We start from the raw sequence: 72089 nt of genomic DNA on the forward strand, positions 1-72089 counted from the left end.
ATAGTCCAATTGTGGTATGAACAAAGAATATTTGCTTTAGACTGCAAGCACCTTGGCTCATCCCCTTTGCTCACCATTAGCTTGGGAAATTACGTAAGATGCAAAAGAATTAGCATTGGAGTTATGGAATTGCTCAAAGGGATGGAATTGATATAAAGGCAGCAAGGGGTAGAAGAAGAGGACAAGGCATTACTGAACCATCACAAGCAAGTGGAAGAAATGGAATAGGACAAAGCATTGGGGGACCATCACTAGCAAGTGGAGGACAAAATGGACCTGCCGCAGGACAAAGTGCACCAGAGGCAGGACCAAGAAGCCAATTCCAAGCACCAATACCTATGGGCAGGGGTGGCTTAAGGGTTTGGACACTTTATATTTGTGGTTGTGTTAATGACTATGTTTTTCAGACTTTTTGGGTACCCTTGTTATTTGGAGCAGGTTTAAATATTATTTTGCCTTTTGAATTTTAGACAAGGTCATGTCTGTCTTGCTTGATGCTGTATTGAACAATATTATGTTGGGTTAATGGTAGAGACAAGGAGATGGAATACCACTCAAGAAAGACTCTCTCTCTTGTTATTCATTCTTGTTGGACTATGAACATTCAGTGTTCATAGTGGACTATGAACACTAAATGTTCATAGTCCAACAAGAGTATGAACATTCAGTGTTCATAGTTGAACATTCAGTGTCCAACAAGAGTATGAACATTCAGTCCAACAAGAGTATGAACACTGAATGTTCATACTCTTGTTGGACTATGAACATTCAGTGTTCATACTCTTGTTGGACTATGAACATTCAGTGTTCATAGTTGATGCAGTATAGTTTGCCAATGCATATGTCAATGAACTTGGCATATGTCAATGAACTGGAAAAGCGGGCAACAAAGTCGGAAAGACATGGACGCGGCCATATTTGATTGGAAACGTCAAAATAAGCATAACCCACTGCTTTTGATGTGGGCACCACCCTCTCGGGCCCTAAATCCATCGTTTAGGCCTTCAAAATCACGTTTTTGCTATATTTTTTGATAGGAGAGTCCGTTTTCGATTTGGTTAGTTGGGTTAGTTCTATTTTGATTAGTAATTTCTTAATATGTGGTTATCCCAAAACTTTCCATTTTTGGAAACTTTCGAGTTTTGTGGTAATTAGGGTATTTCGCCTATATAAAGGCCGGTAGTCTATATTAGGGTTTTCAGTTTTGGTTTGAGTTAATAATATTAAAAGTTACTTATCTTGTTTCCATTGTTTTGTGGTAATTAAGAATTACTTCTCTTGTTTCCATTAATCCCTAAAAAGTTTGATAAACAAATTGGTTTTTCAAATTTTCGATTAGGTTTGCTGGAGAGAAGAAGGTTTGACCGTTTGAGTAGTCTGTAGATATATGTTGTAAAAAGTGACATAACATATAAGTTTGACAGTTATAGTGTCATGTATGACAGTTATAGTGTCATTTCTTGTTGGACTATGAACAATGAATGTTCATACTCTTGTCATATATAAGCTTTACGAGTAGATATGACACTATAAGTGTCATACTTATATGTTATGTCACTTTTTACAACATACATCTGCAGACTATTCAAACCTTCTGTTCAGAAACATAGAGCAGAACAGTACCATTTCTGCATATAACAACTTAAGTTACATATCTCTAACTACCATATTGCAGTATATAATAGTGAAACTCTTAGATGGAAAAAGTGAAAAACAACAACCTTAAAATTCAAAAACCCAACAATCTCAAGCTCATCAATAAAAACCCAATTACACCAGATGCAACTCGATTACTGATCTTATTCTCGAGTTGTTAATCCTCTCACTAATGGGGTTATCTTTCACAGAATTGATCCAGATCTGGTTTTTTTTTTTTTTTTTTTTTAGAAGATGAGACGTAAAAGACATTTTTACCCCACTTTTGGTTTCTGAAATTTCAAAATTTCACGATTTTTAAATGAATTAGATCTGAAGATCTCAGGATGAGATCTGACGGACCAGGATGGGTGTGAGATAAGTGTGGCAATATAAGAGTGTCACTATAACCTAACTGAAAATTTATGGCTTACTTTATTGCTATTTTATATCCCGAATCAATTCCATATCATAGTTTACAAAATAATGGGATCAAAGTTGACCGAATTAAGAAAAGCCCTACCAAGTTGAGATTTTAAAGCTGTACTTTCCCATATTCAGATTTTGTGCTATTGCTTGATCCCAAATATCATTGCTAGTTATGATCTTCTGTTCGTCATAACTCCATTCAAACACTTGCTGTATAGTTACACTAGCAATATTGCGTGTTATCCTTTATATGACTAATAGTCAAGTCGATCCTTTGCATTCTCTTTTGGTATTGGAAGAAATATATTCTCATTCTTATCACCTTGAAGTAGCTTGCTATGGAATGTATCGATAAGAACACTGTCCATCTCATTTGTCCATTGCATTGCCATATCTAATTAATAAACATACAAGTCGAGTTAAGTGAATCAATATATTCGAATGAAAAATAAATTGGCTTTTGAAATCAAATAGTATATAATCAATGTTCATAGTCCAATCATGGTATGAACAAATAATACTCATAGCTCATGGACTATGAACACTCATTGTTCATAGCTATGGGAGTCTATTTGAATTCTCGGCGAATGGTAAGTGGCCAAGGGAAATGAACAAGAGCAGTGGACTAGTCGCCCCTTTACTTGGAATTGGAAACGGTTTGAGTATCCCCAATTCCCCAGGCAAGATAGCCAGGCACTCATCTCAAGTCATTTTGTTCCGTTTTCAATGCACCAACAGTGCGTTTCTTTATATTATCCTGAACCAGAAAAGAGAAAATTCACTTCGTTTCTGAGCTTTGATCTTGATTTTCTAAGAATCATGGTGAGAAATTCGGAAATCAAGGATCTCCAATGCCCTTTCCCTCTGGGTGATGGTAATCAGATTGAAGAAAATATGAGATGAAAGCGGAGAAACACAAGGAGAGAGGAAAAGATAAATAATGAAACAGCGATCAGGCGCGCTCTTCTGGAAACCATGGTGAAAAGAGAGAATGCAACGGAAGATGACAAAATCTCGATGGTGGACTATAGAAAGGATGAGCGGAATTTTAAAAGCTTGGCTTTCACAGGTAAAATAGGATCTTTTCAAGAAACAAAGGTAAAAATGGTTACTGTCATCAATCTTCTCACAAGTGATGAGGAGAGTAATAGTGAGACGGAGGAGGACAAAACGAAGGTAAAAAAGGCTAAAGGGAAGGTAGTGGTGGATGATCCTGATACCTGGATGAATCAAGAGGGGGAGTCTGAGGAGGACAAATCATGGGAGGACTACAAATCTGATACGTTCCAGTGCACTGAGGATTTACCCCAAGCCAAGATTCTCAAAAAGCTAGGAGAAGGTAGCCGGAGAGTGAAAAGTTGGGGGGACTTTTACTATGGATATTCCTCAACAGCCGCCTCTATTTTAATGATGGCTTGGAATTGTCGTGGGATTGGCACCAACACAACATTTCGATCTCTAGAGGGCCACATCCGAGAACACGAGCCGGATGTTATATGTTTAGCAGAAACAAAGGTGGGTAGTAGAAGGATTGCAGCTGTAGGGAAGATGATTAAATATGGGAGAAGCTTTTGTGTGGATGTTGATGGTAGTAAAGGGGGATTGGCAGTTTTTTGGAAGGACGATTGCAATATTGAAATTTTGGGAGGCACAACGAACCAAATTACAGGGATACTAGGGAGGGAGCTGCTGGAGCCATTCTATGGGATGGAGATGGGAGGATAGTGGCAATAGCTTGCAAGGAGTTGAGTGCGAGATCTCCTGAAGAGGCTGAGTACATGGCTCCTGAGGTGGGGGCGATGCTGGGAAAGAAAGAAGGGATCAAGTTTGTCAGACTACAAGGAGATTGCCAGCAAGTGATCCTGGGATTACTAAACCCAGAGAAAGCTAACTAGAGGATGCAAGCGGTTGTCAAGGCCATCATCAGTGTTCTAGATAGTTGTTCTCCCTGTAACTTCTTTTGGATTCCTAGGAATCTTAATAGCCAAAACCATGAACTAGCAAAATGGACAGCAAGGCATTTGGTAATGGAATATGTCTACTGTTCTAAAAATCAATCTAGGCGGCCGCCTACGCGGTCTCTAGGTGCTAGGTCTTCACTGCGTGTTATCCATCGTAAGGTCTTCATTTATTACATGACTAATAGTCAAGTCGATCATTTGCACGCTCTTTTGGTATTAGAATAAATCCATTCTCATTCTTATCACCTAGAAGTAGCTTGTTATGGAATGTATCGATAAGAATATCGTCCATCTCATTTGTCCATTCCATTGCCATATCAAATTGTGTGTTTTCTTCCCATTTGGTGAAATTGGCTAGTGAGGTTTGTTAGTCATCGCATCTTCACGACAAGTCATTTGGCTATTGTGCATAGATCTTTTTGGGACTTTTAACTAATTTATACTTCTGATGGAGCAAGAAGTCTAGCTTGTTTAGAAAGGAAAGTTATACTAATATTTGTTCCCTTGTACTTTTTGGCATGGTGTTACTTGGGATATGTATACCATTTTGCGATAACAATGTAGAGTTTCTTATATATTGACCATCATACTCCATTTCTATTTTAAAGGTTTTCGAAAGATCCACCAATGAGTTTTTTGTTCTCTTTTGTTCCCCAACAATGTTTCAAATATGGTACTCAGTGATACACTAGCAGTGTAGTGTCGCACTGCACATGCCTCTGGTACTTTCTGTAGAAACATTCTTCCCCTGAAGGGAGGTGAATTTCATAGCAATAAGGCAAAAACTATCACAACAATGTTTTATACGTTTGGTAGTATATCATAAGCCCTAGAATTACAGATAGATATGACACTATATATGTCATACTCGAATGTTATGTCACTCTTTATAATATATGTAAATAAGAGTTTTATACGTTTGGTAGCATATCATAAGCGCTAGAATCACAGATAGATATGACATTATATTTGTCATACTAGAATATTATATTACTGTTTATGACATATTCCTGCAGAATCTCCTAACCTTACGTTACGGGTAACAGAGAACGCAGATCTATTTATGAACATATCAATGTCACACTAACTGACATATGTCTGATGATGGTCTTGTCTCATGGTGAGGGACAACCCCAACATCCCAACAAAAAGAAACAATAGAATATACAATGCTTGCCAATATAGCGTATCTTATAGAATATTGCTCTATTTCATTGATTAAACCAAAGAAAATAACACCATAGATACCACTACAAAATAATTTAGAAGCCAATCCTTAAATCTTCACCATTGTGCGACAAATAGCACATGCTCCACTTGATCTAACTATTACAAAAATGCTTATAAAAATCTTGTTAGAAGATTAGCAACAACTGCTCTAAAGCTTAGCAGCATTGTTCATATCACAATTGGACTATGAACATTGATTGTTCATAGTCATGAGCTATGAACATTCTTTGTTCATATCACATTTGGATTATGAACAGTGATTATTCATGGTTCGGTAGCTATAAACAATGAACAATCATTGTTCATAATCCAATTGTGGTATGAACAAAGAATATTCATAGCTCATGACTATGAACATTGATTGTTCATAGTACTGACATTTCTGGTATGTTTCTGTTCACTATCCCTTTCTCCCCACGCATTACAATCAAGAATTCGTTTCTTAATCCCATTACTGTCAATAGAAGTTTAGAACTAATCAGGCAAGTCCTCATCCTACGAGGTGGAACCAGCAGGTATATTCACAATAATTTTAGATCTTCTGAACTCCTAGGATTAAATCAAGAATCAAAAAATTCCAGGTAAATTTTCTTCCATTAACCAAAGCAGATTTCCCCACCAGCCCTCTGACACTTGATATTTCGCAAAATTTCCTTCCCCTGAAATCACTGAAATTTCACTCCTCTCTCTCTCCAATCTCCACCACGTCACCAAACTTCTCGAACACAAAATTTTCTCACTCCAACTGTACAAACCCCAAGCCCCTTCCCACCAACCACCACCGCCTGTCTAGCCTCCGCCTTCGAACAAAACACCACCACCTAAAAACGTCTTTCCGGTAAGTTGCTTTCATACTGGAACTAGAAGTCGAAAAAAGCAGTAGTTTGTAGAGATTTATTATTTAATTAAGTAATATATCATTTTGGAAATCATTTTATTTTGGAGCATTTGTACAGCTTTATAGAGCTTTAGTAGAGGTAGGGTGGTTGATTGGTACCTCGGAGAGTTATAAAAACTTTTTATTTCAGGTTTCATATGGCTCAGACATGTGGCTCAAGCAATCAATCCAATGGCTCAGACATGGGGCTCAGGTTTCATATGGCTCAGACAAATCGAAGTGGAAATGGTCTGAACTTTCAAGAAAGAAATCGACGTATCATGCGTAATAGGAACGCTATGTACGAAAAGCTGATTCTTGAGGCATCAAAATTTCAGACAAAGATAGCAAGAGCGGCCCGAGGCACTGTGACTCCTCCCCCAAATGCAGCAGTGATCAACTTAGTAAATGAAGAATTAGCTACTTTGGGCCATGGTAAGGATCAAAATGGTCAGTCCCTTTTCAGTTGTCATTTTAGTTTATGGAGTATGAATAGGATAAAAGAAATGAACTATACACAGACTTAGTTGGTAACTTGGTAAACACATGTATTGTTGGCGTCATTTTCTATGTCGTACTACTGTCAGGTATTAAGGTTATCAACTGATCGATTAAGTAAATATGTCTTTTATTTAGAACGAAGGCAAAAGGTGATGAAGAATGTTCAAGTCCCATCAACTAATGCTAAGAGGAATCGATCAATGCGATCAAGCAATCAATCCAATGCTAGGAAACTGTAAAAAATCACTGGAGAGGGTATGGCATGGAAACTATTGCAGTTTCTGAAAAGGGTCGTAATATGAAGAAACAAATTACTGGTTCTAGTGTTGAACATACAGAAGAAGCAAAGATCATTGCTGAGTTAGAAAATGTGTCTGACCTATATAGCATTACTTTCATTAAAGCTTTAGAGCTCCTTGATGATGACAAAAAAGCAAGGGTGTTCATGGCGTTAAAATTTTTGAGAGGCGTAGGGGAATGGTTGCTATATCATCTAACCGAAAAATGATTTGGAATGTGGGAACTAAAGTGGTTTTGTGTTTGTTCTTTGAAACTGCATATCTTTTCAGGGGTCATTCGGTGCTTTAGTTAGTTTTTCGTCTATAAATTTAGAATGTGGATACTGGATGCTAATGTGATGATCCATTTTGTATATGGTGCTGAAAATGTATATTTTGTTCAGATCATTAGTTGCTTTGGTTGTTTATGAGTTCCATTTAGATTTTAGAATGTGGGGACAAGAGTGATGATCCATTTTATCCATGTTGCTGAAAATGTCAATTTTGTTAAGGATAATTTCATGAGGATTTCATTACTCATTAGGTGCTTTGGTTTTTATGACTATGTAATTATTAGGAGATACTCATGACTTAATTAATAAAGTTAGAATTTATTTTGGATTTGGTACTTCTTGTTGTTATGTTCTCTCTCAAAGCCCTCAAAGAAACCATCGAAAAGTTTTCTCTAACTCTCTCACAAAGAAAAGAAAATGTCATATCTAACTCTCTCACAATGAAAAAGTCATTTTTTCACTCTCTCTCTCTCTTGATCTCTTAAATTAGATCATATTACATGAGATTTCATTGCTTCTCTTTTTCGGATTCCACTCTTTTCTTTGAATTTCCTAAGAATCATATGAAACGAAAATTTGAACCAACTAACAAAATCCATATTCAACCAAATACTATATTTTGGAATTATTTATAGTTATTTATAAGTTCTGAAGTTACACACTTATCCGAAAAGCTAGGTGCCTAAGTATCATCCAAAATAGACCATCATATTTATCCATCACTATCCAAAATGCTATTGTGTAGTTATTGGACTCCACCCTACTAGAAAATTTTCCTAACTCGTACCATTCATTGACGCGTGCAACATTCATTCCTCCAAGGCTCCAAGGGAGCCGCAAAATCCTAGCTCATACGTAGTAAAGTATGTCATTACTCCATTAAAAACGCTTCACTAAAAATTAGTATATACAAATAATTGTCTATATCATTATGTTTGACATAAATGATAGTATGTCATCCGAATAGTCATAGCCAAGAAAGTATGTCATAAGTAACATCTTACGAAGGTACTATGTAAACATAACGATAGATGTGATTATAAATAACATACATAGTATAATATGTCATGAAAAATATCATAGCATACCGTCATACATAACAAAGTACATACCCAACGCGGTACAAATGTATTATGTAAAAAATAATTGTATATGTGCTTATAAATAACATACATAGTATAGTATGTTATGCAAAATTTCATAGAGTACAGACTACGTGGTCTACTACCCGGTACATAAGATTGCATTGTAAAAACATGGATATATGTTATAAAAAATGTCATATAGGCTATAGTATGTAATTAATAGTTTTATAAACATAAAGTATATCATACTTTATGCCAAATATATGTAACTAGAAATGACATTGTGGAAGCATGCTATTTATTATAACATATACAGTGAGATGTCAACGATTGGAGTTTCTACCCTGCGAAAGTATGTCACTTAAAGTGACATATCGACCCATCAGTTTCGTAAGAAGTGACATAACATATAAGTATGACAGTTATAATGTCATATCTACTCGTAAAGCTTATATACGACAATGTATAAGCTATGGATGACACTGTATAAGCTATGAACAACACTATATAACAAAGAAAGTTTATATACGACAATGTATAAGCTGTCCACAAGAGTATGAACATTCATTGTTCATAGTCCAACAAGAGTATGAACATTCACTGTTCATAATTCAATGGTATGAACACTGAATGTTCATAGTCAAACAAGAGTATGAACATTCATTATTCATAGTCCAATAGGATTATTGATGTAGAGAATAACTTATAAGTTGCAGATTTTCACTAAAGCCTGTTGATTTCTTGTGAAATACCAGGGATTAATGGCTTCAAGGTTTGTTGATTCACACACAAGGAATACCAAACAATGGAAACAAGAGAAGTAACTCTTAATATTATTAACTCAAACCAAAACTAAAAACCCTAATATAGACTACCAGCCTTTATATAGGCGAAATACCCTAATTACCACAAAACTCGAAATTTTTCAAAAATGGAAAGTTTTAGGATAACCACATATTAAAAAACTACTAATCAAAATAGAACTAACCCAACTAACCAAATCGAAAACGAACTCTCCTATCAAAAGATATAGCAAAAACAAAACTTTCCTAAAACTACAAAAAAAAAACGTGATTTTGAAGGCCTAAACGATGGATTTAGGGCCCAAGAGAGGGTGGTGCCAACGGAGAAGCCGTGGGTTATGCTTATTTTGACGTTTCCAATCAAATATGGTCGCGTCCATGTCTTTTCGACTTTGTTGCCCGCTTTTCTAGTTCATTATTGACATATACATCATATGTCAAGTTCATTGACATATGCATTGGCAAACTGTACTGCATCAACTATGAACACTGAATGTTCATAGTCCAACAAGAGTATGAACATTCAGTGTTCATAGTCCACTAGGAGTATGAACACTAAATGTTCATGGGTCAATTTGAGATACCCCCCTGTTTGGTTAGTGTTCATACTCTACTCCACTAGGAGTATGAACACTTAAAGTCCACTATGTAGTATGGAGAACAATAGAGTAGCATTGAAGATACAATAAGGGTATAAAATATATTTCGACCAGTTATAAAATTTTGGCAAAGAACAACAAATTCTAAGAACATTCAACAAGTATGAAAAATGTCATAACTAAATCAAAATGAAAGAGAGATGAACTTACTCTAAGCCTACGATGGTTGGCAATGAAATTTCTAGTGGAGGAGTTGTCAACAATAGGAATTGGTGGCACTTCGTTACATTTTCTTTTTCGGGTTTGGGTGCTTGATCCTCCTCGTATTCGTGGAGGCATGTTTAAAATGACGGTTTAGAATATTGATAGTTAGGGTTTAATGATAATTGTAATCTCCATGAAGTCATTGCTACATATGATATCCCAAACTTTATAAAAAATGTTATAAGAGAAGAGAATGTTTGAAACAAAAGTTTGTGCAAAACGTGATTAAGAAACATTTGTCAGAGATTAAGTTGTATATTGGACTCTGGGTTGCTTGTTCCATTGCCAATTCACTAAATTAATGCAAGTTCAAACAAGTGCCAAAATTAGGTGAGGCATGTAAATATATATAGCATAGCTATAAAAACAGGATTCAGAGTACACTGCAGAGCATCATAAACATACTCTTACTTATGTTTACAAGAGGAAAAAAAAATCTCTTTGCATTTACTGTCTGACAGGAATATCCTTGCTAGTTCGCCAGTCCTGAATTTTTATTACGAATTAAGATAACTTGTTCTAGAACCCATCAATCCCTCGTTCACTAATAACCGTAAAAAAGATAGTCTTACTAATGAATAAAGCGATGAACTCTAAACGAAAGTAAAACTATAAACTGTGGCTTATACTATAATTATCAAAGATATTTGTTTTCTACTCTCGATCCTATTGACGTAGAGTTAGAATAGAAGATTCGTTCCACTCCTACTTCTTTAGCATTCAAATTTTCTATAATTTATGGTCTATCCAAGGTCAATGAGAGATTTACGAAGGAAATTTATACTACGATGTGAATTCAAATAACAAGATACAAATAACGGAATGAAATGACAGAATGCTAAGAGTTGAATCTAAATAAATAATTAGGGGAATTTGATTCCACCTTGAATCCAACTTAATAACCTAGCATAGATTTGTTGTAAACCAATTCTTACGTTCTTACGGTAAGAATTGGTCGTTCTAATCCCTAATTATACATGGCATTTCTACCAATTCATAACTAGCATGTGAGGTCGTCCACCCATTCTCATGGTGAATCAACGACCTTCTAGAGTGGAATAGATTCTTACAACGATTCTATACTACACAATCAAGTTTTCATCAAGGCTTCATCAAACCCCTCTAATGGAGGTTTAGCCTTGATTCATCAAACTATCATTTCCAATTGAATTAAAACTAGACATAATATAAAGATTTGAACTTTACTAATTTAACTACTTAAGAATTGAAATCCAAATTAATAACTAGGAATTGAATAACAACCACTAATTGAAATTAGATCTAAACAAATTTAAATGACAAAATCGAAATTGACAAGAACTACTATTTTATTTATCTAATGAAATGAAGAACAATGATTCAAATAAATAATCTAAAACAAGGAATGAAACTAATTAATTACTTCTTGAAATTTAAAAACTAGATCTACAAGCTATTCTAATGGCTACTTTCTATTCTAAGCTATCTAACTATATCTTTCTTAAGAGTTAAGTCATGTTTTATGTAAAGGAGGAGACCAGATCCACAATTTCATGCATGGGCTGAGGAGCCATGTTTTTGGGCCGGAAAATCGAGCCCAAAGTCCAATTTCTTCAGTCCATAGAGCCTGTTTCAGCTGGCTTTGACTTCAGTAGACGTTTTGTCCACTTCTGCTCCTCTGATTGGGTCAAGGCTTGAACCATTGGAAATCTCTTTCCGAGCCAGTCGTTTTGATATAAGGTAGGTCCAAATCCAAGGCCTGAGTCCAAAGATATGGTCTTTGGAAGTTCTGCTGACTTGTGCACTATTTCTGCCCGTGTTGACTTTTCAGCTTTTGACCGGGCTTTATAAAGGCTTTGTCTCCTTGAATCTTGCCTTTTATCACAGAACTTCTTAGCAACCAACCCTTTGCTCCTTTATATCACCAAAGTGGCATATTTCTCCACATAATTGAGTTCCATGCCTGAAATACATAAAAGTACGTAATTAGCATTAACTCTTATTTATTACTCTCATAATTGGTCTAAAAGTAGTATTATTAAGGGGTTAAAACTACAGTTTTGGGCTCTTATCATTCACTTTGTGTTGTAAAGGCAGCTGGTGTTCTTTTGTCACAACACAAGTGATAAAGCTCACCTGAAGCTCGATATGCCTTTGGTTCCTACCTTAAACCGACAAAGCACTTACTATATTCTGACATTTTAATACTATTTACAGAGCACTTAACAAAAACTAGTTAATACCATTTCTGACATATTCTAATACATTCTGCAATTTATGACAGTATATACGCATACAAAAAATAGATATTAAAGCCAAAAAATCTTGTCAGCACAAGGATAGTTACGAAAGGTCTAAATCCATAACATATTTTGGAACCCTTTTATACCACTTCACGATCCTTGGTTCCATTATAGTTGCTCAATCCCAAGCTTATGTCCATGCAAATGACTCCCACCCTAGAGCAAGTGGTGGAATAGGACTATCATCTTCAAGCACGAGTTTTGCAAAATGTGTGCCTCCTCCAATGTGGCCTATTGCCACTATCTGGACACGAGTTAGATCAGGAGCAGTCCACAAAGGAAAGTATGACATACATTCTTTCTCTCCAATGACAACAAGGACACACTAAAAAGTATTAGCGGCTAAAAATCCCATTGAATGAAGTTCAAACCATTCTTTGGGGTTCATCGTATATGGAATTGTACATCGTAGATTTGTCTTGATCGCTTCTTTTCATTCTTCTCCACCCATCATTAAAGTATAATCTGCCTCATGGGAAATCAACTCTGTCAACATAAGAGCCCTCACAGTAATCCATGCATCATCTTCATTAGACCCTAAGCATCGTGCAATCACGCTAAATCCACAATGTCCATTCAGTTCAACATCTTGCCAATCCACAATGAATTCTCGTATTAATGGATTTAAGTCACGTAACCCATCATCCCAATTAGACCCAATTTCAGGTAAATCTACAAGCACTTGAATATGAGTTCTTCTTGGTTTTCTTTTGCATGGTACCAACTTCGTGGCTTTACTATTCTTGCTTTCTTGAGTTACAATTTGTTCCTCAACTGTTTGTGCATACTCGAAAGTTGAAGGCTCTCTCTTTGTGTCACTTGTATCTTTACAAGTCTTCACACCAATTTTTATTCCAGGTGGCCTACCCCTCACATTGGTGTTAACCCGAGGCTCTCGCATGAAAGTTGCCTTTGGATCACCTAGTTCTACACACTTTTTCAGCATCAAAACCTTTTGTTCATCTGAGAGCGGTCAAACTTCTTCCTCGAATGCATGCAAGCTCTGGCTGAATATCAAAGGACCGATTAGGAAGATCAATCGAGTGCTACTAAAGCTGTCTCCACCTAGGGTGTATCAAAGATAAGGGGATGCTTCCCCTACCAATTAGAACAATTTCACATAACTCATGCGCACAAGGAAGCCCATACATACTCTTGTAAACACAACGACATGAATTTCATCTGTACCAACTCTAACAGACCTTATTAGCTCTTTTGCTATCAAATCCAATGCATCTCTAGAAATATACCCTCTAAGTTGCACATATGTGTTTTGTTTGTAACGATGATCCCAGAGATTCAAGCTCCTATTAAAAGAACTTTCAATTTCTGTCACTTGGTTTGTCAAGAGATTATTAATCAAATTAAAGTTTCGGCAGAAGTTACCATTATTGCTAGAATGCAAATGCCTCTTCAAAGAGGAATGCATACTTTCAACTCGGTTACTGCTCGAAGTACCAAAATGCATATAGAGATCTATCCAAGTCGAGACAAACCTTTCTTTGTACTTCGAAAGCCCAGTCCTGGTCTTCTATGTATTCCACCACATCATAATGATCTCCGTACTCAAGTTTAAAACAACGTAGGTGTTCCAAGTACTCAACTTCAGTACGAGCTATTATCACTGTTTCGAACATAAACATAAATTGTTCATACTCAACAAATTTCCCAACACAAATGTTCCTCTTGATGTGAACTCGACACAAGAAGTGTGCAGCTTCAGGAAACACTATAGCTATCGCATTCATAAGTGCCAACTTACAATCAGTCGTAATTATCTTTACAAAAGTAGCTTTGTAGTCCAGAATATCACGCAACCTCTTTAAAACCCAAAGGTAAGAATCTTCTTTCTCACTCTCCAAATACCCAAAAGCAATACAGAATGTCTTCATCGTGGATGTGAACCCAATAACTTCAAACAATGGCATCTTGAACACAGTCGTCTTGTACGTGCAATCCATGACAATGACCTCGAGAAAACACTTTGCCAAATGAATTGATTGGGGATGTGCAAACAACAAATCTCTACATTCACCTGTTACTAGATTATCCCTATGAAACTCTGTGTAACCAAATTCATCTAAATTTCTTAGAAATTCTTGCATTTGGTTTCTTCCACTCAACCGAACCAACTGATTCTTGTGATGATAATTGTATAAAGTGCTTTTGTTTGACAAATTATTGTCATCTCTCTGTTTCAAGAGGGGTAAAATTTCACACGGTTTAACACCACTCAAAGACAAATCTTGAACAATCAATTTTTCTTTGGCTTTTAACCTTCCGACGAACTGCACGACCTATAAGATGCTCTCCAATAATATTATTATGAGTTCCACACATAACACTCACTATCCATCCACCTTCGTTTCGTAATTCCCCTTTCAACACAAATGGACAGCCACATTTCTTCGAACTGGATTGCCTATATTCTTTCGTTTTTTTGTTCAATATTTTTGGCTTTACAGATGGTCTAAATTTTCCACTCCTTTTGCAACTCAAGAAAACTCTAGGTCTTTGCCCAAGTCCCGAATTATCAGACCTTGATATCACAACCACAACTCCAACGGTCATACCAACTATCGAACACCATCGGATCAACGAGTGACGATCTTTGAAAACCTGCGTAAACCCTTGATCTTAGATACTATTGACGAAAATTTGTTTTTTGCTAAGTTATTGATAAAATAAATAAAAAATACAAGCTTTCAAATTATTATCTCAATTGTTGTAAATGATTCGGTCATATCGAGATAGCTAATTTCAACATTGTTGTAAAATTTATCATCGGAATAATAATTTGATTGCAGTATTGTTAAAGCTGATTCCATATCACTTGGAGAACCTTTCAAATTATCATTTTGATTTTGGCAGGAGAATTTATCTTGAATGTTGCTTCCACCACTTGAGTCCATTCTTAAAGTGAAAATTTGGTGGGAATAACAACAATTTTGTGGGAGACTCAAGACTAACCTAAGAGAACAAGAGAGGGAGGGGGGAGAAATTTCAGAAAGCATGAGTGGTAGGAGTGTTGGTGGAGTAGTAAGTATGGTGAAGAGCTCGTTTGAATTACAATGGGGTGTGGACAGAGTTTTAAGGTTATAATGGTCATATTAACAAAAAATAGGATGTGGAGAGAGTTTTTTAAGGGTATAATTGTCATATTAACAAAAAAATGGGGTGTGGAGAGAGCACTAGTTTTTTTTTTGTATAAACTTGCCGTGTGTAGAGAGACAATCAGGGTGTGACGAGTATTACTACATACATAGTATAGTATGTTATGCAAAATTTCATAGAGTACACGCGACCTACTACCCGGTACATAAGATTGCATTGTAAAAACATTGATATATGTTATAAAAAATGTCATATAGGTTGTAGTATGTAATTAATAGTTCTATAAACAGAAAGTATATCATACTTTGGTTCAATTTAAAACAATTGTTTAAGAGGATATCGTATGTCAATAAGAGTTTTATACATTTGGTAGTATGTCATACTCGAATGTTATGTCACTTTTTATAAGATGTGTCAATAAGAGTTTTATACGACAGATAGATATGACACTATATATGTCATACTCGAATATTATGTTATTTTTTATAATATATGCTAGTAAGAGTTTTATACGTTTGGTAGTATGTCATAACTCATAAGCACTACAATCACTTTTATATATATATATATATATATATATATATATATATATATATATATATATATATATATATATATATATATATATATGACTATATATGTCATACTCAAATGTTATGTAACGTTTTATAACATATATCAATAAGATACGGTGGGTAGTATATCATAAGCTAGAATCGCGGATAGATATGATACTATATATGTCATACTCGAATTGTATGTCACATTTTATAACATACGTCAATAAAATACGTTGGGTAGTATATCATAAGCTCTATAATCACTAATAGTTATGACATTATATATGTCATACTTGAATGTTATGTCAATTTTTATAATATATGATAGTAAGAGTTTTATATGTTTGGTAGTATATATTATTAGCGCTAGAATCACTGATAGATATGACACTATATATGTCATACTCGAATGTTATGTCACTTTTTATAATATATGTCAATTAGAGTTTTATACGTTGGGTAGTTGGATCACAAATAGATATGACACTATATATGTCATACTCGAATGTTATATTACATTTTATAAGATATGTTAATAAGAGTTTTATACATTTGGTAGTTAAGCGCTACAACCACTGATATATGACACCCATACTCGAATGCTATGTCACTTTTTATTACATATGTAAATAAGAGTTTTATACGCTGGGACACTATATATGTCATACTCGAATATTATGTCACTTTTTATAATATATGCTAGTAAGAGTTTTATATGTTTGGTAGTATATATTATTAGCGCTCTAATCACTGATAGATATGACACTATATATGTCATACTCGAATGTTATGTCACATTTTATAACATATGTCAATTAGAGTTTTATACGTTGGGTAGTTGAATCACAGATAGATATGACACTATATATGTCATACTCGAATGTTATCTCACTTTTTATAATATATGATAATAAGAGTTTTATACGTTTGGTAGTATATATTATTAACGCTAAAATCACTTACAGATATGACATTATATATGTTATATTCAAATGTTATGTCACTTTTTAGAATATATGCTAATAAGAGTTTTATACGTCTGGTAGTATTATTAGCTTTAGAATCACTGATAGATATGACATTATATATATCATACTCGAATGTTATGTCACTTTTTATAATATATACGTTTGGTAGATATGCCGCTCTTGGTCACAAAAGGGAATCTACTTTTTTTTCTTCCTCAACCTTTATTTTTTCGGTATGCCGCTCCACGAGCAGAGTGAGAGAACGAAGTGGGCTGTGGTGCACAAGCCTCTAGAAAAGGGTGTAGAAAGAGAGGTTGGAAGCACTTTCGCGACTGGGACGAGGCCATCCAAGCCAAAGAAAAGGGGGCGCCAAACTAGAACCTTGAGGAACCTTTCCGAAGCATTTTGGGCTAAATCCTTTGCTTCTGTAATAAGAGCCATGGGTAAATGAGTGAGCTCCACTTGTCATACTAGAATGTTATGGTACTGTTTATGACATATTTCTCTACAACCGCTCTAACCTTCTGTTCTGTTCTGTTCATAGTCCAATTGTGATAAGAACAAAGAATGTTCATAGCTCATGACTATAAACAATCAATATTCATAGTCCAATTGTGGTATGAAGAAAGAATATTCATATCTCATGACTATGAACAATCACTGTTCATAGTACATACAATATGGACTATGAACACTCATTGTTCATAGCTCATGCCGAGCAATGAACACTCACTGTTCATAGCTCATGACTATGAACAATGAGTGTTCATAGTTACCGAACTATGAACAATCACTGTTCATAGCTCATGACTATGAACAATGAGTGTTCATAGTCCAATTGTGGTATGAACATAGAATATTCATAGCTCATGCTATGAACAATGAGTGTTCATAGCTACCGAACTATGAACAATCACTGTTCATAGCTCATGACTATGAACAATCATTGTTCATAGTCCAATTGTGGTATGAACATAGAATATTCATAGCTTATGACTATGAACATTGATTGTTCATAGTATGTACAGTATAGACTATGAACACTCATTGTTCATAGCTACCGAACTATGAACAATCACTGTTCATAGCTACTTTCCAGTATGTTTATGTTCACACTCCCTTTCTCTCCACGCATTACAATCAAGAATTCATTTCTTAATCAGGCAAGTCCTCATCCTACGAGGAGGAACCAGCAGCTATATTCACAATAATTTTAGATCTTTCTAACTCCTAGGATTATCATAAGCACTAGACTCATTGATAGATATGACACTATATATGTCATACTCGAATGTTATGTCACTTTTTATAATATATACATTTGGTAGTATATCATAAGAATCACAGATAGATATGACACTATATTTGTTATACTATAATGTTATGTTACTGTTTATGACATATTCCTCTGCTCGTTATTTGTAAAAGCGAAACGGATCCATTTATGAACATATCAATGTCACACTAACTGACATATGTCCGCTGATGGTCTTGTCTCATGGTGAGGGACAACCCCAACATCCTAACAATAAGAAACAACATAATATATAATGCTTGTCAATATAGCATATAGAATATTGCTCTATTTCATTGATTAAACCAAAGAAAATAAGAAAATAACACCATAGATACCACTACAAAATAATTTAGAAGCCAATCTTAAAATCTTCACTATTGTGCGACAAATAGCACATGCTCCACTTGATCTAACTATTATAAAAAGATGAGCTTTACAAAAATGCTTACAAAAATCTTGTTAGAAGATGACAACTGCTCTAAAGCTTAGCAGCATTGTACTCCTCTTTCCTAACGTTAACTATCCGTAATATGGAAAAAGACTCTCCCGTCGTCACTATAAAACTTTCCAACATTGAATTTCTCCGAAACCTTGCTCCCAACCTCATCCACGGGAAACGATACAAGTTCAATAGGAGAAAAATAGTCACTCTAATGGTACAATCTAAGTTTAGTTTACTCCCTACTAGAAAAATTACATCGGTAAAAATTGTGTCATACCCTCCAAATCTGGACACCTACACTTTGTGTGCTCCGTAGATCGACACTTGCTACATTGCTTGGTCTTTCGACATCCTCCTGCTTCATTACCAACTTCTACTACGCCCACCAAACAAGCAACATTACTTTGAACCCCATGAAAATAACAAACAAGAAACATTTTCTTGCGTTTATAAAAAGAAGATAACGTGCAAAATTATCACTTATATCTAGTATCTCTGTTTAACCCGTCATCATCCTTACTCAAATCGGCAACTCCTGCAGCACGGTTGACATAGTTGCGCTTAGCACTTGGACCTGTAAAACAGTGCACCACAAGAAAGATATTGACGAATACATATCAGAATCAACAAACTTTTGTAACTATTTAATATTAACAGACAAGTGAGAATATGGCAACGGTATAAGAAACTTAACCCCATCCTTTAGATCCAAAAGTGTACATGTGGGCCTTGTGGGCCCGACAATACCACAGTGGCCACCCTTATTTTTTCTTGTCTCATTCTGACCTTTCAATCTACTAGGTTTATGTGGCCTACCGTTCAATTTTATGTGTGGTGGATCATTAACAAATAGACGATGGGTGGTTTTAGGTAGGGTGAAAGGCATCTCTACCTCGGCGGTGCCTTTAGAAGACGAAATGCCATCCATTGTACCACTTTCTGGTGGAATATAAGGCATTTCAAAAGGAACTTGTGGACTGCCTTCAGAAGCTCTAGAAAAAGATGATAACATGGATTTAAAAGCTTCACTGTTTTTGGCTGTTTGAGAGGCCACAAACATATCTTCTTGCATTTCTCTATAAGCTCACTGTGACGAATAATGGAAGCAGCCTGCGAAGAAAAACTTGGATCGTTATTTAGAACGACCGATTTCGCAACTCGTGTCCATCTCCTTAAAAAACAGCTCTGGGGTATTTCACGAAGGTCCTCGTGTTTGTAAACTAAAATGATATGTCTACATGGAAATCCAAATGACTGAAATAGCCCAGATGAACATCTAGCACTCTGCTCTAAAAGGTTGTATTCCACAGTCGTCTTTTTTGGCCTGTTCAGATGACGGCTGATGGTGTATACACGAATATTGTCACCCACATCACGTTTATCTTCTGCAGTGTACATCACTTCCTCCAAGCAAGAAAAGCAGCTCGAGTATAAACAGATTATGCCTGCTTTGCATATTCAATCAAGTGGCTACCAATAAAAGGTTTCGTCGTTACAGTCCTTACCTCTTCTTCGTGCTCTCGGTGACGGATATTTGCAACTGCCAATTCTATTTTCCCAAATAGCTCAAACAGCCGCATCCCAGCTTAACATGATGTCGTTATAACGAGTTAATAGACTTCATAACGTTAGTTATACGCACCGCCAAAGAACTCATTATGAAGATCACGATTCTGCCCCTTTCCCGTTTTTCTATACCTTCATTACCCATGTCTTATGACTAACCTCGTATTTTTCCACTAGCTGTCTCCACCTTTCTTCGAACTCTCCCCGAGAACGTTTCATAAACATAATAAAGCTGAACTCTGTTGCAAATCCAGGGATTTTGACATTGGTGATGCAATTTTTCAATACATGTCAAGAGCACAGTCGGTGTTTCGAATCTAGAAGAATGGATTTCAAAGTTTTACGAATAGCTAGGTCACCATCAGTAATGAGTGATTTAGGGTGTTCACCACACATTGCGTCAATAAATGATTTCAATGTCCACTTATAAGCGTCGTCGTGCTCACTTATGATCAAAGCAAAACCAAAAACTATAGTCTATAGGTAGTTGTTGATTCCAGCAAACACAAAGATCAGCATCTGGTACTGATTACTCATGTATGTTGAATCAAACAACAACACATCACCAAAGCTACAGTAATCCAGGCGGGAGGTGGAATCCGCCCAAAATAGCTCAGCCAACTGCCCACTCGCATTTAACTCATAGCTGTAATGAAATAAATGATCTAACTTCACCTTATCCTCCAAGTTGGCAAGCAGTGTGTTGGCGTCGCCATCAATACAACGACTTCTCCTCTCTTTTCCCATTTTGTTATACAAGTCTTTTTTCGTAAAACCAACATTAAGGAAACCTCCAGTTATATATGCAAAGTGACCCATCATTTGGCATTTACGAACACCGACATCATTTAGGCACGTAGCAAATTTCAATGCTTCTCGACTCACATATCTATGTGACTGAAGAAACATTGAACTCAGATGCAGTACAAGTGGATGTGTGTGTTCCCCAATAAACTCTTTCACAGTCCACAACTTTGCTTGAGAATAAAAAACAATAACAATGCGGGCTTTACAATTGAACCTAGTGACCTGTCTGGGTGTTTTTTTGGGTGTCATTGATTGGAGTTTATCTGCATGTCGTTCACCTTCGGCTGAACACACAAATCTCCGCTTAGTAGCAACTCCATTTAAATGAATTATATAAACATCCTTACGAACACCATCCGAGGTCTTGAACTGCATAGATAAAAATAGTGTAGGCCTCGTTCGAGGTCTTGAACTGCATAGATAAAAATATTGTTTTGTCTTCTATATAAGCCCTATATGTATCTGACTCTTCAGCATCGCTATCACTACTGTCAATATTTTCATTCTCCATCAGGGAAACAGTTGATTCCACATCCACAGAATCACTTTCATCATATGCAAAACTTTCGAAACATAGACTTCTAAGAAACTCTTCGTCATCATCAAGCCTTATTTCATTCGTCATAAGAGCGTCTACCTAAATAAAGAAAAAAAAAATTAGTACAAAGGACCTAAATATGAAATTTTTTAATGTACCTTAAAGAGAAGAGAAAAGATTAAATCGACTTCAGTGATTGGATGATAAACTAGTCTCAATGTTCGAACGTATTCAAGTCGTGTAGTGTTGTTGGTTGTTGTCACTCTTTTTTGTTTTACTTTCTTGTTGTAAACTTTAGAGAGTGAAAGAAGTAAATGATTGGGTTGATTGACCGTGAATTTAAGAAGAAGTGAAAGGGGTGAAGATTTGGGCGCGCAATCTAATGGAGAATAATAGAAAATACGAGAATTTGGAGACGAATTAAAATATGTGAAATGCCAACGCTACCCCTAGGTGGGCACTTCGGCTACCAGTTATCCGATTGGAAAATATGTGGTCAGGAATCGTGCCTAGCCATACAGCACGCGCACTAAAGAAGCCCTCTTTATTTATTTATACTTGATATCGGGCAAATCAAGAAAAACATGAAGAACATTTTCTGCCGAAGAAACGGCCATAGAAAATAGAATGCCAAGAAGGCAAGAAGTAGTTCAACGGTCCTCCTGCTCCTTATGGAATATTGGAATTGGCGTTAAAGCGAAATAAATAAATAAAACTCTTATTTATTGGCGCCAAGAGAGTCACTGAATAATATAAAATGGCCGCTTCTTCTGCGAACCTTGTTTTCTCAAAAACGATATTTCTCAACTCAATTTCTCAAACCTCTCCTCCCAACTCATCCACTCATTTTCTCCGATTCACAAGAAAACCATCCCACTTAATAAAATCTCTCCCACTTTATAATAATAATAATAATAATAATAATACTTCCCTAAACACTCGTTGTCGTTTTTTCGATGAGTCGAACCAACTCCATTCTGATTCAGATGACGTGGTATTCGACTCACCCAAGATTCAAGGTTCTTTTCAGAAATCTGCAGCTTCAATTGGAGTGGCCACGGTTTCTAGCAAGATTTTGGTAATTTATTTATTTATTTTCTGAAGAGATGTATAATTGTTGGTGTCCTAATTTATAAGTTGTTGTGGTATAATTATTATTAGGGGCTAATAAGGGAGATTACACTGGCTTCAGTTTTCGGCATGGGTCCCGTAGTCACCGCATTCAAGTAATCTTTTTTGCTGTGTTATAAGTGAATTGCGTTATGGTGTATTATTAATATACTGAATATAATTGATGGTTTTGCTTACCAGGCATGCTTCAGTGTTACCAGGGTTCTGTATGTCAGTTCTGGGAGGTTGGTAGTCTATAAAAAGGTTCAGTGGTACATTGCCTTGCTTTTAGACTTAAGTAGCATCTTCAATATTGTGCGGTTTGTATTCTCACCCACCTTTGGTTAACTTGAATTTTTTTCAGGTGTAAATGGTCCACTACATCTAACTATGGCTACCACTTTAAGGTTGCTCTTCTAACCATGCCACTAGATTTTGTAATGTATTTTGAAGTGGCGGAAGCAACACTTAATCAAAATCTACACTTTGTAAAACCCTAAAAGTCTCACCTTTATTGATAATCACTCAATAATTCATCACACATAAACACAACTAAAACAACCCCCTGAAACCTTAACCATAACCCTTATTTATACTAACCCTCACAACTAAACAAACCAATAGAAAACAAACACATGGCAAATAATAACTAATGGACTCCTAACTGCACACACAAACACACAACCATGGGCTTGGACTCGACTAAGGGGCGCACGCCCTCAACATCAGCAACACACTAGTGTTCTACATCATTTTGATTTTTCATGATTTTATCTGTATTGGACTTGGTGGTTTTTGGTTCTTCTTCAGAATAACTGTAGAGATGTATTGCAACAAACTGGTTTTGAACATCTGCCTCTCTTTGTGTTTCAAAGAATAGATTGCGTAGGATTAATATATTTTTCATCGAATAATATTTGGAATTAAGTAACAAATATAGTTAAAACAGAGTGTTACCAATCTTGACAGAAAGAAAATGCAAATCTTCGTAGTTATTTTCTTGGTTTCCCACATGCTATAAGAGTGAGATTACAAAGGAATTTGAGTTTTAGACCATCAGTTAATCAAATACTTATACAACTTTACCAATAGAAGATATGGGAAAATGCTAACTGCCATGTGACTTGTTAAGAAATTTGTGGAGCGAAATAAAAATTAGTCTTGGTAACGTTCCTGCCTTTTGTAATGCTCCTGCAAGTAAACGACAGTATGATAGTGTAACTCTATGGAGACAGTAAATGATTTTGTGAAACTCAAACTTTAGCTCTAAAGAGTTGATTTATTCTATTACAATTGAAGAAATTGTTAAAGAATTTATGCTAATCTCAGTTTCTGTCCAGCAGACACCAACACCTTTAGTGGATTTGTTAACTATCTCATATATTGATCACTGGCAGCTGGACATTATAAACTATAGTATATGCTTTTTTATGTTGTGACCATCCATATGTCTTCAGTAAGCTATCAAAGGAAAGGGGGAGGAAATTGATTCAAAAGACAAGCCTTTTAATGTTCCTCGTATGTTCCTACTTTCTAGGTTTTATTTATGTTTGTTTCATTTACATACCTATCATTGATTCATGTCATTGAAATTTGTTTTCCTTCACAGATAGGAAGTGTTGCGGGTGTCCTCATATACTTATTTGCGGAGTCCATTATTTATGTATCTGCTCCTGGGTAAGCATTTCTTCAAGGCTTTCTGCTGCTGTTATTTAGAGGAGGATTAGAATTATGCACATACTATTTCACTTGATAACTACAATGTCCTGGATTATCTGTGTTTCTTTTTCCTGCATAACTAGTATATTCCACTTTCAGGGTGCTTCTATATTTAGTATGTGTATATACAAAACTACAATGATTCATGCAGAAGTGACTTTCTGAAAGAGTAATTCTGCAATATAGCCTCCTTTGTCTGATTTGTTCTATTATTGATAGGACATAAACTAAAATCTAGTTTATGAAGCTCTTGTATATAGATTTGTTTATCCCAAAGATTATTTCAAGGTCCAAATAATGCAGAAAGTACTGAGCAATGTAAACTAAGAATCAGTTTTCACACCGTAGATTCGATTATAAACTATTGTGAGTTAGGAGTCCAAATTAATATAATAACTATTTCTAGTTTAGTCCATCTATAATCTGATAGTTGGGGATAATATTTTTTGAAACATACAGAAAATATCAATTACAAGTTTTTGTCATCTAATAGACATCATAATGATCATATTGGAATATTTAAAATGTAAATGAGTTTTAAAAGAAAGAAATTTCCCTGAAAGGGACTCCACTTTGTTATAGTGATGCATCAGCATGGAACATTATTAGATAGTTCTAATTATATTATTAGTAGTCTTAATTAAGTTAGTAGGCTTTCCTATTTGTTTTAGTTAATTAGCAATGTTTCTATTTTGGTTTCCAATTAGAATTCGGAACATGGCTTATTATATAAAGGCATCTAGGCCTTCATTGTTAGTTGGGTTATTGAATATTATTCTTTCTTCATGTTTGAAGGTTTAAACCCTAGGTTTAGGTGTTTGATTTATTAAATCTTATTGATGTTTATCGATTGTTGAAGCTTCCGCCAACAAAATACATCATATAGTCTGCTTGGAAGCCTCATGAAAACCCGACTGGAAATTGACATTAGATTTACATAGAACTCCCAGAATATTTGAGGTAATCTTAATGGTATTATGAAGTTTAAAAATGGACCAGGCTTTTTTGTTAAGGTGTGTGAACATGTGGGTCAAGTATCATCAATTCTACTTATCCCTAACCACAAGAACACCTAAACTTGGATTAAGAGTGATACGTTAAAACCTTCCAAACACGTTCCTGTGGAAAATTTACCCCACATGCGGCATACATGGGAATATGGGATCCAAAACAAGCCATTCCTATAAGATGGAGATGAATTAAGGGGGTACTTTTTTTTAAGGTTGTCTTCAAGTTGAAGGTTGTTGCAAAGGATAAGTTCTGCAATCAAATGTCAATGAATTTGGTGCAAGTTTCTATATTTAATACATGCCAAAAACTTTCTAGATTTGTAATCCTATTACAAGTGCCTGAATAAGTTGATCATTTTTTCATACTGATAAGATAAACACGACGATTATTGCTTAAATCAACTCCATGTGGTGCAGACAATGAGTGTCACACACACACACACACACTAGCGGGCATGCACTTGCATTCAACATGTTTTCTAAGTTGACTCTTCCCATAGCCTTTTTTGATTGACCAATGTTAGGTGGTCTTTTAGGATTTTAGGAATAGGGGCCCACAATTTTAATGCCTATTTGTCATAAAAAAAAATGAGTGTAACACTTTCTTCTTCATTTTTCTTCCTCCTCAAAATCCCCCAATCTTTCTCTCAACCAACCACCAAAATCCCACACACCTTTCTTTTAATTCTTCTTCTTCACTTCCTTTCTTCTTCTTTTTCACTTCCTTCCTAAAGCCTCGACCTAACGTCGGTCTTCACGGCATTTGCAGTTTTCTAGTATACATAAAAGTCCACCTTCTTTAAAAGGTTGAGATTTAAAGTAATTGGTGATTTGACATTGTATTAGAGCTTTTGTTATGAGCCTCTCCAGGTGTAGTTGTAAAAAGTTTCTTACTTGTGTTTATTCCAGCGTATGTGTTTCCACTGAGGGGGAGTGTTGAGGCTATTCCTCCCCAATTCTAGGTGTGTCCACCTATGTTCTATCTCGGGCCTCCTGTTGTAATACATAAAAGTCTACCCTCTCTAAAGTTTGAACTTTTAGAGTCATTGGTGATTTGACAATATGGATGTTTCTGATAACAAAATCAGCTCCTGCTAAAGAAATTGTAGTAGCTCCGGCCTAAAATAGAAGTAAAAACGAAAGATTGGTTCATCCAAAAACTGCAAGAAAATCAAGCAAAATGTACAGATACTATGCAATTTAGTCTTCGTCCAAGAAACGACTGCTTCTACCTCTCGAGGTTTCATATTGTTATCTACACTTAGAGAGCTTATGATCAGATTTTATGTGGAACTGTATCTACATTATTAAAGGAAACGACTGCATCTGCCTCTCAAGGTTTCATATTGTTATCTACACTTAGAGAACTTATGATCAGATTTTATGTGGAACTGTATCTACATTATTAAAGGAATAAGAAAAAGAAAAAAGAAAAAGAAAAAAGAAAAAGAAAAAGAAAAACGAAGAAAAAAAGTAGTACACGATGCATCTTTTAAGTAAACTATATTGAGGATGCCCTTGGTGGCTTAATATGCATCCTAAACGAGGCTAACGAACTATATTGTCAAGTAACGAAGGATTGAAAGTTCTCTTTCAAGACACAAAGCCCAACATCGTAGGAATCCTTTGGGTATTTCGCTTTTGTGTTCCGATTGCAATTATTGCCTTTAGCAGTTGTATACACTCTTAGTCTTCACTAGATCATTTTCAGTAAATTATTTCTTAATCTGGTGGCTTTTAGTATCAGCGTCATTTCTGTAGTTGGTAGCCAGACCAGTATGGATTGGAGTATAGAGCAGATCAACTGGGGCGATCATATAGTTTGTTAATGACCATTTTCTCTAAAACCTCAAGCTTCTAGAGGTGCACCAATGATGTATATCAAAGGAATCGTGGATCATACAAATAGGCACTTGCCAAATATGCAAATTGGGGTAGACATCAACCAGCACTCCGCCTAAGTTGGATCCAGGGTGACACACATTAGACATGACCTAATCACATACACCAGGCCGTCACACACCTTACAACATCTTTCTGACAATTTTTCTGACGGCCTTGCTTACTGGAAAACCAGCATCTTTCTGACAACCTTCAATTTTTCTGATGTATCAGTTTGTGGGTCTTGGCAGAGGGCCGGATAAGTAGAGAAATTGCTATTACTCAGGTAATGTATAATGATATTATTCAGGTAATGTATACTGATAATATAGTAGTGAACGTCCTGAATCTGTGTCACTGGCTCACTGTGTGGTCTACTACTCTACTATATAATCAAATTGGTTTTTTTCATAAATGTTAGATTGAACAGTCTTGTTTTAATACGTTTGGATACTGATGGGTATTTATCTTGGGAAGGAGGAGCAGAAGGGAACATGTTTCATATTTTCTTACAATTGAATACCTAAGTAAATATTTGTCCAGATTATCCCACTCCATATCTAGGTATGTCCCACCTTTTGAATCTCCAGACCTCCTCTTGAAATACAATAAAATCGGCTCTCTTTACAAGTTTGAGCTTAATTGGTGATTTGACAATATTAAAATTGTTTTATTTAGAGTGTTACCTATAATTCTTTCTCTTTTCCTGTGGCTAAGATTTTAAAGAGTTTAGGAGTATCCCTTTTGAGTATTTTGTGGTGAGATGGAATAGACTTTTGTATTTAGAAGTAGAATAATTTGTAGATCTCGGGTTAGCCTCCTGTGGCTATGTTTTTAGTTTTATTTTGTTTATTTGTAATAGTAGGCTTTCTCGGCCTACTTTCTTTTCACTTTTAATGAGATTTCATCTTTACCAAGCCACAAAAAAAAAATCTTTCTCTTTTCCTTGTTTTACAATAGAATACGTAAGTGAATCATCTCTTTCTCCCATAAATTTGTACATTTCATAAAATACTTACTGGATAATGTGTAAAAATCCAGAATCTCTGGGAAGGGCAGTGATGGTGATGTACGTGACTTATGTTGACTTTTTTGAGCTTGTTTATGAAATCAAACTCGAGGACGAGTTTCTTTCAAGCAGGGGAGTATGAAGCATGAGCATGGATTATTAATTAATTAGTAATTTCTATTTTGTTTGGTTTCCTAATTCAATTAAGAATAAGAATAAGATGGTTTCCTATTTGGTTTCCAATTAGATTTAGTAATTGTTTTCTTATATAAAGACATCTATGTCTTCATTGTTAGATGGTTATTATTGATTATTAATTCTTTGTGAATTGTTCTTCATGTTTGAAGGTTTAAACCCTAGATTTAGGTGTTTGTTTTATTAAATCTTATTGATGTCTATCCATTGTTGAAGTTTCCGCCAACAAGATACATCAAATTTGGTATCAAGAGTCAATTGATTTTTGGGAATTTTTTTTTAGGGAAGCACTGTTCACCGGAACACTGTTCATCGCAGGTTACTGTTCACCGGAACACTATTCACTGCGGGGGGAAAAAAAATTCAATGTCTTGAGAGATATTGTGATGGATTATCAACGAAGAGGTAGAAGAGAGTCACCACCGCCGCGAAGTTCCCATGGATTGACGTATCATACCGATCCTCATACTTGGAGAGATTGTGATTTAGATCGCAGCCGCCGCGCAAGATTTCCTCCTTCAAGAAGGTATGAACCTCTTTCTAGATTTCGTTCCCCAACTCCCAATTGCCGCACCCAAAATTTTGAGCCGCGAAGATCGTATTTTCGTAATGAATCCTATAATTATGATGATGAGGAGTCTTTTATTGATTCCGATGAAGATGAGTATTCCAATGACAGATATTCTCACCAAAATAAGTATGCTGATCCCGAGACATACTACCCATCCCACCCACAACAACATAGTTATGCTTGGGTGGCTAAACACACTACTCAAACCACCAGGCAGCAACGTTTATTTGATTTGGGTGATGAAGCCCCACCATCTTCAATTCGACAACAAAGAAAAGTCTAATTTCGGCGTGATGAAAAACAGGTGCTAGGTCACAGGTATCGTGAAAATCAACAAAGCGACGATGATCGTGGAGGCCATCTTCGTCATCTTTCTTTGAATTCCCAACACACTCAGCAGGGACATGGAAGGAGAAATAGTCACCAGGGTCATATTCCTCTGAACCAGCAACACGATGACAACTTCCAGCCTCACAACCCGCTACTGAAGCAGGAGAAGAGTGCACCACTACTTCAAAAGCCTCGAACTTCAAATTTTCATACCGTAGATCACCGACATAGTTGAGAAATCCAACTCCACCGTGATTCATCAATTTCAGCAGCACTTCAACCTCTTAATGTTGCTACACAGCCTGAAACAATGGTGGTTGCACCTGTAGCAGACGCAGAGGAGGAGAACACCACAAATCAACCAACCCCATCTCAGGTTGAAGTTTGTACACCAAATCAAAATCAGGAAGAAGGTGAGGATACTAAGCCCACTCCACCTCCACCGCCACCTCTTTTTCCACTTTCGCTGCCTCCATTGATCCGAAACCAGAGAATGAAAGTAAGTGAGAAGAAAGCCCTTGAAAAATCAGTTGGGGAATTTTTGCTTCACAACTCTTCTTGCCTTGAACTTGAGAACAGGTTAACAGTGGCTCCAGAGACTAGGATTGACCATCACAGTCTTGTTTGGCATAAGTCAGTTTCCCCATCGGTTGATTTTATAAATTTTCTGTTTGCTTTGAAGCCGAAATTTTTGGGAAAAAGTTATATACGAAGGGTGACTATTTTTGGGGCAGATCCACATAACTGTGGGCCTGGATTGACGCATGGCCTGGTGGTGACCCAAAGTCCGAACTTTGTTTCTATTATTGCTGACCAGTCGAAGGTTATAGTCAGGGCAGATTTTCCTAGTAGTGTTCCTCTCATTACACTCAATCAATCGCATGGTTTGGAAAGGTTTAACTGGTCATGCAGTCATGCATTGCAACAGTATCGAGGAGATGTTAACAACTATGGCATACTCGATGGAGATTGGGTCGTATGATCATGGGGTAATGGATCACTTTTGAATTCCTCATCCGCACCTTCATTTCGTCAAGGTAATCTACAAAGCCTGATTGCACTTCATAACGCCTATGGAGCCAATGACCTTGTGATTTCAAATTTGTTCCATCAAGGCCAAGATAATTTAGATACCTATGTGGATCCTTTTCTTTCTGACTCGAGAAATAAGTGTTCTTCTTGTTACAACAAAGCCTTCCGATATATCATCAATGAACTACCAATTTGTATTTATTCGCGGTGGAATTATTTGAATGGTGAAGTCGTGACATTGTGGTACTTGGTTCGTTTTGTAAGTAATTATTTGGGCAAAATTCGAGGTCGAATTCCTTTGAACTGTGGGAGGGTGATGGTGATGTATGTGACTTATGCTGACTTTTTAGAGCGTGTTCATGAAATCAAACTCGAGGACGAGTTTCTTTCAAGCGGGGGAGTATGAAGCATGAGCATGGATTATTAATTAATTAGTAATTTCTATTTTGTTTGGTTTCCTAATTCAATTAGGAATAAGAATAAGATGGTTTCCTATTTGGTTTCCAATTAGATTTAGTAGTTGTTTTTTTATATAAAGGCATCTATGCCTTCATTGTTAGAGGGTTATTATTGATTATTAATTCTTTGTGAATTGTTTTTTATGTTTGAAGGTTTAAACCCTAGATTTAGGTGTTTGTTTTATTAAATCTTATTGATGTTCATCCATTGTTGAAGCTTCCGCCAACAAGATACATCAGGCAGGGTATATACATCATGGAGATCCTGTGATAATGTTACGTTGAGAACAAAAACCTTCGGCCTAGTAGTTACTAGCACAAACTATGGAAAGGGAATATTTCTTTTAGAGCGTCTGGGACTCTAATATGCTTCCGAAATTTTCTCTCCGTCTTTAAATTTGTGAGTGCTATATGTTTACTTTTTCAGTTATACTTAGGACTGAGTGAAACTAATAATGCAGTTGCCAGAAGTATAGCATTTGCTTTAATGTTGTGCTTTCATAATGTTCTTTGCACATGCACCATGCTGTATGGATTGTTGAGTGATATTGGATTTAATGTGGGTGTGCAGTTGGAAGTTGGGAGTATATCCTATTATTACTTTTGCTCAGTGAACAGTCTAACCTGAGGCATATCTCCCTCCTCTGACAGCTGAAGCTAATGATCCCTTGTGTAGTTTTCTCCGGCCCAGTTGGACTTGGCTTTGGGTACCTAAGGCAAGTATTTAAATTGCTCCAGTTGCTGATCAACTTCCTCATTCTCATTTCATAGAGCATCCTAACCTTGCTCGAACTCGCAATTGTTCCTTCCAGTGCAGAAGGAGACAGCTTCGTGGCCTGTATCAGTCCTGCTCTGTCAAGCGTTTTAATAATTACAATGGTAATCACTGTTACACCAAATATTGATAAGACTTTTGGTTATCCAATGTTAAAATTCAACTAACATGAGCACTTATAAAATCTTTGCAGTGTGTTGCATATGTTTCAATAAGAGGCACAACTACTTCCTACGTTGACGGTGCATTGTTTGGTATGTGAGACCTCCTTTAGGAGAAAAAAAAAAATTCCCCCAAAATTGCTTGATAAATCTGATAATCCCTGGCGAATGGATCATTAGGAGGAATACTGATAGCTTGTGGAGCTTCTTTAGGAGCTTTTGTTCAGTGGCTTATTCAGGTTCCAAAGTTCTCTTTAGAGAACAGGCTTCTTCAACTGTATTTTATATGTTTTTAGTTTTCTCTTTAAAAAAAAAGAAAAAAATTGATTTTGTATGGCTTTTGTGATGCTTAGGTCATTATGCATGAAAAGAGAGGACACAAGTCCATTTTGTTCTCATGGTTGAACATTTTGAAAGATAATGATGTTCGCGAGGTAAATTAGTTGGACCTTTTTCTTTCCTTTATTATGATTGTTTATTCATTATAAGCAAACATATATTTATAGTTTCATCAGATGTTGAATATGCTTCTTTTGTGTTTCTTTGTAGTTTTTCACTTTGATTCTTCCAGCAACCTTTATATCGGGGATGGCACAAATATCATCATTCACTGATCTTTATTTTGCATCGTTCATTCCTTCTGCTGCTGCAGGTCTCTCTTGTAAGTTACCGCCATAGGCTAAAGAAAAGAAACAACTTTGCCGATAAATTACAGATTTTTTGTCTGGTTGGAAGAGTCCTCCCAATTCACCAGCTCTTATATATATCGAAAGGGGCAAAGGGACTATACTCAAGACTATGAAAGGACTTAAAAAAAGAAGTTTCACAAGAGATCCATAATTATAGCCTTATAGGGAATAGATGTATCTAGTGAATCTTCCCCAGATACATCTATTCCCTAGAGAACATAGAAGAGTTATTAGAGTTAGTTTAGTCTCCATAGTAGTCCATCTCCTATCGGTTCACATTGTCTGTTTCCTTCAGTTGTATGAAGTTTCTTATAGTCTTTATGCGGAGAAGTGTAGAATAACTGAATAAGGGATGCAATTTAATCTCTATTTGATACCCATATTAATTGTAAAATGATCAAATATTTCTGTTTGATCAGTACTGGTTTGGTATTTCTCTATGTAACATGGACACGCCATATTTCAAAAATAATCCGTGTCAGATACGTATCCATGTGCCCGTGTCAGACACATATCGAACACATTGTATGTGATATACCTCAATTTTCAATATTTCGCCTTGTCAGACACTTTGTATCTTCGTCGGATATGGACACACTTATCCATGTCAATGTATTAATTAGGTATTTCATGAAGTTTCTGTAACCTCTTAATGACAACTTTCTTGAATTACTTTTCTGAAATATGTTGCTTATGCTTGACCTTATGCTGTATATTTTTTGTAGATGCATATCTCATATCTATGGCTCCATTGGGGCTATTATCAAGCATAATCATACTGCCTCTTCTTCCCACTTTTTCAGAACTAGCCAAGGTACACCATCGAATTATAATGTAACTATTTAGTGCTGTTCAAACTAAGTGTATGACCTTTAATTTTGAAACCTTCTGCAGCCTAGGACATGGCCAATTCTAATGAAGAATCTAAAGCAGGCAGTTATGCTTTGCATGGTATGATAATTATGATCCATATTTCTGTGCTTTTTCATGATATGCTTCTATGGACGTCTCTAATGATGAGTCCAAATTGTAAGCTAGTATTGAACAGCATATTTTGATCAGGTTTAGAATTTTAGCAGTGGAAGGGATGTACAGTTTCCTAGCTATTTTAAATTTTGAAATACAAAAGAAATCTCATATACAAGTAAGAGATTTATGTTTTTCCTCCTCACAGTAAGATACTATAAGCGTTGATGATATCTAATTTCAAATTATTGAGAAATCAGTTAATGAGGACCGGAAATTTATTATTTCACTTGGAAAAGAGCCTTAGGAAAGGTACGACCTTCGAACATAGTTCTGTCAATGTAGAATTACTCCCGTTCCTCCATTAAGAAACCAGTGCATCTCCAGGACTCCGGATGAGCTAAGCAGTTTGAGAGTCTATGCAAGATGCGTGTCTTTACAGTTGTAATTATAATATACTTTGTTGTTGGGAAAATTACGATCATTCTATTATTTTTACTATTTAAATTCTATTATTATTATTATTATTATTATTATATATTTATTACTAATATTGTTATTATTATAATTGTTATTATTCTAGTTATGATTACTACTATTATTATAAGTGTTGTTATTATTATTACTATTAGTATAAATATTATTATTGTTACTGCTACTGCTAATTTTGCTGTGGTTGCATCAGGTGATTATCCTGCCCATTACGTCAACAATGTGTGTGTTGGCAGAGCCATTCATAAGTATTTTATTTCAGTGGTCTGTTTTTGATCCTACAGCAAGTGATCTGGTCTCTTCTTCGCTCATATGCTGTAAGTATCACGACCATGGTCATTGGATGTTTTGGAGTAAATATTTAACTCTTTGAAGCAGGATTGCCACCTCAAACAAGGGACTGGCTGCCTTTGTCCTCCCCCCCCCCAAATCCAAGTGTTTCCCATAATTTGTTTAAAAAAGGCCTTATATTAAAAGGTTCAGAAATATTCAAACCATTTTGGTATGGATGTCTTAAAACATAACTATGGGGATGGTTATATGAACTCCACTAAAACAAACTCCAAATGAACTCCACCACTTAACTCTATGAATTAGAAGCTGATTTTTGGTGGAGATGTTCTCCACGCAATAGAGATCATCCTCACAAAAAATCAGTTCGTTTGAAAATGTACAGCCTCATCAAAAATCGTTTAGAAAGTTGTGAAATTATCCAACATTCTATATTTTTTAAATTTGAGTTTATAACTATTTCGTATCATGAACTTTCATTTTTTTCCCTAAATGGTACCCGTACTTTTTTCCTCGCTTACCACGTACTCTCAATTCGTTTCAATTTAGTACCTCAGTCTGTTTGCCGTCTCAATCCGTCTGATTTCTATAATGACAAGCTCATCATGTGATTAAGAGTTTTTACTTTTTAACTATTTAGTACCACGAACTTTCCCATTTTTTCCTAAATGGGTCACAAACTTTTTTTTCTCACCTATTAGTACCATGCACTCTTAATTTGCTTACGATTTGGTACTTTAATACATTTATATGACAAATATCTTTATGTCTTTAATTTTGAAATTGACACTCCCTCACTTAAGTTATTAAGTCATCTAACACGTCCCAGTAGAGTGACCCGACCTTCTTTTAGATTAAAAAAGTTTTGCTTAGTGACGGCGGGAGTGGAGGTGGTGGCAGGGGTGGATGAAGAAAAAAAAGGAGGGACATTTTGGTCAGATAAACATCTAAATGTATCAAATAGTAAATAATTGAAAGTTCATGGTACTGATAAGCGGGAAAAAAAGTTTGTGGTACTAAATAGTTAAAAACTCTACTCGCTGTTATGAAAATCAAATGGATTGAGACAACAAACAAACTGAGGTACTAAATTGAAGCAAATTGAGAGTACATGGTACTAATAGACGAGAAAAAAAGTACAGGTACCATTTAGGAAAAAAAATGAAAGTTCCTGGTACTCAATAGTTATAAACTCTTTTTAATTTCGATATAACTTTTGACAAGGTTAGACATATTGATGTGAATTAGGGTTTCACATTGATAATTGAGTCCTATATTAGTTTCTATGTCATTGGGGAGTACTAGAATTGAGTCTAATTAGTATTTTGAGGTTATTTAGTATATGGGTATTTTGGAGTTATTATTAATTCCGAATATAGGGTGTTTTATTTGTTTTAGAAGTTTTTTTCCTATATAAGGAGTTGTAGGCCTTTGGCCATAGTTAGTTTTTGGATTGAATTGAATTGATTTTAATTGAGAATTCATAGAATTCGTTTCTTTGCAATTGTGATTGCATCACATATTCAATTGAGCTGATTTTTTGTAGGGGTGTTCTTCATCATGAGATGTATACATCCACAAAAAATTAGTCCTCAATTAATTTTGTAAGTTCATTTTTAGGAGTGGAGTAATTTTGGAGTATAAGGTGTAGTTCATATAACCATCCCCCATAACTATTGAGTTACTTTAATATGAAAAGCAAACCTTGTGAAAGTTCGAGTATAAAAATTTGATGAGTAGCTTAGAATTTGAAGCCCCATGGGGGGTCTATTATCCTGGTTTCATCAAAGTGTTTTCTTTGCAATCGTGATTATTATTTTATTTATTTTATTTTTTATTTTTATGTTATATTGACTATAGAGCTTTGTGCCTTTGTGCCATTGATATCGTGTTAATTGTTTTTGAATCTTGAAACTATAGTATATATGATCTCCTTGTCATTCTCTTCTTGGAACTATAGATATTTTGATTTATATGATCACAATATGTATGATGTTTATCTTTCCGTTGTATTCATTGTATCTTTTGTTGTTTTACATGGAAATATATAAAGATCGTATTTGTTTGTGGGTGACCGATGCAAATTGTAACTCCTTCACGCAATGAGTCTTATTTCTTGTAGAACTAGTAGCATAGATAATCAACTTTATGTTGCCGCTATAAGTTTTTGCGAAAAACACCATGCATATCGTAGTTGTGACTTAAATGAAAAATAAAATAAATTAGAAAGAATTATTGGTTGTGTAGCTGAGTAAAACCATGGCTAGTTTTTTTTAGTTTCTATCTTTTTGGTATCAATTTAAGTTTTGGTTTTATTTTTTCTCAGTTTTGTTTTGTGTTTTTATAAACAATGGTTATCTTAGGAACATGGATGATTATGAAGTAGTTGCAAACCGTTATGTAATTCTTTGCATTTTTTGTAATGTCAGATGTGGAACTAAAATAAATTTAAGAAGGAAGAAGATTGAATAGAAGAATTGTAGAAGTTGAGGGAGAAAAGTATAATAGGTTTTGGAGATTTAATAGTTTGATAATTGAATATCTAAAACAACTAACATTGGCCTCCTTATATAGATAAGCCAAACTTCATAACCAAGAAACCTAGACTTCTAAATCTAATTAAACTCAATAAAAGAAACTACTAAATCAATTTAATAATGCTACTAATAAAAATACCTAAAAGTGGACCTTCTTATCCTACATTAGTCACACATGGTTGAAAACTTGCATATTGACAGGCTGGCGTGTAGGACTTAGGATAACGAGACACTTAGTTCTTGGGAGGTTGTATTCAGAGAGTAATAGTAATCGCTCCTAGTGAATCGATTAGGTTCCATTTGTGTCTATTATCCTGGTTTCATCAAAGTGTTTTCTTTGCACTCGTGATTATTATTTTATTTATTTTATTTTTTATTTTTATGTTATATTGACTATAGAGCTTTGTGCCTTTGTGCCATTGATATCGTGTTAATTGTTTTTGAATCTTGAAACTATAGTATATATGATCTCCTTGTCATTCTCTTCTTGGAACTATAGATATTTTGATTTATATGATCACAATATATATGATGTTTATCTTTTCGTTGTATTCATTGTATCTTTTGTTGTTTTACATGGAAATATATAAAGATCGTATTTGTTTGTGGGTGACCGATGCAAATTGTAACTCCTTCACGCAGTGAGTCTTATTTTTTGTAGAACTAGTAGCATGGATAATCAACTTTATGGTGCCGCTATAAGTTTTTGCGAAAAACACCATGCATATCGTAGTTGTGACTTAAATGAAAAATAAAATAAATTAGAAAGAATTATTGGTTGTGTAGCTGAGTAAAACCATGGCTAGTTTTTTTTAGTTTCTATCTTTTTGGTATCAATTTAAGTTTTGGTTTTATTTTTTCTCAGTTTTGTTTTGTGTTTTTATAAACAATGGTTATCTTAGGAACATGGATGACTACGAAGTAGTTGCAAACCGTTATGTAATTGCTGCACATTTTGTAATGTCAGATGTGGAACTAAAATAAATTTAAGAAGGAAGAAGATTGAATAGAAGAATTGTAGAAGTTGAGGGAGAAAAGTATAATAGGTTTTGGAGATTTAATAATTTGATAATTGAATATCTGAAACAACTAACATTGGCCTCCTTATATAGATAAGCCAAACTTCATAACCAAGAAACCTAGACTTCTAAATCTAATTAAACTCAATAAAAGAAACTACTAAATTAATTTAATAATGCTACTAATAGAAATACCTAAAAGTGGACCTTCTTATCCTACATTAGTCACACATGGTTGGAAACTTGCATATTGATAGGCTGGCGTGTAGGATTTAGGATAACGAGACACTTAGTTCTTGGGAGGTTGTATTCAGAGAGTAATAGTAAGCGCTCCGAGTGAATCAGTGTGTTTTAATAGCTTGTTTGGATGACTTCAAAGAAAGGGTTGACTGCTAGTAGGTGGGTTTTTGTGGAAGAACAAGTGGCGATGTTTCTTCACATTTTAGGCACAATACATGAATGAGGCCTAATACTTTTACTCTGAGAAGGTCATAAAAAACAGTGCACCGACATTTTCATAATCTTGCAAGCCATATTGAAGCTTGGTAGGGAATTTGTAAAGCAGACACGTCGAAGGCTTAGGTCACCTCCTAGTTGTGACCCGTGAGGAGTTTGTTTGGCATGCCGGCTTTATGAATTCCTCCCAAGCTTCAATACGGCTTGCAAGACTCTATGAAAATGTCGGTGGACTGTTTCTGATGACCTTATCAGGGTGAAAGCATTAGGACTTGTGCATGTATCTTGACCTAAAATGGAAAACAACATAGTCACTTGTTCTTTCACATGAATCCATCTACTAGTGGTAAACCCTTTTTCTTGAAGTTATCCGCACAAGTTATTAAAACTCATTTTATTCAGCCGGGGCCTATTATGACAATTACCATCACTCTCTGAATACAACATGACAACCCCTCAAGAGCTAGGTCTCTCTCGTTCTCCTGATTCCTATGCGGCGGCCTATCAATAAGCAAATTTTCAACCAAGCATGACATTACGAAGTATGCAACAAATACACAAAGGTATGTAGCTGCTTTGCAGTCATCAAAACAGAAAAAATAAAAAAATAAAATAACTTAGATCCCAAAAATATATAAATTGAAAAAGAACCAGCCATGGTCCTACTTGGCTACACAACCAATATCCTTTTACAATTTGTTTTTTGTTCAATCATAGGTACAAAATGTCGGTGTTTTTTCAGAAAATGTATAGCATGACGCATAGTTGACTATCTATGCCACTAGGTTTCTATGTGAAGTAGGACTCATGTAGGTACCGACTAACAAAGTCAGTAAAACCTTTGGATGATGATACCAGAGGTCTGGGGTTCGAACCCTGCCCGTATCAAAGAGTTATTGATCTCATTTAAAACAGACTTGCCAATCAAAAAAAAAAAGTAGGACTCATTGTGTGAAAGAGTTGCAATTTGCATTGCTCACCCACAAAAAGTATGACGTTTATATATTTCTGTGAAAAACATCAGAAGATGCAACTTATACAAGGGAAAGCTATACATATCTATAGTGAACATATGAATGAAGAATCAGACCATATGTAGTTATAGTTCCAAGGAGTGAACTGACAAGGAGACCGTATGTGATAAGAACGTCTTACTGGAAAAGGAGACCGTATATACCATAGTTTCAAGATGCAGAAGCAATGATCACGGGGTCAATTGCACAAAGGTCTATAATTCATATTTTCATATACCACATAAAAAACTTGCACTCATCCAGCAATCAGCGAATACTGAAAGCATCTTCTAGTAATTAAAAATATGTATATAATTTTCAGCCTAGGTACTGATTGAGAAGGTGGATTCCCTGTCAAGGAATGCCTCATGATTGACCTGGACTCGCATAGGTCATAGGTCACACTTGAGTGTATGATGAAACTTGTGGGAAATAATTGCTTGAAAAAGAAGAGCTTGGTGAAGAACAAACCGGTTATGGGAGAAGAGATATGGTTGTTGAACTCTTTTGCGCTCTCCTTTTCCTCCCAAATGGGCTGTGGACTCAAAATCCTTTCCTTTTCCTTCATTTCAAATCGTTATGGAAACCGCCTTTTCCATTGCCAACCAAACACAAACAAAACTAAGGGATAATGTAGACCACTCCTTTCCTTTCCTCTCCTGTACGTTTTCCTTTTAAACAAACAAACCCAAATCCTTAGGTCCTTTCTCCATGGTTAGACCAATTTGAATGTGTTTGTGGTAGTAAAATTGTATTGTTGTTAATAGTTTGGAGAGGAAAGAGAAAAGGAGGATACGACCTTATTAGTTTCGGCTTGCATCGCTTCGATACAAGGCCGAAACTAATAAGGCTGTATCCTCTTTTATTTATAAAATAAGCGTTTAGTCCTTTACATTAATAGAAACTTCCTAAAATATTTGGGTAGGGGGCGCTGCCCCCGAACCCCTAATGGGCCATCTTCACACAACAAAACTAGCATTGTGAGACATCTCCCTCGGGGCGGACTGGGCCTTCCTCTTAGAACTCTAACAGTTGTATAGTTGCATACCAATTCTGGGTAGTTTATTCTTCATAAACTGAATTGTTTCAAGTTGATTCTTGCCAAACAGATGAATGAACTAAATCCACTAAAAATTTCTACATCATGAAACTTTTTGTGTATAAAACAGATGCTATTGGCTCCCCATTCTACATCGTCCGAGAGTTGTTAGTCATGGTGTTTTATGCTTTAGGAGATGGGAAACAGCCTTTTCTGATCAGCATGGGTGCTATCGCTCTGAATGCCTTCCTGGATTGGCTTTTTGTGTCCAGGTTCTGCCTTGGGGCACGAGGACTGGTATGATACATTTTTACTTGATGGGGGCATTGAGAGCCTATTGTGTGAAGTTGTGTTACTATATTTAGAGTCCTAACGAAGTCACTTTCACTGTTAAGGCACTTTCTACATCTTTGGTTACTTCTTTGTCAGCCTTGGCGCTCTTCAGTCTCCTCTCAAGAAAACTTACAGGTATTTGATCAAAAGAGTCTCTATTGACCTGTGTTATTAAAAGTAAAAATTGGTTGTAAATGGAAATGTAAAGTGAGTGCTGAAACATAGGAAATCGAATCAATCCTCCTTAGAATTGCAAGAATTTGATGATCTTCTATTTTAGCAGTAATTATTCTAATTTTCTCCACAATTAGCCTTACCAGTTGGACAGTTGTGAGCTTGTGAGACTTGAAAATGCTGCCTGCACTCCCTCTGCAGTCCACTGGTTCATATATTTTCTCTACAATCTATAATTAGTGCCAAATATACAGTACTTGAAACATAAATCTAAACTTCTATCCCTTCCCCCCCCCTGGAATCTATATATCTATCTATTTTATTATGTGAAAACAAGTGGTATCGCGGTTGACATATAGCCAAGCTGGACGTGCAGGACTGTTCGACGCGACAGCACTGGTTCGCCCTCTCTTGCAGCTAGTCGTCTGTTGCATCATATCAGGATGCACTACATCTGTTATTTATAAGATGTTACGGCATCTGTCTTCTGCAGCCTCATTTATAAGGTTCTTTCTTTTCTTTGCCAACAAACACTTTTTGTTCCATTTAATAAACGTTTCACTCAATTGAGTATGTCTCTGCAGATTCAGTATCCTAGCAGAGCTCCTCTCTCTTTTTCTTGCTGGTTCACTGGGGATATGTTGCTTCTTTCTACTTGCAGTACTTTGTTTTCAAGGGTTAAAGCTCGAAGGCCTTTATGATACATTCAAATGTAGGTAGATCCATATTGATTTCTCATCAATACAAAGTACACCTTTGTCAGTCTTACAAGCTGGAATAAGTTTGCGTCGGAAGAAACCTGGATGCATCATTTCTGGGAACAAGTAAGCAGCTAATGAGACAAAGTCTCCCGGAAAACAACTGATTTGCGCACGATATAGTTTGATAGTCAATGGAGAGCGTCAATGCAACTGATCCAAACTGTTGATGAGCATTCTAACGTACATGATCGGTATGGAGTGTAGTGGGAGCACCTTATAAACTTACATATGGACGGTATGAAGGAGATAATTGAAGATTATCAAAGAATCCCGAATTACTAGGTCCTTTTTGTCATCCTGAAGAACTCTGGTTCTTAGTTGTTGGTAAGGCTAACCCATGTAAAGCAAGATCTTTCTGCAATTCTGCCACACCTTTGCAAGAGTAAGGTACTTTCATACAATATTGTGCACTGGGTGCCCCAATGTTTGTATAAGAAACCAGATTTCACTAATGAACTTGTTATTATTTTATCAGTCTACCATTCTCCTAATCTATATCACTGAGGATGACTTTCATTGCTCATTTGCTCTAACACCATAGGCATAAAAAACTGTATAAATAGCACTCCTGATTCCTCGCAACAAAATCTCGGGTAGTTTTTAACGCATCTTTTCGTCATCTCAGTTATTCTGTAATCTGCTTTACGTTGAATCGTGAAGTATGTCACAAATTTCTGTCAACTAGACTAAAAATATTATAATAAATGCTAATTGCTTGATCATAGTTGCATAACACCAGGAGCCTAGATCTTTCCGACTTGCAATCTCTTGCTTCGTTCATCAAGCTGCTTTTCCTTGGATTCTAGCTTACACCCTTTATCTGTACCCTTTTTCTAAACGCAAGACGTGTAACACTTTTTTGCACTGCAATTTAGATATCTGAGTTTAAGGGAAATTGTTTGACTTGGTTTGAGCTATAAATTTGAAAAAAGCAGCTTGTGACCAACAATAAGAAATGTGGTGGGAACTGCAGACTACTTTCACCTCAGTCACCGATGGATCAGATTCTTTTGAACCCCGTCTGTAGATTGTTTGGTATCCAGTTTATCCACTCTCTAGGGTACTCATATCTTGTTCTTTCTAATTGTAACCAGTCAGTGATGCACTTGTTAGAATCTTTGATTAAATGGGATTCTTACACCATTAACATATACCATGAAGGGGAACGTTTCCAACTCAGAAAGAAAAAGATCAGAAGACGGGCTGAGTCCAGATGGGCTCCTCAGTGAAAATGTTCCCAGTTGCTTTTCTGGCTAAGGTATCTGCCACCAATCACCTTCCCAAATGGAATAACGCTTGTAGAGTAACAGCCATCTATAAGTCCTGCTGCGAAATCTTCATGTGAAACCAAGTTGGTCTTTCATAGCGTAAAACCAACCGAAAATAATGTGTCAATTGATTTGAACCATCGCTGGCCTAAAATTGTTTTGCAAAAAGTTTAAGCCCTTCAGAAATTACCAATAAAACTGCTTATATACGTTTGAATGAGATTACGAAACCGAACAGCAAGCAAAAGCATCACAGAAAATACCTTCGATATCCAGAAGTAGTTCAATTATTAATCATGCTTCTTCTGTCCATTCAAAGGAGCTATAAATCTATAATACCTAGTTGATGAGGTTGATAGTATTTTAAATTTAGATGGCACCAAAGGTAATGAACGATGTATTGGATGACAGCGCAAGATGCTTGCAGCTACTATACGATCCTCCCAAATGCAGGGATATATAAGCAGATAATGTGAAACTGGAAGAACTTCTAACATAGAAGTTTGGTGAGGCACCACCTAAACCCGCAGACAAATCGTATCAAGAGGCTATCAACAGTGACGGGAAGATTTCAATAAGCTTCGTAAGTATCTTTGGTGACCCCAATAGCATGGTGAAAAGAAATTCAAAGAAACCCTTGGTGCATCAACAAGAAGCATATTGGCGATGAAAAAGAACGAGGAAATCACAAACAAGTACCCCTCCTAATCCATTCCTCGAATCTTTTTGCTGAGAATTTAGAGCATGCCTGTTGATTCACGAGTCATGCCTTCGAATACTATAAAGCTAACTACCAGATCAGTGATTGAAATCACCACTCACCAGGTTCCCAGGATATACGCTTGAAACAAAAGTAAGGGAACACAGAGAGTGGATGCTCATCTTGTTACCTGGAATAATATAATTTAGCTATTGATGGCAGCAGGTATGGATATGGCTGTAGGAGAGGTACACAGAGCAAGCTGCTTTGCAGGGCCTATTTCTACCTGTACTTAGGAAGGTATGCCTCCGACAAGGAGGTTAAAAATAAACTATGAATCATCTACGAATCCTCTTATTAGCAGTAAGCACATTATGTTTGAGGCTGTTTAGGTCCACACCTACCCCTTAACTCTGTAGCTATACATGAGAAATAGAATGTGATACAAAGTTTTCCCTTGATATCTTCACAACTAATTATTGTGGTCACCACCGACTACAGACTAATTGAGAAGAATGCTACAGATCTGCCCATTGATTTCTAAATCATAAGCTACTTACAATACTAAAAAAAGAGGAAAGTGCATACTATAATGCTCATTAAAGTAGAATGTCAGGTTATATTACAAGAAACCTTGATTACCCTGTCTGAGGGTCAGCAAAAGCCACGAAGAGCCTTCCGAGGATCTAATTGTCCACTGAAATAACTGGAGGAGACAGTGGATAGCTCTTGGCGACCCTTCCACTCTTCACATGGTTTCAAGACGAACGGGTTTTCAATTGCAGCAGAATCCACACACAGCATGGTCTCGTAATCCTCATCTCCAAAATCTGGTAGAGCTTTGGCCTTCTTGTCCCATGGGTTCCACACAACTGCACACATGGTACATTATGACTTTACAATGAAATTAAGGGGTGACAAATGCCATAAAATGCAGCATAGAATGGGCAATATATGAGAAACAACTATGTATGAATTCATAGTGGTTAGACATGGTCAACTGGACCCTGCAGATAACACCCCACCCCCACCCACCCACCCCCCCCCCCCCGACAACCAATACTAGAAGGATTAGAGTTTATCCCTCCAAAACCAAGTTCTTCTGCTCCCATGCCCATATCACCATCATCCAAATCTACATAAGAAAAATTACATTCAAGTTGAGAGCTCCCCTTCTTGCTTCTAACTTGGTTTGCAGGTTTCTTCCCCTCCATAAACTGTTTGATCTCCACGCTCACATCTTCTGGACAATTTTCACAAACTCTTTTGCGTAATGATGACACCCCACCAAGGGTAGTTTGTGCCGTGTAATCCCTCCCTTAGTTTCATTTTACAAAAGATGGAAGTTACACTTAATTTTGTATTGTCAGTCTTGATCTTGAGTTTGGCGAGCACTGGAGTCTTGATCACAAACTCAACAGTCTTTAAGAGAAGCAGAGAGTCTATTAAAAGAAGTCTCTATGAGCCAAAGTGATACCCCGACTGTATCAACTCGACTAAGAGCAACAGAACAGTTTACTTTTAGGATAGGATTATGCTTCTTATTGTATAGTATGCCGAAAAGAAGCCCACAAATTATTATATGAAAGCTACGAAAGATTGTCCTCTGAACTAAGGTGCGCACCACGTGTGACACATGCACCATAAGCAAAAGAAGCATACGGCGCACCATGGCGAGCGCCTTAGTCTGTGCGCCATATTTCCAAGGCAAATGGCGATTTCCTTGCGCCATGCCATACTGCGCGCCGCCATGACAACACTGATCACTAGATGCCACAAAAACAAATTGGCAATCTAAAGCAACAAATCAAAAACACATATTATCATCTAGCTGAAATTCAATCTAAGATTGAGGCCATGCGCCATAAGCAAAGAAGCATATGGCGCACCATTGCCAGCACCGTAGTCTGTGCGCCATATTTCCAAGGCAAATGGTGATTTCCTTGCGCCACTTCCATACCACTGTGAATATAACAGTGAAACACGATTACATTGCCTGGCCTGTTTGGCGATGGTAATATAACAGTTAAAGCGGTGTGGCATCCTCATTCCCAGATTCTAAACAACTTAAAATCCCCCAACTGTGACACCAAGGCGACGTTCATCCACCTCTGGGAGTGTCATAGTGATAATATATTTTATTAATAAAGAATATATGGACTCTTTTTTTATCAGCAAGACAATATATTTTATTAATAAAGATTATGCAGTGTGAGAGATTCACACTACAAGAAAGTACAAACATACACAAGCTACGCCTCAACCACAGCATCCCATCTAAATATGAAATCTTCCAATTTCAAACCCTTGACATTTGGTAAGAAAGACACCCAATCCCACATAAGCGTTTTGCATTCGACAATTAGCTGTTGGACGTCTCTAGACTCATCATCAAAAGTTCGACAATTACATTCTAGCCATTTAGGCCATGTAACCACATGAGCTACAATCTTTACCAATATGCGATCAGCGGTGGAGATCAAACCATCTGGCTTATAATTGAACCGTCACATCAGACATTGAGATGCGTCACCATGACACTTAAGAGACTGCATGAAATAATCGCATAATACAATGTCAAAGTCCTCCCCCAGCGCAACACCCAAACAAAGAATGAGACTTTGGTTGGAACAGTCCCGCTCTTATTACTGGAGATCACGTACAAATCTTTGAAGCGTACTTTTAGAGGCATCGGCAAAGACCACTTATCATCCCAGAAAAGAATTCTTTCACCATTTCCTAGCTTGAAACTTAATTCACTCTCCACCAATCCTTTAAGATTCATGATTCCTTTCCAAAGACTACACCCATGCACATTGCTGATTTTCTTTGTGAACCATCCTGTATCATCAACTCCGTATTTATCTCTAATCACATCTTTCCACCGCCCCTCTTCTTCATTACCGAAAAGCCAAATCCACTTGGAGAGCAAAGAAGCATTAACATCTCGAATGCGCCTAAATCCAAGGCCACCATACTCTTTAGGTAGGCACACTCTTTCCCAAGATATCGAATGGTATCGCTGCACATCATTTGTCATACCCCATAGAAAATCCCTCATCATTTTCTCAAGGATTTCAGCCACCGATGCTGGTACTATGAGCAAGGACAGAAAGTAAATGGGCATACTGGCAAGGGTGGACTTGATAAGGGTAATCCTACCACCTTTTGACAGGTATTTGCATTTACAAATGGCTAATCGTTTAGCGCATCTTTCAATGACTGGGTTCCACACATTTTTAGCCTAAAAACCTGCTTCTAGCGGTAACCCGAGTCCCGAGATACGAGGATGGTAAAGATCCAGTCTGACAACCCAAATCCATAGTCATCTAAATCAGGGATCTCATTCACTCCATAGAGCTGAGTTTTACTTAGATTAACATGCAAACATGACACTGCATCAAACCACACATAAGGATAGCCTTTAAGTTGAGCACTTGATCTTCTTTAGCGTCAATGAAGAAGATTGTATCATCAGTGTACTGAAGAATGGGGATACTAGGAGTTGAAGCTGAAGTCTGAACCCAGAAATCATACCATTATCTTGAGCTTTAAATACCATCCTTGTTAATGACTCTGCAACAAGCACGAACAACAATGAGGATAATGGATCTCCCTGTCACAGGCCCTTTGTAATAGTGAAGAATCCCTCTGGACTGCCATTAACCATGACTGAAAAATGTGCAGTAGATAGAGACGCTTTGATCCACCGTCTCCATTTAACCCTGAAACCAATTTGTAACGCCAGAAAATGTATCTGGAGCATAGAGTCCATCAGAACTTGTGTCGTAAGGTCCATCAGTACCTAAAGCTCCTTGGGCCTGTCTCCAGGGATCATGCCCTCCTCCAACAGATCCATTATGGACCTGTCTATCCGGGCTCCTTTCAACAATTCTAATTCCATTTGAATTTGAATTTGAATTTTGAACTTCACACTGCGCATTAGCATGAACCCCAGAGAGCAACTGATACTATGATCCTGTGGGTTTCTACTAATCTGACTCTCTCTATCATTGGCGGCCACCTCAGCATAGGAACGAGTTTGGTGTGTCTCTTGAGTCGACCCAGGATTCAACCCATCTCCTTCAACACCTAATTTCCCAAAGTGCAGATCATCAATTTCAGGCAACACTCTAATCGGGTAGGATCAACCTTCATCAATCAACGGTAGAATGTTATAAATCTTGAGCAGAACGCAATCCTCCACTAAAATATATATATATATATATATATATATATATATATATATATATATATATATATATATTTGGTAAACCTGTTTTAAATGAGATCAGTAACTCTTTGATGCTGGCGGGGTTCAAGCCCCAGACCTCTGGTATCATCACCCAAAGGTTTTACCGACTTTGCTAGTCGGCACTTGCTCCACTAAAATCTTGATACGAGAGACTTTTCTATAATCTCCAATCTCTTCTTTGACCTTGTAAAACCTCCCAAAGCAGGAACACAGTTTTTTAAAAACTTCTAAGGACCATAGATGTAAGGGAATTCCAAGCAACTAATCTATCGTTTACGTTTGTGCAGCCACGACGGATAGATTGTTTCAGATGCCGGTCTCCACCTCCTAAGATTGAGCTTAGCATGTTGATACTCAATTCTTGGGGCTTTGAGCAATCTCTCAACTTCCTCTTTTGAGGACAGCTCCATCAATGCTTTGCGACTATTAACACATGTCAACTGAGGAAGTTTAGTCAGGTTGATAATGTCTTTTAATAGCTCTGGAATTTTTCACCAATCGACATCGTTCTTCTTGGACTCCACCATTAGTGCAGAATTTATGAGTTTTTCGGCACGATCTGCATACCCATGTTTCACCACCACTCTTGCCTGCACCTCCAGCCTTCTGTAATAACACATCAGTTGTTGGTATGCGATAAGAAACCTGGTTTGGAGCGGATCTGCAGAAAAGGAGTAATGCTTCTATGAATGTTAGCAAGCCAAGATTTCCCTCTCCTACCGGATAGCAGATTGTAATCACCCCCTTCTGAAACCTTTTCAAAATAAAGAGTAAAGAGATGAATAAGCCAGATATATTGTTCTTTATCTCTTACAAGATATCAGTGTCGTCAAACCTCTTCTTTCCCACAATACCCACTCTAACTTCCTTGTTATCAAATGTAGCTAGTTTATCTGCAATCCACATGCCAGAAACTAATAAAAAATCTACCTTGGTTGTGCAACCTCTAGCCCTCTCCACTACAGTGAACATCCTTTCATTGCTTTTTGGTCTTCCATTCGATTGAGACTATCTTCTTAAGACGCGAATCCATTGCACTCTCTTCTCTTCACGCGAATCCTATTGAACTCAAAAGGACCTCTTGCAAAAGTTTCATTCCTAAAAACGTGAAAGTAGATTTAGCCAGCTTAACAGCAATTCTGACTATAACCGACCACACCAACCACCAACCCAAAACTTCATTGACAACTACATCCTTTGGGACAATGATTAAAAACTCCGAAATCCTATTACATGTTGCATATATGGAAACAAAAAAGTAGATTTACCATTCAGAATAACATTATGCCTCGCTGCGACCTATAGGAATATCCTCTCTGGTTTTTCCATTGTCATTGTGAAGCCCCCGTCCATCACTAAGCATAAAGAAACAATCACAAAAAAATATAACGTGGAACTCCCCCTCTTATATGTGGCGGTGCCTTGAATGTTATGGTGCCAGTAAGCACAACCCTGCACCTTCTGTTTCGGGTGGCTTTGTTTGTAAATCATTGGGGACAACCTCCAATATTTTACAGTTTCTACTGTAAATTGCAACAAGTAACATTGCATAAGGACTTCCTATTTTACATGGGCTTCAACTAGACACAAATTGGTCCAAAATTAAGTGTACAAATTGACTCACAGGTATTGGTGAGGGTGCTTCTTGCTGGATCAGATACAGATTGGCTTGCAAAAGACAGTAATGGTTCTCATCTTTAAATTTTCTTCTCTAGTCAACACCAAGAACTTAAGTCAGTTTCATGGGCTGAGGTAATTGGCAGATCCACTCCTAGGGTCTGTCCAAGTTAATAGGATATTATATTATCTTTAGTGGTTATGTATGTACTACAGTTTGTTTCTTATTTTAGTGGCTAATGAAGTATCCACAGGGGACCACACTTTAAACTGGGACATTTTAATACCCCAGAAGAATACACTTTAAACTGGGACATTTTCAGGTGGAAGCTGCATGGAATTTAAATTTATTTGGAATGAAAATGGACCTGCATCTGGAAAGCCTTCTTTTCTCAGCACAAAAGTCCTTTTCTTTTCATGGTCTATGATTGCAATCTTTGTTGGTGTGCTCAAATACACTCGATCAACCTGTTAACATATATAAACCAGGTAATTATTCAAACTAAATTCTTAAAAGAAAACAGGGGATGAATCAATCTCATTTTTGCCGCACTATAAGCTGTCCAAATAGAGTAGTGTTTTTTAAACCAGCTTTCTACCGTGCACAAACATGATGAAAGATGAAGTTAAAACGACACAAGGTCATGGGGATTGGAGGGAGCCTAGAAGAGTAGTACCTCACCATCAAAAGTGATTGCATCTGACTGCTCTGTAAACCTCTCTCTCTTCATCATATTGTCAAAATAATCAAGTGTCTCCAATCCCTCGACACGCACTTCACTGCAAATCAAACTGCATCATGCAACCAGCAACCTCTCTAAAAGAATACAGTAAAATATTCTCCAAAATAATTCAAGCAACCTCCTATAAAATTTGTGATGACAATACCCAAAAGTAACAGGGAAATTCATTTTAGTGTAATTTTGGGCCGTCAACATTTCTCATCAAGGTTAAAAACAAAAATCCCACTACTTTAAGTGAGCATTAAACAAAGATTAAACAACACAAACCTGATGTCTGATACGGAAAAATAGTTACGTATTGCAAATGTAAAAGAAAACGGTTTGCTATCCACGTTCCTCACTCGAGGGATCAAAGTCAGCTTGCCTGCACTCAATGAAATACGAAGCCGCAGCTCAAAACTGTAAGAGACATTAGAAGGAAAAGGTTAGACATTCACATTCGGGGGTCGACAAATCCACATTTCAGTTTTTCTAAGTATCCAAAGTCTATCTGCATTTAACATGAAACTCTGTTCGGGCATCAACACACTAAAATGGTAATATTACAGAACCATATGCTGACCTGCGTGGCCACGTCTTCAAATCTTCTTCTGTAGACTTCAAGATAAGATCCACAGATGACAGGTTGTTAACGGGTGACAGAGGAGAAGGATTAGGATCCAACTCCCATAATCTAGTTCTAGCAAATCCATGTTGCTCTAAAGAACCAAGATTTCCAAACTGCAAAAGGGCATGTCATAAGTTAATTGTGCCCACAGATAATATGTTTTAACATCATCTCTTAAAGAACAGACCTGGGGGAAACAAATAGGCAATCCACCCCTGATAGCTTTAGGTGGCTTCCTAACAGCCTGCAGAAAAAGAGAGTTCACTAGGTGGCTTCAGAATAGAATAATAGGTTCTTCTCCTAAAGGTTTGAATTAAAAGATTGAAATAAACCAAAATGAAGCAGAACATATTTGGCATTTACCTTGCTGCTCATAAAAAGTAGTTCTTCCCTACGCTCATTTTTCCAGGATATGACCTGGCCACCATACAGGAGCACCTACAACATTATAATTAATCAATAAATCAAAACAAAACAAAACATTCCAATTAAATGAATAAACAATAAGAAGCAAACCTCGACGGTTGAACTACCACCGGATTCCATCAAAATAATCAGAGGCAGACCACCAGAAGAATCATTACTCCTTATATTCATCTTCGGCTTCTTTTACAATAATAATGAAGCTGATTTATATATATATATAAAGAGAAGAGAGGAAATATGGTTTGGTGGGGCCACTTTTTTTTATATTTGACGGTTAAGAGAATAGATTCTTAAAAGCGAATCTCCTCGCCACGTTTCGCTGTGTGTGTTTATTTCGCGGCAAGGACGAATAATTCAACATTTTCTTTGTTAGTTTGTTACTTAAACCTCCCTAATCCCTATCAACTCAGATTTATGTTTCTTTTACGTCACATTTTTTTTTGGGTTGTTTCTCTTGTTTTCGACTTTTTAATGTTTTAAACCATTGACTAGTGTATGAATTTCTGAATAATAAACTCAATATTTACTTTTCGGAGTATTTGAAAAGGAAAAATAATAATTTTCTTTCCGCCCCACTACCTTTGTATGAGTTGATGTTCTATCATATAATTAGTATGATGCATGTGGTGACGCACATGTTGTTTTTATTTACAAATCAAATGATTGATACAATGAAGGTAATATAGTAAATATAGAAAAATAACTTGGGCAAAGCAGTCCTAAAAAGTGTGACCAAGAGTCACAAATCACAAAATAAACAAATATTATAGTACTGTTGTTGTGGGACCTGTAGCTCAGGGTTAGAAATTTTAAATTAGTAAAAGATAAGATATAAGAAATGGGTTCTAGACATACAAAGAATTTTAGTGATGTCGCCAATATTATATATATTGTTCAACGGACCACCCCAGCTGTTACTGTTCACAGTTACATTTCACTGTTACATGAATAATGATAGAGAACAAAATTTCTGCCGTCCACCCACGGATTCACAAAATGTTAAAAAACACTAGTTGGAATTTGAAATGGATTTCTTGTTTTTGGCTGCATGCTGAAAGTGCCAAATAATATCTGATGTGGCACCCTTTTAGCATGTCCCTATTGGACTTGCTTTTAATATTATTTAGGCTAATTAATTCTTGATTCAGAGATTTGAACCTAGTTTTGTGTAAACAAAGATTGGGTTTTAGTTGTAATTGCCAAAGTCAATGTCTTTTAGGCTAGTTAATTCCTAATTCAGAAGTTTTTAACCTAGTGTTTCCAGTAAAGTTTGGTAGGTCTGCTAACAGACTCTCTCCCCTCCCCCGGGTTATTGCAACATGAGGCAAAATCTAATAGCTCTAACAATGTATTTCATTCTTCTTTCTTGCCCATGCTGACACTTTTGCAATAGTTTAAGGGAAGAATTAGGGAATATCATATCGCCAATATGAAATAAACTACTTTTAGTAACGTCTTAATGGTTTTTGTTGAGAGAAAGGATGATAAAAAAAACAACGTTAGAAAAACCAAGCCACATCTATCATCATAAAGCTATTAGCCAGTTATTGTAATTAGAAGCATAAGTTAAAGATTGGAAATCAGTTGGTGTTCTTAACTCCATTTGACATAGCTGTAACATTTGGGATTCCCATGATGGGGAAAATTATTGTATCCTAGCTACTCGGAAAACGAGAATGGATAAAGCTATTTCTGGGTCATCGTTCATGATAAGGATATCTTACAACAAATCATATACTCAACATGTCCTAGGGATATTGAAGATGTTATGAGGCTAGTAGTCATTTTCTTGGTGATGATGATGTTCGTAAGTAGCGGAGCGAGTGGAATAGTTGTTTGGTCCTTCCCAAAGTATGTAGAGACTATGGAAGAGATGTGAAGAGTATCATGGGCTGGCTCAGTTCACATGGAATTGATTGAAAAGATTCAAAAGTGGGATAACACTAATCCATTCAAAGTTTCAGGAGAGGAGGACAATGGAGAGACTAAGTTTGATGGGGAGGATGACAATGGAGAGGAAGAACCTAACTCAATGTATAAGAAATTAAAGAAAACAGTTGGGGATAAAAAAAAATGCATCATATATATATATATATATATATATGTGTGTGTGTGTGTGTGTGTGTGTGTGTGTGTGTTCAAAGGTACAACAACATATTAAAGAGTTTTTTATTTTTTATTTGTTTTTATCTGCAAAACAATATATTAATTATATTATATTTAATAATTGTGGTGTAGAGTGAGAGATTCACTCTCCAAATGATACAACCAACCATAAATAGACTAAGTCTCTACGACATCTTACCTACATATAAGATATTCTAAATTCAAATCTCTAACACCCAATCCACCTAAGTGATTTACAAATAACAATATGAGCTATTGGACATTGATAGAGTCATCTACATAATATGTATAAGTAACCCATATCATTAACTAACCCCCAGTTCTTCCAGATCGCTTGCACACTTCTATCCCAATTAAGGGTGCATACTGCCTTATTGTTAGTCGACATTAGAACCCGCTTTGTCATTCTTAATCACCTCTGTATTCTTCTATAGAACCTGTAATTCTTTTACATCCCTACTATTGATTGCTTTCAACAAATTCCCTGTACTTTTGCAATCCATAAAGACTCAAAACATCTTACCCAAAAGAACTACACTATTACCCAATTATCAGATAATTGTGTTTCGATAACACGAGAAATATTATCTAAGTCATGCATATCATCATGGACCTACAATGAATCGATGAGAAGCTCTTCATCTTCAAAATTATCTTCTTCCACCTCACCAGAAGATGATGAAGAAGAAGCTAGCAGATTTCCCGTCATCTTCCTTGATAACTTTAGTTGCTTCTGCCCTCCACCCTTATTTATGTGTCATGCCCTAACAAATTATTGGAGCCTTCGGCAAGAGACCTCTGATCAGACCTCAAATGTGCGTTTTTATCCCCTTACATTATTGCATTATAGCCATTCTTACGCATAATAAATAGACAAATCATAACTTTTACTATCATTTGCAGGTTATAAGTCATTTCAGACTACTTATCGTAAAAGATTAACTCCATTACAGGGGATGTTTCAATTGCTAAAAATATAACAAACTTGTTTTTGACATCTTTTACAAAACTAGTTGATATAGGAAACAAGTTAGGAATTAAGGAAGTTTTCTAAAGATAGAGTTCTAATTAACTTGATTCCTCATGCTTATAATACTCTTTAGAGATAAATAGATATTATTATAGATCAATAAGTTCAATTCTTGGAGTTGATTTGTCTATGAATCAACTAAAAGATGAAAACTTGCAATTGATACAACTTAATTAATGAAGTAATCAAATCACTAATGGTTGATCTCTCTCTCTCTCTCTCTCTCTCTCTCTCTCTCTCTCTCTCTCTCTAAATCTTGCAATTGATACAACTTAATTAATGAAGTAATCAAATCACTAATGGTCTCTCTCTCTCTCTCTCTCTCTCTCTCTCTCTTGTAGTTAACTTGCAATTCAAGTAATTATGCTTAGCAAAGTAGTTTAAACCACCACTAAAAATCTTTCTCACATAGATTCCTTAAAGAGTTAGATTCCAGTAGTTAATCACATGCTCAAGTGTTTAGGTTTGGGACGATATCTTTGTTCAAATTATACATTAACGTGAATTTTGTAAGTAAGGTCTTGATATAAGTGTAGTTTAGTGTGTTGTCAGTAATAATTCCATACATCAAATTTGCACTTATCAAAGCTTGAAAATTTCAGTGGAACTGATTTCAAGCGCTGGCAACGGAAGATGATTTTTTATCTGACCACACTTAATTTGGCAAGGTTTATGTGAGATAAGACTCCTGATGTAAGCCATAGAGAAATTGACAAGGAGAAAGTGTTGGCAAAAGATGCTTGGATGCATGTTGATTTCTTGTGTAGAAATTATATCTTTAGTGGATTGGCCGACTCATTATACAATGTGTATAGTGTGTTCAAGATAGCGCTAAAGAACTTTGGGATTCCTTGGACAAGAAATACAAAAATGAAGATGTTGGCATGAAGAAATTCATAGTTGGCTGATTTCTTGATTTCAAGATGGCAGATTCTAAAACCGTCATAAGCGAGAATCCATCATAAGCCAAGTTCAAGAACTTCAAATAATCCTACATGATGTTATTGCTGAAGGAATGACCATGAGTAAGTCATTCTAAGTAGCTGTTATGGTTACAAAATTACCACCATCTTGGAAGGATTTTAAGAACTATCTCAAGCATAAATGCAAAAAGATGAACCTTGAAGACCTGATCGTCCGTTTAAGGATAGCGGAAGATAATCGTTTATTTGAGAAGAAGGGCAAAGAATCCATGGTGGCAAAAGCCAATATTGTGGAAGGCAAAAGTGCCAAAGGAAAGAGAAAGCGCCAAGATGATACTCAAGGAGTGTGCCTAATAAGTTCAAAGGCAAGTGCTTTAACTATGGCAAAGTTAGATATAAGGCAAGTGGATGTCGCAAGCCAAAGAAGTACAAGAAGCAAAAACCACAAGCAAATGTGACAATGGAGAAACTTTCTGATGATGTTAACAACATGAACCTATCTGAAGTGGTTTCTGAATGTCTCATGGTTAGAAATGAAAGGGAATGGTGGGTGGATACTGGTGCTACTTGATTAGCTCCCAAATGTGCGTTTTATTACCTGTATATTGCTGCATTACAGCCCTTCTTAGGATTAACGAAAAGACAACTCATAACTTTTATTGTGTTTTTCAGGTTAAGAAGTATTTCAGACCACTTATCTTAAAAACTGCGTCTTAACACCAAAAGGAGCCTTAATCATGCTTATTATGAAGACCTGAAGCTGGTATGGAAAAGTGCTAAAAAAGTCAAAGTCAATGGTCAAGGTCAAAGGTCAAAGGTCAAAGCCCTCAAATCAGAATACCAGAGATGGAGGCCCTTATCTCAAAATATGACATTATCCCAAAATCTACCTTGGTCAAGAAGAAATCAAAAAGCAAAAGAAAAAGTGAAGTGTGAGGTGTTGAATTTGTAATGAAGAAGGGCAAATCTATAAAAGGCAAAAGTAGGGGTATATAACCCAAAAGTAAGGGAGAAAAAACCATCCATTGTCTTCGGATCCAAACCATTTGGTTTGTTTAATTTCTTGTCTAGTTTTTCAATTCAAGTTTTTACTTTATTGTTGTTTTATTTCCTTTCAATCAAAACTTGTTATTTTACTTGTTCTTATTTCAATATTCAATCTTATTTTCCTTTGTTCTTATTTCATGTTTTAATCAATCTTTCTTTCCATATTTTCAAGTCATTTCAATATCAACAACTAAAACTTTCAATGTTTTCATTAGCTTAAAACCAATCTAATCTATACAAGAGTCTACATTTCTTCTTCACAACTCTCACACTTAAACTCTAAACAATTTAGGATGAACCACACTTCTAAAACAAACTCTTTTGAAGTACCACCACTATCTAAAACTTCAAATGGCGCCGCCGTCATGGATTGAAGGAGTGAGAGTGATTGGTTGAGAATCTAAGAAGGGAGCATCATTCTCATCTTTCCATTTCTATTTTTTTTTCAATTTTTTGTCATTTTATTTTATTATTTCTCAGTACTGATCTACTTTCTTGCAAATCAGGGTTCGGTACAACAAAGATTTGAAAGGAGCTAAAGACATAGCCAAAAGACGATTGGTCTTCACCGGTGTTGCCGGGCGACCACGCTGGCGATCGCGTGCTAGATAAAGGGCGACTGCCCAGTCACCTCTAGAGGCGTGGGTCCAGTTTTTTAGCATCTCAGTTGGTTTTTGATGAATAGTGGCACAGCGAGCCCAGATTTTATAATAGAGTAGAAGAAGTCAGTGGAACTTATTTGTAATAGTTAGAGATAAAAAGAAAAACGAAAAAAAAATTAGGAAAAATTGGTTTTTAATTGATTCTTTATGATGAATATGAGTTAAACTTAGTTTAAGTTGTATACTTACCAAGGGATTAAAGTTTTAATTGCCTTGGGAAGTTCAAGTGTGTGAGGCAAATTGTGGATCATAGCTCACACACTATGAATCAACTTGGTAATCAACACTCTAAGTCCATTTGACTTTAGTTATAATTAATAATAGCTTATCAATAAAAAACTAGTTAATTTATTAGATTAGTATAATATTAGTTTAGTTTTAAGTTTGGCCCCTTGAAGGCAAAGTTGTATAAATTATCAAAAACCCAACTTGTGGGCTTTTTAAGTGGGCCTTTATTATACCTTAAAACAGGGTAAAGCTCGAAAGGTTTAATGATAAAGACAAATTTATGTAAACTAACTATCTATGCGAAAACACAAATAATCAATCAACTAAACAAGTGTTTAGATCAATATTCCGACTCTTAAATAATAATGAAGTAATATATAAAGAGTCAGAATTCGTTCAACTCCTAAACTATCAAGACTAAATAGAATCCAATTAATCAAACACAAAGAAACAATGGTGAAAGTAATATTATGTTGAGAATTTATACTACGAGATAATACTATCAATTGATCTTATACTAATATTAACTAAAGTAATTAAATATATATGAATCAAATATGGAGAAAGTTAGAGAGAGATTGAAATCCACTTTTTAATTTCTTAACATGCTAGCATAGATTTGTATAGAAAACCTAGTCTAGATATTCTCACACAAGGTTAAAATATAAAGATTGGACTTTTAATGATCCTTAATTACTTTATACTATCTCTAGTCATAAACTAATTAGCATGAGAGAAAGCTTGTTCCCATTCTCACGGCAAACTCACTATTATCTAATTTAGGTTAAACTTTTCTTATCTCTAAGTTAAGAAGAATCTAAACTTAAACCCTAACAACAAATCTATACTAACAAATCAAGTCCTCTCAAAACCTCTGATAGGAGTTTAGCTATGAATCATGGGACTATCATGGACATAATAATAGAAAGAAGAAAACATAATGAATAACTACCTTATTAAAGATAACTTGGATTGAATTAATAGTTGCTACAAACTAAACTCATAAACTAAAACTAAAAAGGGAGATAAAAAGAGAGAACCCTAATTTATTCTAACTAATGGATGGGAGAGAGAGTTTAGGGTTTTTATTCTCTTATATAATGATACAAAATCGTGCATGACTTTTTAGGTTAGGTTATGGACCCATAAATCAAATACATAACCCAATTGGTTGAATCCAAGACTTCCAATTCTGATCGTGTTACTGTAGATTGGGTTTTTACTAACTTATACTACTCTGATCGAGTCAAGGTCTAGACTATTGGAAAGAGCTTTCTGAACCGGTCATTTTGATATAAAATAGACCTAAATCTGAGGCCTGAGTCCAAAGATATGGCCTTTTGAAATTCTGTTGACTTTTCTTCAGCTCTCTAATCCGGTTTGACTTTCACTTAACAATGTTGACTTGGGCTTTTTAAGAGCTTTTTCTCCATTAAACTTGGGCTTTCTTCATGGAATTTTCCAATCAATCACTTTAGCTCCTTTTAGCACCTAATTAGTAAAGAATTTATATTTATTCAACTTCGAAGCCTGCAATACTCAAAAGCACGTAATTAGTGATAAACCTATATTATTAATAACATAATTGGCTAAATATAAATACTATTAAAGGGTTTAAACTACAGTTTTGGGCTCTTATCAAACCACCCCCAAACAGCATTTTGTTTGTCCTCAAGTAAATATGTGAAATTAAAATAAGTGGCCAAAAATATATATTTAACTAGTCTCGTTTCGCTGAGTGCGACTGCATTGACCATATGCAATAAGGCATTAAACCACTAAAAATTATCTAGTGGACGAGTTATAACCTCGTGAGAGTTTTGTAGAGAAGGTACTCACAAACTTCATTTATACTACAACGACTACGAAATAAAAGTAATTGTTCTCTAATTTTATCTCAGAATCTATACATCTCACTAGTATTTAAACAAGGATGATCATTCTAAAACTTAAACTAATACATGCATAATAATCAAATCATCTTAAGATAAACAACTATACAATGCACTATGATATGAAATGCAATGGTAGGTCCGTTTCTGAAACTTTTGGGTAGCGTACCTAAGTAAGTTCTCACAAGGAATGTGTCAAAACACATAACACTATGATTTTTCCACTCAAGTTTGCTAACTCCAGTGTGCAGTGGGCACACATTTCCTCACAATCTCAATGACAATCCAAAGAAGCCGAGGTCGATCAAACACATCTACCACTTACTATCACACCAACATATCCTTAATTGAGCTAGAGGTCTTTATTAGGTGATACGGGCGGAGGTGTTGGTTAAAGAAGGAAGGAAATGGATATTCAAAAAGACAAGTCTGAGAAAATACGGTCTTCATATTATGTAACTAGAGAAAACATTGTTCTTTTGCTTCTGCACTTTGTTTCCATCCTTAGCCTTTTTATTTTGGCTTTTTGACTCCTTTTATTCTATTTTTGGAGTTTTTATTTTATTTCTATTTCTATTTTTATTTTCTTTGGATGAAAACTTTTTTTTCTTTTTTCTTTTCTGAAGCAACTAACTTATTTTTGTTTACACAAGTTTTTCTCTTCTCTTTTCTTCACTCATCCTATTTCTGAGACTTATCCAAATAGGTAGGCTGATTTTATTTTGTTATTTTGTTTGATTGGGTAAAGGATTTTTGGTTTGTGAAAAGGCTAATGAAAGGCTCAGTGGGGCAACTAGTGGATAATAAATTTTATATAGGTGTGAATTTCTTGCTATATCGATCCAAAGAGGGCCTAAATTCTTGTTTAGGATATGGTGTGGTGATCAAGCAAATGGATGTGTGATTTCTCTACTCAGAATTTACTTCTCTCTTGTGTCATCACTCAGATATTTCACTCTTATGAGGCTTTTAGACTAGATGCTCATAGGATATGTATTAAGTACTCTAACCTAGGTCTCAGAAAAATATTGTCAAATACAATTAAAAATGCTCATGCAAGATGTTCATGAAAAGATGCAATGACTATTACCTATATATTAATCTAAGTTTCAAAAATTAAATCCTAATTCAAGTATTACGTGAGATTTCTAGACTAATATCATCATGGAGAAGGGAACAATACCATTATGACTAAGTGCCTAGTATAAACAATATTTATGATTTTTAATATTTTATAAAGAAAAGTGCGTAATTTACATCCTAAAAGTGCCAAAAAAAATTCAAATGTTTCTATCTCACCCCCCAAACAATCGAACGCTTTTTCCTCAAAATGTAAAGAGATAAGAAAAGAATTTACCATAGAAACGTGGCAAAAATTGGCAGTACCTGTAACAAAAATATTGTGAAGATGATATGATAACATGAAGCACAATTAAATTGTTACGTACTAACTAAATTAGAGTAAACATGACAGACAATGGGTGGCAAAACGTTTTGAAATGAAATACCAAAATACACCACCCCCAAACAAAATTGGAAAACTCTTTGTAAGTTTGAAAATTTTCGTTTGGCCTATACTCCAAAAATGTGGTATTGTATAAAAACTTGGGTCTTTTAAAGTCAGATTCCCTAGACTTACTAATATATGTTTATGTTTTTATTTTATTTAGTTTTTATATGTTTAATTTTCAGAAAAACAAAATTACGAAGAAGAAATAAAAAGGAAACTCACTCTATAGATAAACACTACTCAAACAACAAGAAAAAGTGCAAGAGATGAATGTGTGAGTCACATGAAACGTGGACTAAGGATCTGATACTTACAACCACTCACTCCAAAAGGAGGGTCTGATTACCTTAATGGTGCATTCCCATAACATAAGATTGGAATGGAGTACACCGAAGAATAAAATGAGTCTTATATAGTCAGATACTCGAGACTTTATCTAATATATATGTATTAAAATGCAGTTTACCATATATCAATAACCGAAAAAGTTGTGGGTCTTTCCATAAATAATTAACATGGAATGCACCCCTAAACAGAATCAAACACTAAGACTTTCTACGATGCAACTTAGTTAAATGAGAGGGTGTCCAAGTGAATGATTGTGAGAAAATGAATGGTTGTGGAAAATACTTGGAATGTGAATAAGTGTTAAAAGAAAAGGGTGGGAAGAATGATTGGATTTTATGAGGGATTAGCTCAGGTGGATGGTGGTCGGGTGGTGCTCTAGGTAGTTTTTGAGAGGGTGGATCATCACAGGCTCTTAGAAACTGATAGAATTCCTCATCTAGCTTGGTCACATCCACATAATTATGGTATTCATCTGCATCTTTGAAATAGTCATCAATCTCGTCTAAGGAGTCGAAATTGTAATCTTTGTCTTCTTCCATAAGAGGGGTATCTACTAGTGTGGGGACGAAAGCGTCGGCCACACTAATGTGAGATACAAAACTGTCAATAAACTTCACTTCTCCTTCTACAGGTAAACCTAGTTGTCTCTGCTTTTGTCTAAACATGTTAACTTTCACAGAAAGATTTCCAAAAGAAAGAGTCATTGAGCCATCCCGGCAATTGATTTGGGCATTGGCGGTTGCCAAGAAAGGACGCCCTAAGATGATGGGAATAGAATCATGAGAAGCTTCTGTGTCGAGAATAACGAAGTCAACGGGGTAGTAAAAATCATGAACTTTAACGAGAATGTTTTCAACTATGCCTTTGGGATACTTAATAGAACAATCGGCTAACTGCAAAGTCATTTTGGTTGGTTGAAGTTTTGTTAGACCTAGTTGTTTATATAAATAAAAATGGAGTAAGTTAACACTTGCCCCCAGGTCTAATAAAGCAATTGTTATGAAGGTATCACCTAAGGTGCATTGTACAGTAGGACGATTAAGGTCTTTGTACTTAACAATTCCGTTATATTCAGATAAAGAGGGATATTGTTCAGTTAAGAAAGTTTTGTGTGGTATGTTGGTGCACAACTCTTTTAGAAACTTAGCGTGTCCAAGTAGACTTTTTATAGCATCTAGAAAAAGGAGGTTTATAGTCAGAGTTTTAAACACTTCCCTAATCTCATCAAAATTCTCGTCCTTTTTAGACACAACTAGTCTTTGGGGATACGGTGGTTTATCTCTATATGTAGCATAAGGTTCAAAAGTATTTGTTTCGACCCCCACCTACGTGGCAAACATCCATTAGTAGGGGTCTCTATTTTATTCGTTTAAACAACAGGGCTAAAGCCCAATTTGCAATACCATGGATCAATGTACAGGCCCATTAACTCATGTGTCTAAGGCTGAACCTTAGCCACATGGCTTGCCACTAATGTACATTGATTTATGTCCATATTCATTTCTTATCAAAGAGATAATTATTAGTTGAGAGTTAAATTCAATCACGATTACTTAAGCTACAAGAATACTGGAGCTACAAGGAGTCTCCACTCTACCTAAATAAATACCAAACTATTTTTCATACAGAACTACGTTCTTGAGACTTGATCCTATCGATAATTTGGGTACGTAGGCAACCGAAAGGTACAGTCTCATCATTCACTCAATCACCATCGCCTTTTCACTACTTTTCTATGTTCTTCATCTCTTTTCGTCACTACTTAATGTTTTGATCATATTTGGTCGAAACAATCTCCACGCCATATCTGAAGAGAGAATTTAGGCCTTTTTTGGATCGATACAGCCAAATAAACGTTAAAAACCCAAAAAGATAGTTTTCCTCTAGTTACCCCTCTTGAGCCTTCACCCTTCTAAAAGCTTTTTTATTTTTCACCAAAAATTCCTAACCCGTTACAACACACAATAAAAAGCTTACCCAACTGACAAGTTGAGAACTGGATGGATAGCAGAAAAAAAAATAGAAGAAAAGACCTTGTACAAAAGCATAACAGTTATTTGCTTCAAAAAAGAGAGAAGAAAAGAAAGACCCGTCAAAAACCAAAAGTCAAAAAAGTCAAAGGAGTCAAAAAATCGAATCTCCCAAAAGTTCAAAATCAAAAGGAGACGATATCATAAACAAAAGCAAATTTAGAACTCCCAAAATTCAAAATCATATGGGACAAAGGCAAAGGGCAAAAAGAATGTATCACAATTCGGAAGCAAAAGAACAAAACGAGGTTCTTCTCTGGTTACAAATATCTTGAAGACCTAATTTCTCGACTTATCAGATTTTGTTTTTCCCTTCCTTTTTCTTTCTAAACCATCACCCTAGCCCCGTAACTCCTAATAAAAGACCTCTAGCTCGATTAGGAATATGATAGTGTGATAGTAAGTGGCAAGCGTGATCAATCGACCTCGGTTTCTTTGGACGTCATTTAAGTATACGAGGAATATAAGTCCTCACTGCACTTGAGAGAATGAACCTTGAGTGAATCTATCAGAGAGTTGTGATTGCAACATACCCTTGTGAGAACCTACTTTAAGGAACCTCTCCAAAAGCCTCGAAAACAACTCTGCTTTTGCATTTCATTGCTCATGTTTTGCACATTTATCTTTAGATGATTAAATTACTATATATATGTTATTCTAAGTTCAAATGAGCTTGTCTTTATTCTCCGCTAATGAGATGTATGAACTTCTGAGAATAAATAAGGAAACAATACCCTTTGTACTAAATAGAAGAAGGTTGTGAGTACCTTCACTAGAAAATTTTTACGAGGCGTAAAGCTTGTCCACTAGGGAATTCCTAGTGGTTTAAGGCCTTGTTACATATGGTCAATGCAATCGCACTCTGCGAAACGAGATTAGTATAACTTAAAATAAATCACTCATTTGTGATCTTAGTTTTTTCTCTCATCCTTGCTTGAGGACAAGCAAGATGCTATTTGAGGGTGGTGATCAGTTGCTAAATGTGCATTTTATTACCCGTATATTGCTGCATTACATCCCTTCTTACGCTTAACGAAAAGACAACTCATAGCTTTTATTGCCTTTTTTCAAGTTAAGGAGTATTTCAGGCCACTTATCATAAAAGATGTGTCTTAACACCAAAAGGAGCCTTAATCACGCTTATTATGAAGACCTGAAGCTTCTATAGAAAAGTGCTAAAAAATTCAAAGTCAATGGTCAAAGTCAAAGGTCAATGCCAAAGGTTAAATCCCTCAAATAAGAAGACCAGAGATGGAGGCCCTTATCTCAAATATGACATTCTCCTAAAACCTACCTTGGTTAAGAAGAAATCAAAAAGTAAAAGCAAAAGTGAAGTGTGAGGTGTCTAATTTGTAACGGAGAAGGGCAAATCTGTAAAAAGTAAAAGTAAGAGTATATAACCCAAAAGTAAAGGAGAGAGAAACCATCCATTGTCTTAGGATCCAAACCATTTGGTTTGTTTAATTTCTTGTCTAGTTTTTCAATTCAAAATTTTACTTTATTGTTGTTTTATTTCCTTTCAATCAAAACTTGTTATTTTACTTGTTCTTATTTCAATCTTCAATCTTATTTTCCTTTGTTCTTATTTCAAGCTTTAATCAATCCTTCTTTCCATGTATTCAAGTCATTTCAATATCAACAACTAAAACTTTCAATGTTTTTATTAGCCTAAAACCAATCTAATCTATACAAGAGTCTACCTTTCTTCTTCATAACTCCCACACTCAAACTTTAAACAATTTAGGATTAACCTCACTTCTAAAACAAACTCTTTTGAAGTTACCACCACTATCTAAAACTTCAATACTCACTACATATGCTCCAACAAGTTGATGTTCACCACTTATCATGCTGTGGAAAGGGAAAAACAACTCTTCATGGGAAAATCTTCTACATCCAAGGTGGAAGGCAAAAGAAAGGTGGTGATGAGGTTGACTTCTGGAAAGGAACTAACTCTGAATGATGTGCTTTATGTTCCTGAGATTCACAAGAACTATTATTGGGTCGCTACTAAGCAAGAATGGCTTTAAGTTGGCCATTATTTCTGATAAGTTTGTACTTACTAAGATTTTTTTTTTGCAAGCAAATGTGAATATATTATAAATATAAAGTTACATATTAGAGTTTCTTGCTACATAAGGAACAAAAGGAACAAAAGGACATCTTGCTACACTCTAAGGAAATCTAAAGTATAACTGGTCCTGGTTTTCCAATTTTGTGACAAAAGGTGGTCTTTCCACGCTCCATACAAATTCATCCTGGTCTAAAGTGGCTCCATGCTTTGCTGCAACATCCACGCTGAAGTTGGCTTCCCTCCAGGCATGCGATATCCTATAGTAAGGGAGCGCAGCAGTAGCTCTCGCCCATCTCGATTTTAAGACCCAGGGAATATGGCCATTAGAGATGGCTAGTGCAACTGATTGTGAATTTGTTTCTAGCCAAACTCTTGTCCAGTTTCTTGCTATCGCACTTTCCACTGCCAAAGTTAGTGCTTGACACTCCGCTTCATAGTTAGTAACTATCCCCAGTCCTTGTGCAAGTACGTCAAGCAGGTGGCAATAATGGTCTATGAAGATTAGCCTCACACCCCCTCGACCAGGATTACCGATAGAGCTACCATCACAATTGATCTTAACCACTCCTTCCTCTGGTGGGTACCATTTGACTTGTTGAATTGCTTTTATTGGTTTGGGCTTGCATTCGATCCCCAAAGAGTGTAAAATTGCCAATTCCTTGACATAATTGAACATGTAGCTCTTGGACAGTCTACCAGTCATATGAATTCCTTGCCATACCAGCTTTCTTATGTAATGATGGTTGAAGTTTGAGTTGTTATACCTCTGTGCATTTCTCATCTTCCATATTGCTACTAACAAACTCAGAACTGCTGATGTCCACAATTCCTTAATCAGTGGGCTTGCTTGATTTGCCGCTTTCAGAATTTCCTTCATATCGTTGTTTCCGTTAACTGATAATGCATTCAACTGGAATAAGCTTTTAATCCAATCCCAGAGGGCCTGAGAATTTGGATAGTACCAGAATAGATGATCAAAGCTTTCTTCATCTTCCTTGCATCCGTTACAGCGAGAAGCCAATTGGATACCTTTTCTTGTAACTTTGTCATCTGTTGGTATGATATGTTGCAAAATCTTCCAAGCCATTCCAGCAATTTTGGGATGAATTTAGTGTCATAAGTCGAGAGGACCGTGAACTTGTCTTCCTTGTCAGGCTTCCAGATTCGGCAATCATTTAGCTCATTGCAAGGTGGAGGTAGAGAGAGAAGTGGTATGCCCAACGACTCAAAGAGCTACAAAGTTACGGTAGGGAAATTCCATTGGTTATTCCTTATCAAGTCGTTAACTCTGGGTTTGGGGTTTCTCCAGTCGATGTGTGGTAGCAAGTCAGCCACTGAACTAGGCCCAGCCCAAGCATCTTGCTACATGTCCACTGCAGTACCATTGCCAATGGCCCAAGAAATGTGGTTTCTCATGGATTCCAAAGCCCATTTAATCCCAAGCCAAATGGAGGAACACTTATAATAGGTAAGCCATTTGCCATTTTTCATTTTATACTTTTGTTCCATGTATTTGGACCAAGAGTTGTCCATGGTAAGCAGTTGCCATGCTAGTTTCATGAGAAGTGACAGATTCAACTCCTTGAGAGATCGGATGCCGAGCCCTCCTTCAGTCTTTGGTTTGCAAACTTTTCCCCATTTGAGAGTAATGGACTTCCTCACTGTGGGATTGCCTGACCATATGAAGTTTCTGATGGCTTCTTCTTCTTCTTTGATGCTTTTCCGAGGCCACTTATAGATGCTCATGTTATACACGGGAATGCTATTCAGAATAGATTGTGCTAAGACAACTCGACCCTGAAAAGAAAGTAGCCTTCCAGCCCATCCACTTGCTTTCTTTTTAATCTTGTCCACCAAATTCTAAATGTTGGCATGACGGACTCTGCCCTTGAAGAGGGGAACACCCAAATAAGTTTCTGGTATGTGTCCTTCCTTCATATCAAACAAGGTTTCCACCTTTCTTCTCTTGGTGGCAGTCATGCTACCGAGAAGCAGCTTGCTTTTCCCTTTGTTTTATCAGTTGACTAGCCGCCTTTTGGTATGCCTCCAATGCGTTCCTCAAGTGCGCTAGGCCTTTTAAACTTCCATTTGCAAATAATATGATATCATCCGCAAAAGGAGGTGAGAGGGTGACGGACATTTTCCCACAAAAGCCATAGGGGTGATTCTGCCTGAGAAATGGAGCCTTATAATGGCTTTGCTTAGCGTGTCCTCGACAAGGGCAAAGAGAATAGGAGACAAGGGATCTCCTTGCCAGAGTCCTCTTCCTATGCCAAAGAAGCCACAAGGTCCGCCGTTTATCATAATAGAGATTTTGGCGCTGCTGAGAACCTTCATAATCATGTCGCAGAATTTTGTGCAGAAGTCGAATCTATTAAGGACCAAATAAAGGAATTCCCAGCTAAGTGAATCAAATGCTTGGGAAATGTCTAGTTTGATGACTGCATTTTCGCCCCTTCTTTTGATATGCATGTCATTGATGAGCTCGGATGCCATAGTAATGGCAGTGCTACCTGTTCTTCCCTTCAAGAATCCATGTTACTCATAACAAATAATACGTGTGGCAATGGAAGTTAGCCGGTTTGCAAGAATTTTTGTAACAATCTTGAATAGAAAGTTACTCAGGCAAAGAGGCCTAAACTGGCCAATTTCCATAGCATTTTTGCACTTGGGAATCAATACTAAGAAATTTGAGTTCATGCCTTGAGGAATGCTCTGATTTTGGAAGAATGAACAGATGGCTCGACACACATCAATTCTAACAATGCTCCAACATTTCTGGAAGAACATACCCTAGAATCCGTCAGGCCCAAGAGAACTATTGGGATCCATGTTCATAACTGTGGTCGTGATCTCCATCCAATCAGGAATTTCCATGAGATAAGCATTTTGGGACTCTGTGACCAGAAGTGGGATATGGTCCATAAGCTCCTGATTATGCTCTACCAGTCGTGCTTTAAACTTTTCTTCATAAGATTGAACCAAGAATTCCTTGATGGACTTTTGGTCTTGCAGAATGTTTCCCTTAACTGTTCTTAGTTCCTCGATGAATACTTTGGCCTAGCGAATTTTTGCTTTGGCTTGGAAGTAGGCAGAATTTCTTACTTACTAAGAATGATATATTTGTGGGCAAGAGCTATCTGAGTGATGGGTTCTTTAAGATGTCTTGTTTTACTATTGTGCCAAAGAGCGCTAATAAATAAGTTGAATATTCTGTTTACTTGATTGAGTTTTCACATGTATGGCATGGTAGACTATGACATGTTAATTATAACACTTTGCATAGATTAATTAACTTGGACTATATACCAAAGATAAAAATAGACCCACACCATATGTAGGGATAATATTCCGTCAGTGTCCTAAAGTCACGTGGTAGAATGAGATTACACCGAAGGATCGTTATTAGAAGGGGAATGGAGCATAAGATAATGGCTCTAGAACTGATTTGGTCAATTCCTACAAGTTCAGGACAGTTCCTTTAGTTTGACTGGTCAGTTCCGCGAAGTAGTTTGGGAACTGGGCAGGTCAGTTTCAAAATTGGTCCAGAACTGGATGACGACCTTGTACAGCTGTATTTCAGTATTATAAGGACTCTTGGATGTGTTTAGAATAAGTGTTCCATTTATAGCAGACTTCTAGGTCTAAAAGATTATTATGGAAACCTAGTCCAACTATGTCTCCTTCTATGTGATAACTTCTATTATGATGTTGATCATATCTTGACAAGAAAAGAGGAAACCCTAGCAAGAGGATGGTTTCTTGGTAGTCAAGGAAACCTTATTCTAGGGCCTTCCATAAGTCACTATATATAGGAGGCAGCAGTATGGGAATAGAGGACAGATCCCTAATGGCCAAGATATAAAGGCAGCTCTCTGGAGGCTAACTTCAGCACCATAAAGAACTACGACAGACTTGATTCCTGAAAGAAGATACGTAGGCAACCACTTCGTGGTTCAGTCCATATTATCAAACACTCTTATTGGTTTCGATAGATGCACTTTGAACTAGAACACAGTGTGAAGACATAAGCAGAAGATTGTGGGATACACAGAAAAATCCCCTACACCATAAATGTGAAACTTGTGTTGAATCAAAGTTGACCAGATCATCCTTTCATTCCATTGAAAGAAGTACTGAACTTCTAGCCTTAGTATACACAGATATATGTGATATTAAGTTCGTGCAAACTAGAGGTGGTAAAAAATATTTCATTACTTTTATTGATGATAGCACTAGATATTGTTATGTTTACTTGTTGAGAAGTAAAGACGAGACAATTGAAGTGTTCAAGCACTATAAAAATGAAGTTTAAAATCAACTAAGCAAGAAGATTAAGGCTATAAGGAGCGATAGAAGGGGTGAATATGAATTACTTTTTGAAGGTTTCTGTTCTGAACATGGAATCATTCATCAAACTACGACTTATTCACCTTAATCAAACGGTATTGCTAAGCACAAAAACCAATGAACTTTGAAAAAGATGATGAATTTTTTTTTGGGTAGGTAAGCAGGGTTTTTAGAGAGGCCCCTTACCCCTTTTCATAGATAAAAAAGAGTTTTTACATTCTTACATATTCCATGCCTATAGCATCTTTGTATACAATTTTCTTAACACCTTCAAAGAATGAACTAGGTACAATCTCAATAAAGCTAATATTGGGAATATTGGCAGCCAGTGCATCTGCCAATTTATTAGCCTCTTTATAAACATGTGTAATAGAAAAAACATCTAGCTGCCTAACATAGTGATGTATGTCATCCATAATGTTCTTTGCATGCCATGGGTATTGTTTTTGGTTCTTCATGAAAGAGACCACATTACTTGAGTCAGTTTGCGCTTTAACTCTCTTTATGTTGTGTGCGGCAGCTAGCTTTAGTCCTTGCATCAGGCCTTGTAACTCGATAGGTGCAATGCTATTGTGTTCTACTTTTTCATGTGCTGCTGCAAGAACCTCCCCATTGTGGCCCCTTATCGAAAGAGATGATGAATGTTATGTTGTTAAGTTCTAGTTTACCCCAGAATTTTTAGGGGGAAGCTTTGTTTTCTGCCGGTTACAAGAATAATGCCCATAAGAATGTTAATTGCAATAGCATCGATACAAGGACTTGAGATATATCAAATGGATGTAAATAAGGAAATCTTGAATGGTGAGTTAGATGAAGAGATTTACATTGAACAACCCAAAAGGCTTATTACTTTTGGACAAGAAAATAAAGTTTGCAAGCTTATCAAATTCTTATATGGAATAAAGCAAGCACCAAAGCAATGACATGAGAAATTTGACAATACAATGTTGTCAAACGGTTTCAAAATAAATGAGTGTGATAAATGTGTATATGTCAAAGGCACTCAAAAATGATGTGTCATTGTTTATCTTTATATGGACGATATACTAATTTTCGGTAGTAATATGGATGTCATAAAATCTACCAAACAAATGTTAGTTGTCCAGTAAGTTTGACATGAAAGATTTAGGTGTTGCGGATGTTATCATAGGAATTAAGATTTCTAGGACGCAAAATGGACTTGTTCTATCACAATCTCATTACATTGAGAAAATTCTTGAAAAGTTCAAGGAATATAACATTACTCCAAAAAGGACACTAGTTGACATAATTCTTCATTTAGCCAAAAATACTGGTAATAGCATATCTCAATATAACTAGAGTACTCTCGTATACCTGAGAGTTTAATGTATGTCATGAATTGTACAAGACCTGACATAGCATACTCTGTGAGCAAGCTAAGTCGATATATGAGTAATCCTAGCAAAAATCATTGGACCATTATAATTAATCATTAATTCAAAACAAATATTAAAAAAAACATTCCAATTAAATAAATAAATAAATAATAAAAAAGAAGCAAACCTCGACGGTTGAACTACCACCGGATTCCATCAAAATAATCAGAGGCAGACCACCAGAAGAATCATTACTATTTATATTCATCTTCAGTTTCGGTTACAATAATGAAGTGAGAGGGGAGCTGATTTTTATATAAAGAGAAGAGAGGAAATATGGTTTGGTGGCTTTTTTATATTGACGGTTAAGAGAATAGATTCTTTGTTTGGTTATTAAAAGTGAATCTCCTCGTCACGTTATTCGATGGATACTTCGTTGTGTGTATTTGGGTGCCAATATTTCACGGCAAGGACGAATAATTCAACATTTTCTTTGTTAGTTTGTTACTTAAACCTCCCTAATACCTACCAAGTCAGATTTATGTTTCTTTTACGTCCTTATATAATTACATTTTTTTTTTGGGTTGTTTCTATTGTTTTTGACTTTTTAATGTTTTAAACCATTGACTAGTGTATGAATTTATGAATAATAAACTCAATATTTACTTTTCGGACAATGGTATTTGAAAAGGAAAAATAATATTTTTCTTTCTTTTGTGCACCCACTAACTTTGTATGAGTTGATGTTCTATAAGATATAAGAAATGGCATACCCCACGTTCCAGGCATACAACAAATTTTAGTGACATTGCCAATATTATATGTTTTACTGTTCAACGGTCCACCCCAGCTGTCACTGTTCACAGTTACATTTCACTGTTACATGAATAATGATAGAGAACCGAATTTCTGCCGTCCGTCCACGGATTCACAAAATGCTAAAAAACACTAGTTGGAATTTGAAATGGATTTATTGTTTTTGGCTGCATGCTAAAAGTGCCAAATAATATCTGATGTGGCACCCTTTAAGCATGTCCCTATTGGACTTCCTTTTATTATGCCAATAATATTATTTAAGCTAATTAATTCTAGATTCAGGGATTTGAACCTAGTTTTGTGTAAACAAAGATTGGGTTTTAGTTGTAATTGCCAAAGTCAATATCTTTTAGGCTAATTAATTCTTGATTCAGGGTTTTGAACATAGTATTTCCAGTAAAGTTTGGTAGGTCTACTCCCCCTACCAGTTATTGCAACAAGAGGTAAAACCTAATAGTTTTAACAATGTATTTCATTCTTCTGCCTTGAACACTTTTGCAAAAGTTTAAGAGGAGAATTAGGGAATATCATATTGCCAATACGAAATAA

General features: G+C 36.1%; 3 protein-coding genes across 10 annotated transcripts; 1 reads left to right on the forward strand and 2 right to left on the reverse strand.

The window, feature by feature from the left end:
- Nucleotides 1-20539: 20539 nt before the first annotated feature.
- Nucleotides 20540-42024, forward strand: LOC147510421 (uncharacterized). Of its 3 annotated transcripts, none has more exons than XM_086602392.1 (20): nt 20540-22607; nt 22691-22755; nt 22841-22884; nt 23004-23046; nt 24097-24157; nt 24249-24316; nt 27484-27535; nt 31496-31560; nt 31657-31723; nt 31813-31873; nt 31961-32019; nt 32134-32214; nt 32330-32441; nt 33195-33283; nt 33364-33420; nt 34121-34244; nt 40413-40579; nt 40678-40750; nt 41166-41295; nt 41374-42024. In XM_086602392.1, exons 1-20 carry the CDS (start codon nt 22287-22289, stop codon nt 41507-41509), a joined length of 1875 nt encoding a protein of 624 aa, XP_086458518.1. In that variant the 5' UTR covers nt 20540-22286; the 3' UTR covers nt 41510-42024. The 3 variants fall into 3 exon arrangements, with proteins under 3 accessions (XP_086458518.1, XP_086458520.1, XP_086458519.1); XM_086602394.1 differs by having other exon boundaries at nt 20553-22607; nt 22841-22911; XM_086602393.1 differs by having other exon boundaries at nt 20553-22607; nt 22841-22903.
- A 1821-nt stretch (nt 42025-43845) lies between these two features.
- Nucleotides 43846-51617, reverse strand: LOC147510422 (putative glucose-6-phosphate 1-epimerase). Of its 6 annotated transcripts, XR_015218818.1 has the most exons (10): nt 51257-51609; nt 51104-51178; nt 50928-50984; nt 50696-50853; nt 50401-50532; nt 50068-50170; nt 49759-49858; nt 49042-49128; nt 48704-48871; nt 45682-48434 (listed from the first exon to the last, which is right to left on the reverse strand). XR_015218818.1 is itself a non-coding variant. In XM_086602399.1 (9 exons), the coding sequence occupies exons 1-8, from the start codon at nt 51335-51337 to the stop codon at nt 49073-49075; spliced, it is 741 nt and encodes a 246-aa protein (XP_086458525.1). In that variant the 5' UTR covers nt 51338-51617; the 3' UTR covers nt 43846-44390; nt 49042-49072. The 6 variants fall into 6 exon arrangements, 5 of the variants coding, with proteins under 5 accessions (XP_086458525.1, XP_086458524.1, XP_086458522.1 ...); XM_086602399.1 differs by lacking the exons at nt 45682-48434; nt 48704-48871 and adding an exon at nt 43846-44390 and having other exon boundaries at nt 51104-51157; nt 51257-51617; XM_086602398.1 differs by lacking the exons at nt 45682-48434; nt 48704-48871 and adding an exon at nt 43846-44390.
- Nucleotides 51618-65137: 13520 nt separating this feature from the next.
- Nucleotides 65138-66124, reverse strand: LOC147510423 (uncharacterized). The gene has a single exon (XM_086598127.1). It carries the CDS (start codon nt 66122-66124, stop codon nt 65138-65140), a length of 987 nt encoding a protein of 328 aa, XP_086454253.1.
- Nucleotides 66125-72089: the final 5965 nt, after the last annotated feature.

The sequence above is a fragment of the Coptis chinensis genome, chromosome 3, assembly GCF_015680905.1.
Source record: "Coptis chinensis isolate HL-2020 chromosome 3, ASM1568090v1, whole genome shotgun sequence".
Taxonomy (NCBI): Eukaryota; Viridiplantae; Streptophyta; class Magnoliopsida; order Ranunculales; family Ranunculaceae; genus Coptis; species Coptis chinensis.

Excerpts from the sequence above, each read along its gene's own strand:
- LOC147510423 (XM_086598127.1), bottom strand. The coding sequence starts at position 66,124 with ATGGCTTGGAAGATTTTGCAACATATCATACCAACAGATGACAAAGTT.
- LOC147510422 (XM_086602395.1), bottom strand. The coding sequence starts at position 51,337 with ATGAATATAAGGAGTAATGATTCTTCTGGTGGTCTGCCTCTGATTATT. Across the intron at positions 50,985-51,103 it reads TACTTTTTATGAGCAGCAAG|GCTGTTAGGAAGCCACCTAA; the intron begins GTAAATGCCAAA and ends CTTTTTCTGCAG. Across the intron at positions 50,171-50,400 it reads TTTTCCGTATCAGACATCAG|TGAAGTGCGTGTCGAGGGAT; the intron begins GTTTGTGTTGTT and ends TTTGATTTGCAG.
- LOC147510421 (XM_086602392.1), top strand. The coding sequence starts at position 22,287 with ATGGCCGCTTCTTCTGCGAACCTTGTTTTCTCAAAAACGATATTTCTC. Across the intron at positions 22,885-23,003 it reads CTGTATGTCAGTTCTGGGAG|GTGTAAATGGTCCACTACAT; the intron begins GTTGGTAGTCTA and ends AATTTTTTTCAG. Across the intron at positions 24,158-24,248 it reads CAAGCCTTTTAATGTTCCTC|ATAGGAAGTGTTGCGGGTGT; the intron begins GTATGTTCCTAC and ends TTTCCTTCACAG.